Source organism: Suncus etruscus, chromosome 17, assembly GCF_024139225.1.
Source record: "Suncus etruscus isolate mSunEtr1 chromosome 17, mSunEtr1.pri.cur, whole genome shotgun sequence".
Lineage (NCBI taxonomy): Eukaryota > Metazoa > Chordata > Mammalia > Eulipotyphla > Soricidae > Suncus > Suncus etruscus.
The window spans coordinates 66,226,283-66,298,371 of NC_064864.1; positions in this window are offsets into that span (position 1 = coordinate 66,226,283).

A 72,089-nucleotide genomic window follows, 5' to 3' on the forward strand; every position below is an offset into this window, starting at 1 on the left:
GGCAACACAATGTATTTCCTCTTTATCCTGTTGGGAACTCGGGTGAGGATTGCTTGGTGGTGAGCAAACAAGTAGCCAGAACAAATAAGCATGGAACAAAAGGAGATTTGTGGAACAAAACTGGCTCTAGAATGTACTATTTCTCTGGGCCCCATGGACTCTCGTTTTGAACCCTGATCTTGAGAAGAAGAAACTAAAATCCAAACCCCTTATTCATTTGCATAACTGGTAATGGGGCCAGATTCTCAACCCATATCAACAGGACCTATATCATGCACAAGATGGCATCTCCCAGGACGCTGCCTCTCAGCTCCTCTCCCTAATCAGATTCCCAAGATACTGAGGCCTGCTCTGGAGCTCAGTCTGGGCCTTTGTCACACTGGGCCCAGGAATTCCTGGGGCTCTGCAGCAGTGCTCCCAGGCAATCTCCAAATACCCCAGAATTGACATGAATAATTAAGATGGAGAGCCTTACCCCAGAGATGCCTCTGATTTAGTAATGCGCACATACTGCCTCTGGATTTAGATGTTGAGTATAATGAGAGACATGAGAGATGTTTGAGAAATGAGAGACATTTGAGAAGGAGATTCTGCTCTTTCTTATTCTCATGAAATCAGTCTCAAATAAACTGAATTTTAAGAACTAAACCTAGTGGAATAATTGGGGAGGATAATTGCACTTTGAGTGGCAAATTAGCTAGTTTCCCTTAAGAATGAACTTAATTTTATTTATTTTATTTTATTTTTAAAATAAAGAAAGAAATTCTATTGATTTAGACAGATTCTTTTTTGTTCTGGTTTCTCTGGTTTAGCTACCACTTTTCTTTCCTAGAATAAAATAATGCAGGGAAAAGCGAGTTAGGAAAGGCCTCATTCATCAGGCTGGTTAGCTTACTAAGTATTGAAAAATGAATTACAATGGCCATGCAAAGTGGCCATTTTTTGCATTTAAAAAATGTTGAACTTCATTAGCACTAGGACAAAAGAATCTTAGGTTTTGGGCTTTAAAAATCTGAAAAAAAAAAAAAAAACGGGGCTGGAGAGATAGCATGGAGGTAAGGCAGTTGCCTTTCATGCAAAAGGTCATCGGTTTAAATCCGGTTGTTCCATATGGTCCCCCCGTGCCTGCCAGGAGCAATTTCTGAGCATGGAGCCAGGAGAGAAAAAAAATCTGAAAAAATAAAACCCTGCTGACTAAAGCAACCACTATCTCAGGGTCTGTCCAAGAGCTACCTGTCTAATAAGATTTTATTGGAACATGTCCTAGCCCATTTCTCCATGTATGGTCTGCAGAGACTTCCTGGTGAGAAGGGTATCACTGAGCAGTATGGTTGTGGCAATACCTGGATCATAATGTCTCAAAGACTTTCTATCTAGACTTGATCAGAGGACTACAGAAGGAGAACAGACTTTTCCTTGATATGTCTTAACACAATGTTCCCAATGGCTTGGAAGCCAAAAGACACAGGACTCAAGAATCTACGAGGAGGGAGTCACTTAAAGACTCTGGTCTTAGGTTCAGTGTAGAATCTGCACTATGGCTTGCTTTAGAATAAGCTAAAGGATCAGGGTTTGCCTGGCTATGGGCTAGAGCAGGAGTTGGCTGGTCCAAGCTGCAGTTTAAACAAAAGGACAAGAAATAAGCAAGTTAAAGGGAGAAGTGAATGGTGGGTGTGGGGGTGAGATATTTAGGAGAAGCTCAATAGAGCCCAAAAGCAATGGGAGAACTTCAGCCAGGGTTGGGTCCTGAGCCCAGAGACTGCCAATGGAAGTCCTGACCAAGCTCTCTCTGCCAGCTCCTGGACCTTCCTTCCTTACAGGGCCCTCCCCATGTTGTCAAAGATACCCAGTCTGAATCCCTAGGAAGGTTGAAATTGTTTTTGTATATTGTTCATTGTTCTTAGTATTGGCAGCCAGGTAAAGAGCAATGATTTTTAGCAATCCTCCTTTCCTTCCTGTTTAAAAACAAAGCTGGAACATTGTATGTGTAAAACTCAACTGCGAATAACATTGTAAATCACAGTGCTCTAATAAAAAAATTTAATAAAAAGCAAAGCAAAACAAAAGCTTCCATCTTTATGTGCCTGTTTTCTAGAAAGCTCATTTCATAGAACCCCTCGTGCCCTGATAATTCCAGTTAAGCAGATTATTATAAATGAACCCATGGTTCTTCTCTCTGGCCAATGGTATCAGAGATATACTGGCTGGTGCAGATCTATTTTAGAGCTCTGGAAAATTTTTTACAGACAGAGAGATTTTTATACAGACTTAATGGATTCATTTTAAGACCTTTCTGCTTTTTGCTCTTGCTTTTGCTTTTTATAGCAGAGTAGAGAAAAATGAATAAAAGCTGAAATGTAAGAATACTCAAACTTTTGTCATTTGGAATCCAGGTGGGATGAGCCACTTGGAGATGGATGGTTTTAGAGAGTTTGGGGGCTTCTTCTGGAGTAGGTGAGTGAAAAAAGCCCCATATTATGTTACTCTTCTGTGTCAGATTGATAGAACCAGGGTATTTCACAGCAGGAAAAACATCAGAAGTTCTGGGCGAGTTTCTTTTCTTTTTTCTTTTTTTTTTAATTTTAGTTTCATTTTTTTAAATGAGCAATAAATAGTATATAATCACTCTGGCTATTAATATCATCTATTGAATTTTTCTTACTATTGAGAGAACCAAAGCCTAGGAAACTTGCTCAAAGATAGAAGGAGTTAGTGGCCGAGGATAATAAATTTGAATCTAGTTCAATGCCCTGGCCCTCTCCTATCCTGCCAGAGCATTGAGAACATTTTATATTAGGGCAGACTTCTTTGCCTTTTCTCCAGTCTTTCTGTTGTGTTCTGTCAGAGATTTTATCCATCTTCATAAGTAAAACACATCTTTATATTTATTCTGAGAACAATAAAATGCATATAACTTTTGGAGGGAGATTGAGGTTTGTATTGTTGAGTATCGTTGAATAATCATAATTGTGCAAAACTGTCTGGCTTATAGCAGAAATGATAGTGACAGAAGAAGAAGCACCGACACAATTAATATTTACTTATGAATAAGTGCCACAGTGACCTGGCTGCTCATGAAACTCTTTGCTTCTTAACCTTTATAAGTGCACTGACCAGGATTAATGCAGCTCTGGAAGAGCTCAGAAACTCTCCTTTCTAACCGTTTTCTGGAAAATAGTATAAAAGCAAGGAAATGGATGGCAGACACCATTTTTGCCAAAAGCACTCAGAAGATCTTTAAGCAATTGTTCCAGTGTGAGCAATCTGCACAGAATTCTAAATATTTACAAGGCCAACATTTGATAATTTGTTATGAAAATAGAGAAAACACTATAGTTCCCATGTAAGTTTTGGAAAAATAGTTTTCTTTTGATTATTTTTTGTTTTGTTTTTGGTGAAGCAAGATAGTTGTTCTTGAAACTTATTTAGAAAGATGTGAGGGGAAAGGGAGAAGTGTATGGATTCATGAGAGAATGCAAGCTTCTCCAGAAAAGAACTAGGCAAGCAAAGAAATGTAGAGACAAGCAAGCAATTGTATGTACAATGGAGAACATGGATCTGTGAAGAGCAAGTATAACTTGCTTTATGGAGATGAATATGTTTGTGAAAGACTTTCTTTAAATAACTTATGGTATATCATCTTGAGGCCGATGCAATCTACTGGTAATTTGTGGGATACTATCTGAGGCAGAAGCAAACATCATTGACATCTTGGAAGAGAGGACATACTTGTCTTAGTGCCTGGAGACCAGTGGAGTATCTTATTCAGTCTCACAGACCTATCAGAGATCAGCACTCTAGCTAGTTAGTGAAAGTATTTATTGAGTTCCTTTTATGAAAAAGGTTTGGCTCTGTGCTTTGGACCTAGGGATGAATGAGATATAACTGGACATTCAGGCTTTCAAGTTCTCAGTGTCCAGCGTAATTTTCTGTACCCAATCCATCCTAGTCAAAATCAATAAAGGAGGCTGGTTTTTTCCCCGTTGGCTGAAACTTCATTGACAGCCTATAGTTTAGAAGAATGAGATGGAGTTTCCATGACTTTTCTTATTAGGTGCATGATTGAGTGCTTGGGTTTTGCTTTTCCACTCAGTAATTCTAGGAAGAAGGCACTATGAGTTATAGCCCTATTTTGGAGATCATGACCAATGATGGTTCTGGAACTGAACCAAAGTCACAGCTCTAGGAACTTAGTGAACTGAGCTGATCTTACATTGAATTCCATTGTTATTAGCCTCAGTCTACACTACCTACTAGTCTACCCATTGTATTTACTCTTGTGGTTACTTTTGTGGACATCTGTTCAGGCAATTGTAATCCTGCTGAGCTCTCTTCTCTCTTTTGTGTTGTGACTGGATGATCAGTTGCCAAGAAGGGCAGGGAATAAAGAGGAATAGCTAAGCAGGAATTAGATCCCCTCTTAGGGTTCCTAGATGCAATTTTAATTCAGCTCAATTCCATCTGGGCACATTCAACTCAACTCAGAGACAATAGCAGGTTCAGGTTAAGTTCAGTTTAAGGGTTCAGTCCTATAAGGCTGTTTTGAAATAATTTCATTTTGTAAACGAACTATTAAAATTAATAGGGAGAGCACAGCAATAGTACAGTGGGTGGGGTGTTTCTTTTGAAAATGGCCAACATGGGTTCCATCCCCAGCAGCACATATGGTCCACCAAACCTGTCAGGTGTGATGTCTGAGCACAAAAATCAATGGGGGTATCTTTGGTTATTCATGGCTTCTTCTCCAGTTTCTGAAAAATGTTTTAGAGTTATAAAGGTAAGATGGATGTCTTTTTCTGCCCATCACAAGTCCAGGTTAGCACTTACACTTCTAAATAACTGACTACAAATCAGATACTCATGGCTCCTCCTTGGGTTTGGGAATTTGCTAGAACATATCACCAGTATTCGAAGAAGCTGTTTACTTACCAGGTTACTGATTTCTACAAAAGGAATTGAACTATATGAATCAAGATTCAGATAAAGAGACACACAGGGTGAGGTCACAAACAACATTCTAATTACTTAATCTGGAATATCTCCAAACCCCCAACCTTCGAGTTTTATGGAGACTTTATTAATAGGCATGATTGAGTTCATCACTGTTCATGGGTGATGATTCAACTTTCAGCCCCTCCCTTCATCCCCAAAACTGGGGGATAAAGTGTTCTGGGAACTGAATGTTCCTATTTCCTATTTCAGTTTTCCTTTCTGGCACCTACTCCTCATTCTTTGGTGCTTTCCAAAAACTCACTTTCATTAACCTATGCCCAGTTATTGAATAAAAGGGCTCTTGTGACTCAGAAGACATTGCTCTTATCATTCTGACCTCCATGAAATTTCAAGGCTACTGGGAACTCAGTGAGAACTCAGCAGCTATAGATGAACCAGAACACAGCAGAAACAGAGGTGCCTTCATTTCTTTGCATTTTCTAGCTTCTAAAGACTCTTTGCTTAAGTTTGGATTCTGTATGGAAAGTAGAATAGTGCAGTTTCTAAGATATCCATGTCCTAATCCCTGGAATCTGACTACATATATTCTATAACAGAGAGAGGTAAGGGTATAGATGAATTAAAAGAGATGTTCTTGATTTTATACATGACCAGCATAACCACAGGTGTCCTAAGAGTAGAAGAGGAAGGTACCAGATCAGAGTGAGAGAAGAGGGTCCAACTTAGTGTTGTTCTTTGAAGATGGAGAACATAGATTAAGAGGGGTTTGAGTAGCTAGAAAGAGGCAAGGAAAGACTTTTTCCTAAAGCCTCCGGAAGGAAGGTACAATCTCTGTATTTCCCCCAAACAAGAGCAGGCTGCCCCAAGATATGCTTATATTGCATACTTCCTATTTTGAATTAAGATGAAGTTGATAAATGATTGAATCCTGCATCCTCCTTTCCTCCTAAAAGAAATATTGTTTTCTTTGGTACTTTTCTTCTTTGTTTTCTCCCACAAGGCAAGAAATAATTACAAGCACAAAAGGCCCTACTGGAGCTGGAGAGTCACCTCCCCTCCACCCTCCCACCCCCACCAACGTTAGAGACAGGAACTGTGTCAACAGCTTTGCTTAGCTTATTAGGTTAGTTGTCTGCACCAACTTTCAAAACTTCTTTGCTGTGTCTGTTCATCGAAGATATTTCTTTGTTTAAAGCTATTTAAACTGTATTTGGCACTCACTGCATTCCTTATCTTATGGAACATTGTGTGCATAAAACTAAACTTTTTTTTTTTTTGAAACTAAACTTCTTTTACTTGGTTCATGGTGGTACTTTATTATTGGACCAGGCAAAGGAATCAAAGGACATGGAGCAGGGGAGTCCCCCAATTTCTCCCTCAGACCCATGTGAATGCAGAGAGAACTGCTTTAAGACACTTCGTTGCAATCACAGTGGAAAAGTCAGTCTAGTAACTCTACACAATATCAAGTACATCTCTACTCACAGTATCAAACTTTTAAGTTCTCTTCTCCAAACACTCCTCTATTTTTTGCTCTATCATTTAATTTACTTAATTCTTCCTTTCCTGTTAACACACACGTTTACTTTTTTCCAAATTATGCAAATCTTCCAGTAGAATTGTTGGCACATAAAGGGGTATCTAATAGAGTAGCAACAGTAGCTGTGTTTTTTTTTATTATTGTCATGCCAAAGAGATTTCTTACTTCTATTGAACCTAGAACAATGTTTCCTTAAGAAACATTTGTGAAATTGAATTGAAAGTATGTTGACACAAGCACAAAAATTCCCCTGTACTTCCTGGCATGTTTTAATTAAGGAAAACTTTAAAACACTAATTAAAATAGATTAACTCCCTGGCATTTTAGTTATAATTATAAAATAACACCAGAATGTAGGGTTTTCATACATCAGATTATTTCTTGTTTGTTTGCTTGTTTGTCTTTGGGCCTCCCCTGTGATTCTGGACCTGCCAGATCAACTCTAGAAACAATAGATCTGTACAGTAAAGAGGCAGGATATAAAATTAATATGCAAAAACACAAAATGTCCTTATCACTTAGAATTGCAGAGAACAGTTCTTATAGCTCAGCTTTCAGGAACTAGCCAAGGGCTTGTTAACAAGGAGGGCATTAAAAAAAATCTCTGTCACAAATTTTTTCTCAATCTTAAGAAGACCAAGGTGTGTGATAAAAATGTGCTCTGGATCCCACATCCCACAAGAAAATCTCTAAAGTCAATGGGAAGTCTATACTTCCTTCATAAGCTTAAAACCTATATAATACTATCTCTTAACCTGCTTTTCCCCAAATGTAAGGTAGTCTCCTGCATCACTTTGTTCCTTTAATTACTTTTTTAATTCTTTTTTCTTTATATATATGTGAGTATATATATTTTTATTTTTTGTCTTGTTTCTGTTTTCTTCTCTTCCCACCCCCAAATGCACCAGCAATATAATGTAGCACCATTTCTTTCTGCAAAGGCATACTTAAAAAAGAGGAAATTTTATGTATAAAAATAAGCTCTTATCTACTAGGGATAAGAACTCATACTTTTTTTTTTTACAATACAGGGGCACCTCCCACCTTGAGCATATGTCACGTGGACCCAACTTAGACTATAGGTGATTAGATAGCGACCATCCAAACTTGAACCCTGGATCCCAGACAAAAAATGACACAGTTCTCTACAACAGCTCCAGGAACCAACCCCCCTCTGGGACATCCTTAATACTGCTCTGGCACCAACATGTGCCAGTTTTGATATTATATCCTGACAATGAAGAAATGGCAACAACTTGATCTAAGTGCAGGTTGTCTTACCTCACTATCTAACGATAAGACAAAATCAGAAGACTTGTCATCCTTTTATCTGTGCAAAAGCCAAGATCACTATCTACAGATGACTGACTGAAAACCATGACTGGGCAGAATGTATCCTGGGACCAATAAAAAAGCCCTAGTCTGGAGTTCAGCCTATGATCTGTACAGCAACCAAGATCTCTAATTCAGAGGTCTGACTGAGACAACTGCAACTGAACGAGTCTCTGGAAACATAACAAAAGACTCTATGCTAGGCTTCGTCCTAGGATCAGTGCAATGAGCAAGATCACCAGCTACAGAAGACTGATTAAAATGACAGTGAAGGAACAGAACTTCTAGAACCATAAAGAAAGCTTTCTTCATAAGCTCCATTCTTTGACCTGTGCAGATACCAAGATCTCTAGATCTTGATAAAATCAGAGGTCTTTTATCACCCATGACAGAGCAGATGTCTTCCATACACCACAAAAGGACCTAGGGTAGAGTAAAAGAACATGCAAGGAGTCTGTACTTATTCCCATTACAGTATACTTCAAGAGCGGAGAAACCCTGTATCTCTTAGGCCAAGGGAATTCCCTCTCTAATTTCCTCAATATTTACTGCCTTTGCAGAAAAAAAGAAGCAGCAAAAATAATTTTATTTATTATTTATTTATATACTTTTTTGACTTTTGGTTTGTTATTGTTGTTGTTTTCTTTTTTTGCACTCTGTTTTGTTTTTATTTCGGGACTGTGGTTATTATGTGGTGCTTGTCTTTATTGTAGTGCTCATTGGATTTTTTGTTTGATTTTTCTTTTTGTATTGTTGTGGTATTTCTCTTCCATTTTCTTTTTCTTTCCTCAAACTGATGTTGAGAGCCTCTTAAAGACTCTGTCCATTTTTGACTTGTTTTATTTTTACCCCATTTTATTGCTTTTCTTTTCTTCAAACAGAACCACATAACTTGAACCATTTTGCTCTGCCTCTCAAATTGAGGGGGAAATAATGGAGGGTACCAAGACCAAACAGTTGTATGATCACTAAGTAGTAATAAAAATTATTGGACTTAAACACCAATCCAAAACCAAATCCCAATCTATGGCAAAAGATACCCAATCTACAACAAGCTAGACACAGAGGGGACCACTTACACTAGCAGCCCGGGGGTAAGGGAGGGGAATATGGGATGCAAGCTGGGAACGAGGGTGGAGGGAGGACAACTTTGGTGATGGGAATCCCCTGATTCAATGTTAATATGTACCTAAAATATTACTGTGAAAGATATGTAATCCACTTTGGTCAAAATAAAAATTATTATAATAAAAATATGTATGTATATACATATACATATATATTATAATGTTGAACTGCCTCTACTTTATGGAACTAAATATTGTAATGTATTCCAGAAATAAAATCCATATTTATATTTTCTTTACTATGAATGAAAGATATTCATTAGATTTCTTATTTTTTTGACTTTCTAAAATGTCACAGTATCATTTAGATATATTTTTATTTATTCATTTATTTAATTTTATTTTATTGAAACCATTGTGATCCACAAAGTCCCTAATAGTTGAATTTCAGATATACAGTGAATCAGGGCCATTCCCACCACCAGCGTTTACCTCCCTCCACCAATAATCCCAGAGTGCATCTTACACCACCAGCCTTTGTCCCTTGGCCTGCCAGTATAATAGGTCCATTTAAGTTTAGATTGTTAAAGTTAGATAATTGTTAGATAAAGTTAGTTAATTGTTAGATTGTTAAAGGTATCTTGATTTTATTGTTATTGACTTTGGCTTGGATACTTAGTACTGTCCTTTTTTTCTCTACCAATGCACCTGAGACCACTTGTCCCCTGGCCTCCATTCTTTCTTTTTTTTTCTTTTTTCTTAATTTTATAAAAAAAAGGCAGAAATATGAGGTGAAACAAAGTAATTTGTGTCCTCAGGTTCTAAGAAAAAGTCACTATTTAAAAGGTAAAAAATAATTAAAAAGAAGAAAAAAACAACTAAAAATGATGGTGGTGGGGGCAGATTTTGCATAGGCACTGCAAAATTTGGGGAAATAGAAAGGAAAAATCTTTGACCTAAAAATCGGGAGAACATACCCATGAAGCTTCGTGCCATAAGATCAATTACAGGCTCTGGGCATGCTACATTGTTTAACCCCAAAGTCTTTCTTCATGGTCCCAGTAAAAGTTGTCCCCAATCATGGTTGTCACAGTCAGGTTTCTGTAATTAGAGATATTAGTTTTTGCACAGATCCTATATTGAAGTCAGGGTATCCTGGAGTGTCTTTTGGTTTCATCTCACCATTAGGTGGAGGAGATACAGGGAAACCTACCCTGAAAACAAGTTGTTGCTGTTTCCAAGTTGTCAGGGTGCCATATGAACCCTCTCTGGAGCAAGTCTGTGCCAGGGCAGTTTTAGGACTTTTCCCATTAAAGTTCAATTCCTGGTGCTGGTGCAGAAAAACCATGCTGGTTCCAAAGATGGAATACAAGGTTCAGGGATGAATGGTCAAAGTCCAGTCGACTGAAGACAGGGCATCCTTTTGAGAATATCTGGTATTGACACAATTAGTTTGGCAAAATGTATTTTCTGTCCTCTTGTCAAGCCTAGAGGAGAGATGTCAGAGCACACTTTACTGCAATGACTATTTTATAACCTGGTTGTCTACCTGTGTCTGGACTCTTAAACGAGTCATCAAATACTTCAAAGGCTGATGGAGGCATTGAAAACCAAGTTGATTTGGTTTGCAGGATGTCTCTGAAAACCAAATTCAACCAGGAGATTGAAATTTGAAACACAGAGATGTGGGGACTTTACATACCTCTCAGACAGACTACTGAACACACAAGATTCTGAATATCCAAGGCTGCTTTTCTGGAGTGTTAGAGACCTGGATTATTAATATTGATTCTCACAGGGAGATGGTTTGAAAGTTCAGGCAGGGCAGCTGGCACTGTCTCAAAAAACATTTTGTGCTGGGTGACTTTTGGTCTGCTTCTCAGGAAAGAGATGGGCTGCCTGTGGAATGCCAGTTTAGGCTCATGCTTTATGGAGGTTCAAATATCATCAAGGAAGAGACACAGTTATGTGGAGAAGGGAAACCAAGTAATCTGGTTCATTGAAATGGCTCTTTACATCTTACAGCTGAAGAGATGGTCTGTCAGAAAATGGAAATGGCTAGGGGTAGGGAATAGTAAGATATAAAAAGGGGAACAGCCCTGTGTTTTTCTCTTTGACCCTCATTAGTGCTGGGGAGGATGGAAGGAAAGTGGAAGTTCTCTTCCACACAGTCTGAGAATAAAGAAAGGCCAAAGGGACCAAGAGGCCTTTGGAGTGCCAGCAATGGATTCCAGATCTTCAGAAACAGATACGGAGAATAGTGCTGGGCTTTGGAAAGCAAAACCAGTGAGATAGCAGCATTAGGCCCAGATATAGAACACAGGGATATAAAATTCCCTTCTTAGAGCTATTCAATGAATCAGTATCACATCATAAGCATCTGGAGTTTTGTATGCAAATCACATTACTCAAGGAACCACATGATCAGGAACCAAACCCATTTTGTAGCAGTGATACTATCCAGGATTTCAAAACTCTATAAGAAGAATTAAAATTCAAGAATTCTTGGTGTGAGATTATAAACCAACAATCATACTCTAGAAAGTTGGGGCGCTTTAGTGTAGAGGGGGAAAGGCCTGGGTTCTATTTCTAAGAAGTTGGCTTAAGAACTTGACTTTTCTGGGTCCAGGCCTGTTCCAGTTACAAATCATCTATTTGTGGTATGAAAAGGCCCAGCCAGACTCTCACTCAGAATGATGAGTGGATTCAGAATTTGAAAGTTGTACTTCAGGCAGACATGCATGAGGGTTTCATAAATAAAAAGCAAGTAAACTATAAAATATATTAGTCAAAATGATCGAGTGTGTGGATTACAGAAAGAGATGACAGTGACTAGGGAACACATTTTATATTTTCTAATGTTATTGATGAAGTTGGTATTCATTACCACCACACCAATTCGCAGGGGATTGGGAAGGATGCCATATGCTTTGCTGCGAAAGCAGAAGCATAACTCATTACTGTTAAAATAAAATCATTAGGATGACAGATCACCAGCAGAAGGCACACAGTCACTGAACTGCAGAAAAACAAACAGTTTAAGAGCAAGCTTCCATTGGTAGGAACGCCTGAATGATTCCCTTATCCCAAAACCTATCACCAGTCACTGGATAAAGGGAAAAAAGAAGGGAAAGTTAATGGTTAACCTCCTGTCTTAAACTGATCTGCTACTTAGTATCTCTTGGCTGGGTAACTTTTTCCTTCTCTCAATTTGATCAGTCCACAAATTCCTCCTACTTTGCTTTGAGGGCTTTCTCCTGTTCTGTGGCTATAGAGGGGCAGGATTTCATGTGAAAAAATGATGTAGACATATTTTATTTCTTCAAGAACCCAGGGGAAAAGAATACAGTATGTTTATTACTTTCTTCAGTAAGAGATTAAAACAAATTCATGACTGAACAGGTTTTGAAAAATTTATTTCGGGATGTTTTGGGAGTGGGAGGAGTCAGGATGGAACAGAATGTAGAGTCAAAGAAGGAAGAACTTTGGCTTGTGATGAATTGGGACTTACAAAAAAATGGGTGACAGGTTACAGGGACAGTAATGATTTAGAACAGTCAAAAGGAAGTTCTCTACATATACTAGCCCTATCTAGTATATAGTATATACATATACTATCCCAGATTGCTGGGATTGTGGTGGCACTTTAGAATATTCTACTTTAGAATGTTCCAGTAGTATTTACATACTAAGGGAGAGAGTATAGATTCAAAGTTGCTTTACCAAGCATGCTAAATGTCAGTGAATGGTTGGGAGAATGAAAGGCAGTCTTGACCAACTCAAGTAGGAGAGGAAATTGGGGCATCTACTTGGAGAGCATTTTCTCAGCCTTTAGAAAACTAGAGCATGCACCAGAGCTAGGTCCCAGTGATTCCATTTCAATGGAAATTCCTTACAGTACAGAGATGTGCACAAGCATTCTTATCATGGCTTTGCTATAATGACAAAGAACTAAACAGTCTGCAGACAAGAGGAAGTAACCACTGTGGTAAATAAAAGAAAACACCCAGGGTTATGTGCATTATTAAAGCATGTCTTTACTGTTTGTTTTGCATGCAGTTGACCTCAGTTTTTATCTCTGGCACTGAATATAATCCCCTGAGCAATGCCAATAGTCACTTCTGAGCACAGAATCAAAAGTAGCCCCTAGGACTGTTGGATGCAGCTCAACTGCACTGAATGAAGATTACTCAGCACTCACAAATAACCACCCATCTACTGATCAAGCCAACAGAAAGCCCAACAGATTAAAACAACAATAACAAAGTAATGTTTAAATAGTCGCTTCACCTGATGTGAAGTATGAAGTCCTTCACTTTACCTCTTCACCAGAAACACAAAAATACAGACTGGCCCATCTGAAGGATTGGGCAGGGAGATTTGTCATGAAGCTTCCCTTATTTTCCACTCCATATTCCCATGACATGAAGCTGCATGCAGTCTGCAACACGGACTTCTTACCCATTCTCCCTCCAGGTTCCTAAACTCTTCAGCTGCATTGACAATGCAGAAACTTCTAGATTTGCCACACTCAAACTTCCAGTTGGCCCACTTCCCTGGAAAGATAGACAGTCTCCTCAAAGAGACAACTGAAGCCCCTTTCTCCTGCCTGACAGAAATGAGTTACAGAGAGCACTCAAGGGATAGTTTAAAAAAAAGAAAAAAAGCCTTAATGTTTCAAGAAGCAATAGTTCTTTTTAATTTATTTATTTAATTTTTTTTATTTTGGGGCCATGCCTGGTAACCTTCAGGGGTTACTCCTGGCTATGTGCTCAGAAATTGCTCCTGGCTTGGGGGACAATATGGGATGCCGAGGGATCAAACAGTGGTTTGTCCTGGGTCAGCTGCATGCAAGGTAAATGCCCAACTGCTTGCACCACTGCTCTGACCCCAAGAAGCAATAGTTCTGGGCAACATTTCCAATGATTAGAGAAAAAACAGTCAGGGTTTCTAGGAGAGGAGATTAAGGGGGAATGCCTGATAGAATTTAGGGGTGAACAGATATTCTGTCTTTTGTTCTGAGTGATGATTTCTCCGGGGTGCACAATTGTTAAACATCACTGGATACAATATTTAGGAGTCATGTATTTTATTGTATATAAATCACAACTTCATGTGGGGGATTGCTGTTATTCCCATTAAGTAATACTTGGATATTATTTAGGTGATTAAATGATAATTCAGAAGGTTTTTTTTTTTTTAGCTAATGTAGAGATTGAACTCCAGAGAGCCAGATTGGGGTGGGGGTCAAGGAAGCTGCATTTTAAACAATGAATTCCAGAAAGTTCTTTCTCCACTCTATGGGAAACAGCATCTTAAGTTCAAAGTTACCATTAGGGCAACCAGGACATGATTCTTGCTATTTATGTGCCATGTGTAATTTTAGGTGGGCTGGCTTCATGTCCCTACTACATCCCTGACCCTGTCCCAGAATCCTCCAGAAACTCTTTTAGGCATAATTTACAGATATACAACTCCTGGCCACCTCCACACCAAGCCAGACACAGACATAGCCTTCACCAAATTAGAGGGGCTGAGCCATTGACTGGAACAATGATGCTGACTTGCTTTCCAGTCCCAGTTCTTAGGTATGAAGTTGACCTCCAAAATTGCCCTAAAACACAAGCTTCACAACTATTCCTTCATCCTTAGTATGGACATTTCATTTGGTGAAGTCACTATTTGGGTGAGAGACAGCTTCCTTCTAGAAGAATACAACAAAATCGCAAAGAGCAGGAGGAGGCTAAGATCTCATATGCTAAAAGAGATTCAAGGCACAGAAAAGAAAAGCAGAAAGAAGGGGTTGGCTCCCCAGGGCCCAGAGCCAGTGACAAGGACAGTCACTGGAAAGAAAATAGGGTTAAGCTCTCATCAAACCTCCTCATTGAGGATTCAGACTTGTCTTGAAGAGAAAAGTTAAAATTCAGACTGAAAGACTTGGGACATTGGTGATGGGAATGTTGCACTGGTGATGGGTGGTGTTCTTTACATGACTGAAACCCAAACACAATCATGTATGTAATCAAGGTGTTTAAATAAAATTAAAAAAAAAAAGATCCTCAGAAGTACAAGTATGCCCAGGAAGTGTAGTTTGACCACTATGATACTGATTTACCTTTGACCCTTAAATTAGACATAAGGAACATAAAAGACAATAATGTTTGTACATTATGAATATCAAGACCAACAGGAGGCAAATTAAAGATGATATGAAGGAAAAAAATTCAGACTGAAAGTATTGTACCCCAGAAGCCTCGGGTCTCTCTTAGTTTTATATTGATGCATAACCTATTGTCCCCAAAAGTATGGGCTCAAGAATTTCCCTAAGATATTACTTTATAGTTTCTCAGGGTCAGGAATTACTGAATTACTGGGTGGCTTAGCAGGATGATTCTGGTTCAGGCTCTTTAAGGGACCAGGTGCTGGACACAAGGAGAGGCTCCATTGAGTTTCCAGAGGCTTCTGTGAGATCTTAGCATCCCCCCCCTTTTTTTTATAAATACCCCGCTGGGCTTTGGTGCTCACAGTCTGGCAGTTGGCTACCCCAGAGTATGGGATCTGGTGGACCAGAACCAGGAAGAGTCATCGTGTGTTGGGTTACCTATTCTCTTTCTCCAAAGGTGACATATCTCACCCTCACTCCCAGCCTGGATATATTAGGTGAAATTGGGGGTGTCAATAACAGTGATGGTGAGTTTGGTTAACAATCAGACTCCACCCCCCACAGAGAGAGGAAGAGAAGAGGAAGGCATCCATGATAGCAGCAAACACCTGAATAAATGAACTCTGATGTTGACTCAATTTTGTGAAACAAGAAAACTACCTTTTACAGATGCTCTGGGTTAGACTTTCTGTCCCCACAGCTAAAACTGCATGCACCCACTGTGCACTGGATCCCATACTGCTTATTGATCCCATGTAAAGGTCAGGTGAAGGTCAATGAGACAAGTGCCTTTGCATAGGAGACCAATGGTCTAGCCCAGGGGAACAGATCCAGTTAGTCTAAAACTAATGATGCCAGTTCCATTCCTCTTATCAACTGATAGGCTGAGGTCAGAGGTCCTCAGGCATAGAGGTGGTTGAGCATCTCTTGTGGAAGTGCTGTGGTTTATTCCAGTATTAGACCTGAGTGACAGCTGGGGAGAGAGATAGGAAGGAGGGCAGGGAGCTAAGGGGGTTGGCAGGCACTCAATCAGGGATGTCATGGTCAGTGGGTAAAAATTGAAGCTTCTTCCAAATCCCTCTATCTGGGGGGAGGGGTTCCTTTTTGTCTATTTTAAAAGCAATGCATGTTGATTATAACCAATATAGACTAGCAAAAAACTTGGGTCAGAGAGATGGTATAGTGGATAGGGCTTTCCTTGCATGCAACCAATGTGGGTTCAATTTCCAGCATCCCATATGGTCTCCTAAGTCTTGCCTAGACGTTAGTCCTAAATGTAGAACCAGAAGTTAGATCTGAGCACTGCCAATTGTTAACCCACACATGCAAAACTATGGATAAATAAATCATGCCTTTCATTGAAGATAACTAAACTTAGATCTTGGTATTATTCTTTTACCTGTGAAAATAAAACACTTTTCTACTTAGCCTTTTCATATAAATATATATCCCCAACATACTTTTGCATCCAGCTGTAGATTTCTACCACATCCTGCTAAAAGATGTAAAGTATTCCCTGTGTCCACAGATCAAAAAGAGGCATCTAATAGAATATTTTTCCTGCTATAAATAATGGTTCCATGAATAGACTTTGGCATATAGCTTTGACATTTGACTGCTGAATTTCAGGGGACAAATTTCTATAAACAAGATTGGCCAGTCACAAGACAAGAACTGGGGTCAGACTTTGTGTTGTGGCCAAGCCTTTCCAATGTTTTCTGTGAAATGCCCTCACATCTCAGTAAAAAAAAGAAACACATTCTAAAATTTAAATCCAAAGTGGTCACTCAGGAAGAAGGTTAAAATAAGCCTTTGGGTTCGGGGTACAGTTTACACACCATTCACAAATCACCCCAGGCTAGTTCTACTGTTGGAAGTGGCTTCTGTTCTTGCACTCATTAGGTGCTGCTCTGCTTAGCTTCCCAGATGAGACAAGAGCAGACAAGAGCATTCAGAGAGTCCTATATAAATGACAGAGGATCCCAGAAAGGAAACAAAGACAATTCTTGGATCCAAAGGGCAGTCCCCACATTGCCAAGTGGGGAATATAAAGTATAAAGGGTCTTTCTGCTGATGGTGGAAGTAATTTAGCACTTGGATGATGATGGGGTATAGTGACAGACTTATTTGTGATGAGTTATAAAAAGCATCTCTTCCTTATGATGCAATGATGCAAAACAACATTACTGCAATAACAAAGAAAAATGTTAAATCTATCCCCTTTCCCATCCCTCAGTCAAGTGTGGCATCTACCAGGAAATCAGGCAGTGTTTGTTATTCAGTAGTTTTTCTGCAGCTCTTGGCATAACTCAGGAATATGTGGGGAGGCGTACCCCAATATTAAGATTGGTATAGAAATAGAGGAGCTCCTGGAGGATTTTCACTACAGAATATTGAATTCATTCATACAGTAACCAGCATGACGCTCAGAGAGAGGAACCACAGGTATCTGGATTAGGAGGTTTTGGGATTTGGTTCCTGGGAAAGAAAAGGTCAGTAGAGGTGAGATTGAACTGGAGGTTAGTGGAGAGAGAGATGACCGTTGGAAAGAGGGAAACTGAAGAGCCAGGCAGTACCTCACTAATTGTGAAGAATGAGGGGTGTTGGGTGATACAGGAAGGACTAGTGTGTGTGTTTTGTATGCTGTGGGTGCTGGGTATGTGGGTGTGTCCACCCTCTCATGTTTGCTATTTTGCTTTAACCAACAGATTTGCTGACATTTAGTAAGAGAAGGTTTGTTGGTGGTTTACTCCGCTGCATTTTAGTTCCTATTTTCTAGAGGATTCCATCTATATCTAATTAGAAGTAGGTCATGCAGAGAATGTAGGCAAATAATAAGTAAATTTATCCTTAAGCTAAGCTGGTCCTTTCCACTGAAACATGACCTAAAGGGAGGGGAACAGCCATTTGGATGAAAACTGTGTGTGTGTGTGTGTGTGTGTGTGTGTGTGTGTGTGTGTGTGTGTGTGTGTGAGAAAATTCCCAAACTCAGAAAAGCTGAGGTTCAATTCTTCTTTAAGGAATTTATAATTTAAAATGGGACCAGAGCTATGTTACAGCAGAGAGGGTACTTACCTTGCATGAGGCCAATCTGAGGCTAATGTGGTCTCGATCTCTAAGGTCTCACAAGCACCATCAGGAGTCATTCTTGAGTACAGAGCTAGGAGTAAGCCCAGAGCTCTTCTGGGTGTGGCTAGAAGAACAAACAAGCAATTTTAAAACAAATCAGCCAAGCAGCTTCTTCCTCTGTTTCCCCTCCACCACCACCCCCACTTGGCCCCCCTTTAGGACGACTGAATAGCCAATTTTACTCACGTGGACATTTCTGTAAAATACACCAGGGAAAAGGACTGGAAACCCGCATCTAGTTTTAGATGTGGCCTATATTCAATAAAACCTCGGAATCGGTGTTCTGGAAACTCTGATTTCCTTTGATTAGATTCTCGTGCGTCACTTCTCTCATTTCCTTCTGTGCTTTTCATCTTCATCTTCTTATATTTATTCTCTTCTCATTTCCTGGGGACAGGAAGCCAGGCCCCAGCTTGAAGCCGAAGCCTGGAGAAGCTGCCGGAGATCTTCACCCTGTATTTTCTTTCCAAAAAACGTGTTTGCATCCTCCTTAATACTGCCCTGAATTTTGTTTTCAAAACTGCACAAGGTCAATTGGATTATCCTGATGATTGTGCCAAAGATGATACTCTCTCCTCTCTCTCTCTCTCAGTCTCTCTCATCCTTCCCCTATCTCTAAAAATACCTTTCTTTTTCCCACAAGAATAAGGGTGCCCAGTTTTAAGAACTCCAAATGAGGTCATTCCCAGCCACTCAACCTTCTCCCAGCTTCTCGAAAACTAGCTCCTATTTCTGCTGACCTCTTAGGGCTTAGGCAAACTTGTTGCCTTCTCTAAAATCCGTCATTTATCATGCCCTTAATTACTATGAGGTCCTCTGTCCACATACTCAAGAGGAGAGTTCTAGAAAAGGTAGACAGGCAGCCAGAAGGTCTCTATATTGACCTGTTGCTAGTTTCAAATAAGACAGTTGTGTAGGGTTGTGAGGTTCTTGTGAGTGCAGACAGCCATTGAAGTTACATGAAAAGATGTTAATGCAAAACATTTTCTTAAAAAAAAAAACTTGGAAATTACACTTTAAATTTCATAAACATCGAACAAATGGGACAAATGAAAAAAGAATAAGTGAAGCAGTTTGTCCTGGTGAGGATGGTGGCACTGTATTCAAAGAGGCCTTGAGAGTTATTCTGGTTGATATCCACCATCAAATACTTTAATTCCTTAAAATCAGACAAGTAACACATACACCAGAAAAACTTTCTGAAGGTGACTGAAGGTTGTTACAAAGGTGATCATTTAGGTATTTTTTCAGAACAGGTTAAAATAAGGAAATGAAAGTAATGACTCTTTCCTTGCCAAACAAAGAAGTATTATTTCAAGTTCACTCTTCAAAGGTGACACATGCAACTATTTTATGTTCTTCAAGGAGAATTGCTGATAAATCTGGATCTGCGTTATATCTTGAACTAGTCAAGTTTTTATCCAGATGAAAATGACCAAACTAAATACCAATTCAAAGGAAGAAGACTTATTTTGGAAATGATTGGAAAGAGAGTTTGTTTCAGAGACCATGCCACTGTGTTGAGTATTGACCAGATCTGGGGTATCATTTATCACCTGACAGGAGGTAGAGGGCAATTTAGTCATTGAAAATGAAAGATGGAAGAGACCAGGAGTGGGGGCAAGATATTTCCTGGATTTATGAGCCTGCAGAAGCCAGCGTGATAATCAAGCATTTCCTATCACAGGCATTTACCAATTTATGCCTAATGTTGCAATGAATCTCCTGAAACACTAAGTCGGGGCAAATGTTATTATTAAAGATAATTAAATAACCCTGAATTATGACTAGTCCAGGGTATTATCTGATAGAATGATCATTAGAAAGTCTCTAGAAAACAAGTAAATGAAGATTGGTTAGGGAAAGGAAAGCCATTTTTTTTTCTTACTTTAAAATCCAGTCTTCTTCTAATTCCAGAAATAATGGTATCTTGTTGAGCTTTAAAACTCAGTTGCTCTTCTTGGCTGTTTGGGAAACACATTGCCCAAGCCAGAGACTAAAGAGTATCAAATGTCCCATTGCACTAAAGTCACAACTTAAATATGAGTCACATGGTTTTCTTTCTTTCATCTCGGGATGGCAAAAACATTGATGACTGAAAAATAGAGAACTGTTCATTTTTCAGACTCTAAATAATAACTACTTAATTATTTGAAATAAAAACACAAGTTAACTATCATTATTGTAATAAAAAAGGAGGGAGAGATATAATGAACCCAAAAGCATGATCCAAAGAAAAGGCAATTTAAATGTTTACTTAAAATACAGCCAGTTTGGGAAAGTAATGAGCAGGAAATGAATTTTGGGCAAACACATCTGAATGTGATATTGTCTCAGATTATGTGTGTGTATATATGTGTACACACTTAAAAATCACCAGTATATTGGGAAAAAAAAGAAATGGAGGGAATAGTTTATCAATTTATTTTTATGGCCTATATAGATTTCTAAATAATTCACTTGGCTATTTCGGAGTGAGGGCAAAGTTTGGAACAATTTCTGGATTTTGTTACGCCTGTGATATGTCAACTGGGCTTGGATATTATATTATCTAATCCTATACTAGTTCATGTGTTGTCATGAAGGGTTGTGTGATAGTTACCATCTCCAAAGTTGACTTTAGCAAAAGAAACAATCAGGAACAATATAGGTGGACTTTATCCAATCATATGAAGGCCTTACACTCCCAAGTGGCGTTTCCCAAAGTAAAATTTATACCTCAAAGCTTCAGCATTGTGAGGTATAAAAAAAAATCAATTCCAGGTTGTAGAAACAGCTTCGAGAGTCAAGCGTGGAGAGTATAACTGCTGGTTATGGGGGAGCAAGATGGTAGAGTTTGTTGGATAATGGTGGAGCAATCCTGCTCTTTGGTAGTAGAATCCAATAATATTGGAATGATTTTACAATATGTGTAGATAAATAAATAACGAGGAATGGAAGGAAAGAACAAAGGAAGGATGAGAGGGAGGAGTGAAGGAAGGAAGAGAGAGAAGGATGGAAAGAACAAAGGAAGGATGAGAGGGAGGAATGAAGGAAGGAAGAGAGAGAAGGATGGAAAGAACAAAGGAAGGATGAGAGGGAGGAGTGAAGAAAGGAAGAGAGAGAAAGATGGAAAGAAGAAAGGAAGGAAGGAAGAAGGAAGGAAGGAAGGGAGGGAGGAAGGAAGGGAGGAAGGAAGGAAGGAAAAAGAAGGAAAAAAGAAAGAAAATAGAGCTCAAGGGATAGTACAGTTGGTAGGGCATTTGTTTTGCACAAACCAACCCAGGTTTGATCCCAGCATCCCACATAGTCCCCTGAACCTGCACTCAGCTGTGTTCAGGGATTACTCCTGGCCTTCGTGTTCAGGGATCACTCCTCGTGGTGCTCAGGAGACCATGTGGGGTACTGGGGATCGAAACTAGGTCAGATACATGCAAGGCAAATGCCCTCCCCAGTGTACTACTGCTCTGTCCCCTTTAATTGAATTATGTTAAATTAACATAAACCAAACACTCAGATAGAACAGGGATAGTGGAGAAGAATTTTTATGAATGGGAGGAAGAAACGGAGATGACATACAGAAATTATACATGGTCTTTTCTTTTTCTTCAGAAATCTAAACTTCAGATTCCAGTTTACTTTCTGACATAAAATGACAGAGCAGACATTTGTTTCTTGATGTGCTTTAGGCAGTTATTAGATACTTTTTGAACATGATAGCTAAGAGAGTTATGGTGTGGTCAACTTTCTTTCAAGTGAAGCTATGGAAATATAGACTTCTGCTAGGGGGACTGAATTCTTTGGAACAAGGTGTTAAATAAAAATGCTCTCTTCTCATAGACTTTCTGACACCAAATGAGTGGGTTTCCCACCACAAGCAACTCTCAATTCTCTCACAGGGGAGGAGGGGACAACTGGTGTCGTGTCATTTATTATGCACTGGTGCATAATAACCCCTAGGCTGTGTTTCATAGATGGTGCTTTACTTCAGATGGGATCTGGTACCATCTGGTACCATCTGGTACCTGGTTTACCCTGACAGCTCACAGACCCAGGGAAGAACTTTATTCTCTCTTTTCAGGGCATGGTATAGAGGAAGACATCAAGAATGAGATATTGTAGATAAAAGTAGAATGAGTTGTTATTAAAGTGATAGTGATAGTACACACCTGAATGTGGATATGGGCATGTTCAAGGGAGTCTTGCACTGAGTATTGGGGTTCAGGATTTTTCAGGATTGAGATAACTAAGGGGAGGAATAAGTATAAGGGGTTGAGCCAGGGGAGCAGGATTGGGTGGGAATAAAGTTCCACAAGCATGTAAGGCCCACATGCTTACATCATATGTATCACACTTGTGTGTAATTATGCAGTAAGGGGTTATGTGTGTTAATATGTATTTCCGGTTTCACAAGAGAAAAATGAAAAAGTCTCAGACCACTGAGCATGTTCCAGTAACTGGCTGGAGCAGGTTCTCTCAAATTGAGAAAATTGTTGATCACTACACTGGCTGGAAAATAGGAGTTTCAATGTTTTTGTTTTACCTTAGACATAAGAGATAGTCTTTTTTTTGTCTTTTAATTTCTTCTTAAAAATGGGGCTGGAGCAGTAGCACAGTGATAGGTGTTTGCCTTGAATGCAGCTGACCCAGAATGGATCTTGGTTCGATCCTGGGCATTCCATATGGTCCCCCAAACTAGGAGCGATTTCTGAGTGTATAGCCAGGAACAACCCCTGAGCGTTACCGGGTATGGCCCAAAAACCAAAAACCAAAAAAAAAAAAAAAATTATATTAAATGCCCTTTCCCCATGGAGCAGGAAATTTTTCATTTTTATTTTTTAATTATAGTTTGGATAAAATGACTACACTAGTGTTCAAGTAAACAGTCACTGCCCCCCTGCCCCCATTAACATGCCCATGACTATCCCTTACTATCTCTCACCTTTAGTCTGGTCTTGATTCCTCTCTGTGTTTCTCATAGTACCTTTCTACACAGCCTCTAGTATAATAGGATCCTCTGTGGGTAATTTGAGTGGAAATATATTTACAGGAAGCAACACAGGAGGCTGGAAACCTATGGTGGTTAAAGACTGGGAGCAATGAGGCTGTGAATGTGGACAACCAGAACAGTGCTCACCCACAGTTCCAGCCTGGGCAGAGACCTCTCATGACCATTGGTCTTATTACCTTGAGTTGCAGCCACCACCACTAATACAATAGAATTTGCATTGCCCACTTCTATGCTCTTTCTCTCTTCTCTCTCTCTCCCTCCCTCCTTCCCTCCCTCTCTCTCTTTCCCTCTCTCCTTCTCTCCCTCCCCTCTCTCCTTCTCTCTCTCCCTCCCTCCCCTTGAGGCCAAGGCCAGGCTGGGATGTCTGGGGCACTGAGCTTCATTTCATATCAGCTTCTTTGGGCCAGTTAAAGCAAAGGGGAGGGAGGAGGCTTTGGGGCTTGAATCTAACCAGCCTCAAAGAAGACTAGGCGAAGCTTCAGCAAAGAAGAGTTCTTAAGACCCTCCCAGCAGGGCTGACTGTGGCATTACCCTTCATGGCTGCATTCCTTGTACCCATTCTACAGATAAGGTGATGCCAGAGCTGGCCAGTACTTTAATGGCCAAAGCTGTGACCATGATACTGAAAGATGAAAACATCAGATTCTAGAAAGATTATGATGGGGGGTTGTCTCAACTATGGCAACAAAGATTAAAAAAATATTGGATTTAAAAAAAGAATAAAAGTGGATTCACAACCTAGATGTCCAACAACAGATGACTGGATCATGAGGATGTGGTATATGTATACAATGGAATACTACATAGCTGTAAAGAATGACATAATCATTCAATTTGATGCAATATGAATAGAACTGGAAGATATTATGTTAAATAAATTAAGCCACAAAAAGGATAAATACAGAATGATATCACTTATATGTGGTATTTAGAATAACTGCATGAAAAAATGCAGTGGTTTAAATGGGAGCTGTCTTGAATACCCTGGGCTCCGGAGTATATAGAAGCGAAGAAAAGAAACTGAGTGGAGGAGGAGGAGAAAATAAATATGAAAGGATGGGGTACAGAGGCCAAAGGGGTTTCAGGTACATTGGTGGTTTAAAAGGAACAGAACTAAATATCCAATTCAAATTCAACAACAATGGATTCAAGACACCCAAACTCTAGCAATCTAAACTGTAAATGTACCTGTTACACTGGTAGGCTGGCGGGCAAAGGGTGATGGTTGGAATACACTCTGAGAACATGGTGGAGGGAGGACAATATTGGTGGTGGGATTAACCCTGATTCATTGTATGTCTAAAACCCAGCAATGAAGGGTCACATAAAACCATGTAAAACAAGGGTTTAAATAAAATAAATAAGATAAAAAGTGGATTCATATAGAATTCAGCTCTGGACCACTCCAAAACCTGGCTCAGCAATGCCTTCACTTTAGTTTTATGCTTTTAGGAAGATTCTGTACTACCAGGCTGAAATGCCCCTGGTTTCAGAGATGGTCCTGAAGCAATTTTCTGTTTCTCAAACAGTAACAGATCATCTCCCAAGCCTCTCCAATGAAAAAGATAAATCTTTTCGGTGACCACAATTTTCCCCTAGATCTTTTAGAAACCTCTTCGTGTTAGCTGGGGCTGTGCTTATATATTTATATATATATATGTATGTATATATAATATGTTATATATTATATATATTGCAAATTAGGTTTCTTTTCCATTACTGAATCACAGCTCTTGTGTTTCTTAAAGGATGAGCTTGCCACTCACTGTGGTCAGATGAAGTGATCAGAAATTGTAAGTCATACACACCACATATACTCTGGAAAGATCTGAACATCACAAAGAACACTCCACCCAAGGCCTACAGCTGCCTCTGCCCAGATTTTTCCTACTGTGTTTTTGCTGCACTCGGCTGACTCTGATACCAAGTTATTCTCCCGGGCCAAGTTCAACACACCAGACAGAAACAGTGCTGCTTTAATTGATTCCCCAGACAGCAATAAATTATGTTCATTTTAAACAAAAATTCTGCCTTGGTCTCCCCTGTGACTAGGTTTCCTCCTGCCTCAGGGTTGCCTCTGGAATAAAGCAAGATGCAGCTTGATCAGGTCCATGCAGGGGAATGAGGATCCAGACTATAGAACACCAGCCTGGTTCTCTCCAGTGACCTTTACCCAGAAATCAGACATATGGACCTTGCAGTAGGCCTTGTAGTCCCTGGGTAAGGACATTGCAACAGCACCCAGAGAGAAACAGGCAGTGCTGAGGGCTGACACACAGTTGTTAGGAATTAGGAGGTGAGCAGAAGTAGCAGGAGTTGAGGAAGAGACACACTGCCAGTCGATGGGCAGAAGTGGCAGGAGGGGCCAGGAGGGCTGGTTGTAGGCTGCTGAGGTGACTGTGTTCAAACAGAGCCAAGTTCAGAAACACCAAGATGTTCCATATGAAGTGGATCTAAGAACAATGGAGACTCAAACTTGGCACCTCAGATCCATGGCTCCTCTTTTTGTTCTTTCCTCTCAAGGCAGCAGGGCAGAAGGTTGAAAACTCCCAACTTCTATTCCTGAATTGGTTTTTCTGCTGACCAACCAACCCCCTCTAGATACTATCAGGAGCCCACCCAGAGGTGTTTCATTATATCAAAAGACATTCCCAGTACTTTGGAAGTAATAAGGGTTTTAGGAAGCCAGGCAAGAAGGTAGGTAGGATAAAGATTAATCTGTATTTTTCTATTATCTCACCATTAGGATTACTTGTGATTGTTAAAAGCCAGCTTTTTTCTCAATTAATTCTAAAGTGCAGTTAATACAGTTTACATGGCGGGTCATGACAATGGGCTTTGGTATGGATTTCAAAGAGCCATTCTATATTGGTATCTGTTCTCTTTTTTGTTTGCATTTTTGGTTGTTTGTTTATTTGTGGGCCACACCTGGTGGTGCTCAGGGCTTATTTCTGGCTCTGTGTTTAAGTACTATCCTGACAAGGTCAGGGTGCAAAAAGGGATGTCTGGGATTGATTTTCCATAAATCACATGCAAAGCAAGTGCCCTACCTGTTGTAATATCTCTCCAGCTCTTAGACCTGTCCTTTTATTTATTTATTTATTTATTTTCGATAAGTCTTGTGAAGGACGCAGTTCCCCAATGCCCTAAACTTTCTATTGAAATATTAATATCACCTGGCTGGTCAGAACCACCCACACCTGGGCGGGGCCTGCAGTTTGGAATAAAGAATATACGGTGTTGCCTGAGGGGAAGGGAAGGCAGGAAAGGAGCAAGGAAGCATGGAGGGCAGATGAAAGGAAGACAGAGGCAGAGAGCCAGAGAAGGAGCAGAGAAGTGGCTGCTTGGAAAAGGGTAAGCATAGAAGCCATGTAAGGAAATGTACATGGCGGTAAGAGCCATGAAATAAAGCTGGCTGACTCCTGAAACTTTAACTGACTGCTTGTGAATTTCTACGCCATTATCCTATACCTTCATACTCGTTGGCTGAAGGGGTAAAGGCGCCTTGCTGAGAAAGGCCTCACCCCAACACTAGGACTTAAGACTTTATATTTTATAATTAAAACATGATGTTTTTTATCTGCCTCAGGTGTGGATACAGATCATGCTGTAAAACAAAATAAGTTACCCATGTGCATATTCAGCTCATGGAATTGGTCTAATGCTCTATCAACAATCATGTCTATTAACAATGCACAACTTGAAATAAATAATCTAGCTCATGACTACATTATATTTTATAATGAAAAAAGAGAAGCATCTTAATTGTCTCTGAGAAATTTCTAGGAAAGAAGGTAAAATAAGTTCTAGCTGTACTGAGAGAGCTTTAGTTTCACAAACTTTTTGAAATGCACATATATATGTATATAAAAATGTATATAAAATGGCAGGGCCAGACTTCCAGCTGAATCAGAATTACAGTGTACACACCAGCTCCAATGAATCTGATGTTCTGAATTTATGGCTGTTTTGATTCTGAAACTCAGAATCATTTCCATTCACGAGTAATAAAGCTCTTGTGGTCTTACCATCCAGTGAATCTCTCTTAGGCTGGGCAGCAATGTACTCTTTTAGGCATTTCCCTGGCATATTAACAGATAATGATTATCTTTCAACTTTTATTCCCCTTGGAATCCAATTTTATGGAACCAGAGTTTGTGTAATTCTCCACAGGGCAGCCTCCTGTTCTCTCTCTCTGGAGATGGGTGTGGACAAAAAACAGTGAGTGAGAAATTCATTGTTTGCTTCTCCCCTCCCCGGGATGGCTTTGCAGTGTGAGAGTTTTGCAAGAAACTAAGCATCTTCCCAAAGAGGAGCAACATACTCAATGATTTCTCAGTCTTGTGAATATAGGGGGTCTTTTTGGGAGAAAAGTCCAGACCTCCTTGCAGCTGCCTCATCCAAACCTCCTCAACACCTAACCACCCCTATCCTTCAGCATATAGTCCTTCCCTCTTGATTTGCTAGGAAGCTTCATTGATTTTGAGATAACATGCATGATTTATGCATGTACCCACTAGGTATGAATGCTTTGTGAGGCTCTGCAGAAAGAGGATGAAATTCAGATACTTTCAGAGGGATGAGGGGCTCAGTTGCAGTTCCTTGCAAGAAGGTCTATACTGCAGTTAACATGAGTCCTTGAATGGTATTTCTGCTCCCTCCAAGAGCCATATTTGCACTATGTTATGTTATATTAAGTCTTTAATAGGATGCTATCCTTAAAATAAAACCATGAATATAGATTGATTTAAAAAATGCTCTATTGCTAAGAACTTCTGACCAATACCTCAGTCTTTGACATGTTCTAATATCTGTGCCCACAGAGCGTCTTGCTTCAGTATTGGTGGTGCTGACTGATGAGAGTGGTGGTCATTAAAAACTGGGGAGGCTTTGGCAAGTTCTATAGGGGGTACTCTCAAGAGAGCTTGGGGATCCAGGGGTCACTGTAAACCCCACTTGATCTAGTAAGTTGGGTGCTTCAATGTTTGGGGCCAGAAATGCAGTTCTACTTGGGTCATAGAGCTGGAGGCCATTGGCAACTAGAGCTGTCCTAGGCATGGGATTCTATGCTACTGGAAATTAAATTTGGGCTCCAAGCCATGCAAATGCAAGACATGCCTTTGCTAATGTCAAGGCCTTTATTTCCACAGAGCTATCAGCACAGCCTATGGAAGGCAGTTTCTTAAAATGAAAACAAAATTGGTGGGAAATGTGTACTGGTAAAGGGGTGGGTGTGGAAACACTGTATAACTGAAACACAATCATGAACAACTTTGTAATTATGTATTTCATGGTGATTCAATTGAAAAAAATTCTAATGAGGCTGAAACATCAAATTTGCCACTTTGATTTTTTTTTTATTTCTTTGTTTCTTTTTTATTTTGGGGCCACACCTGGCTCTGTGCTCAGAAATCACTTCTGACAGGCTTGGGGGACCATACGGGATGCTGGGGATCAAACTCAGGTTGGCCATGTGCAAGGCAAACACCCTACCTGCTGTGCTATGCTCTTGCCCCTATTTTTGTTTCTAATTTTTCAAGAAAAATTTCTCTGGAGCATGGGCTTTCTCTGATGGCATTTTAGCACCCTATCTGCAGTATGGTAATAAATTATATAACAGTTCTATTATATAATTATATATTCAGAATTCTAGTCAGTTTTCTACAATCTCACCGCTATTTTCTCTCCTAAGTTTCTGTCACCTAAACCTTTGGTTGTCCTCTCAACAGTGTTCACAGCATCTTCATCAGGAGCAGATTCCAGCTCATGTACACACTTAGCAAGTCGTTAAAAATCACTCTTCATCCACTGTAGTGTGATCAGAAAATTTAGTGGTTCGACCACTCGAGGTTACACTTCTCCATTTCCTTCTCTTCCTATTTCTATTGGCTCTGTAGTTATGAAAGCATCAGAACTTTTCAAAAGCATTGAGCTCATATTCCATAGTGGCAGGCCCATATCATCAATTGTCACAGACGTTTTGAACCTCTCAAAGTCATTCCTGAGGGTTAGGGCTAATTTTTTCTGAATTTCATTCTAATTACATTTTTTCCTTTCCTTTTTTTTTTTTCTTTTTCCTTTTGGTTTTTGGGCCACACCCGGTGATGCTCAGAGGTTACTCCTGGTTATATGCTCAGAAATCACTCCTGGCTTGGGGGATAGATCGAATAGAGGTCCTGGGAAGGCAAACACCATACCACTTGTGCCACTGATCTGGCCCCTACATTCTTTCTTAATGGCATCTGAAATGATAATCCTTTCATGAAGATTTTTCAACTGATTTTCACCAGATCCATCAGAGGAATTACTGATTTTCACCAGATCCATCAGAGGAACTACTGATTTTCACCAGATCCATCATAGGAATTGTTAAATACCAACTTTCCCTGAATCAATACTTGGTGGGTATGAGTCTAATGACATGCATTTCTTTAATAACCTAGACTTACAAAATCAAAAATGTCTCTTTTGGGGACTGTAAAATGGAAGTTGGGTAGGTGGGCATGAAAGCAACATTAATCTCCTTGTACATCCCCATCAGAACTCTTGGATGACCAGATGCATTGGCAATACTAAAGAATCCTCTTTTGAAAGGAATCTTTTTCCCCCCCTCTGAGCAGTATTAACTGCTCTTGTCAGCAGGAGGGCTCAAAATATTCAGTAAACCATGTTTCAAAAAGGCAGGCTGTCACCAGGCTGTATTGTTTCATTTGGAGAGCACAGATAGAATAAATTCAGCATCATTCTTAAGGGTCGTAGAGTCTGGGGAATGGTAAATGAACATCACCTTCAATTTAAAGCCACCAGCTAAATTAGCTCTAACAAGAGGCAGCATTTTTTTCCTGAGAGGCTTGGAACTCAGACACTGACTTCTGTCAGGGATCCTCAAACTTTTTAAACGGGCCAAACTATAGTTTAAAAAAAAACTGAACAATTCCTATGCACACTACACATATCTTGTTTTAGAATAAAAAATAAAATGGGAACAAATACAACATTTAAATAAAGAACAAGTAAAGTTAAACCAACAAATTTACCAATATTTCAGTGAGAACTAAGGGCTTGCTTTTGATTGGTCTTAGTTTGAGGACCCCTGCTCAAGACTGAGGGGAAGAGTCGAGAGAGAGAAAGAAGAAGGACAGTCAGAGAGTGTACCACATACGCACTGTAGGCCGAGGGTGAATTGGCAGCTAAGCAGGACAAGCAGTGGTGGCACAAACACCTGGCAGGCCAGATCCTCAGTGGGCCAAATGTGTCCTGTGGGTGTAGTTTAAGGACCCCTGATCTATGAGAATCCTTAATGACCTCTTTTCCAAGTTAGAGAGGGTTTCACCACTATTGAAAAATGGTTTTTTAGTGACACTACCTTCAATGTGGGTCTTAGCTGGATTTTGAGGAATGTATTGCAGCTTCTCTGTCATCAATTGCTGCCTCCTCTTGCAGGGTTAAGCCATGGAGGCAACTCCTTTCCTTTAACCTCATAAATCAGCCTCTGCTGCTTCCAGAATTTCTCTTACCTTCCTCACCTCTTCCAGTCTTCAGAGGACTGCGGAGTTGGGGTATTGGTGTGCATTAGAAAGTGTTGTGACTGGTTTGCCATATTCTTCAACTACTGGCTATTCTCTCTCCCAGACCACCTGAATATTTCCTTACAAGGTCCAGTCTTCCCACTTTTTTAGCATCTGTATTCACTGAAGCAGCACTTTTATATTTTAGTCCAGAATTTTTCTTTTGAATTCATCACATGGCTAGCAGATACAAGAGACTTTGTGTGTAAGGCTTCTCCATGCTGTCCCCATAGAATTTAATTATTTCTAGCTTTTGATTCAAAGGGAACACTCAAACACCTAGAATTTTTTGTTAAGGCTATTCATTGACCCCACTTTAATATTGTTATGTTGTGGGGAATTGTAAGGCTGGGGAAAAAGGAGAGAGAGATGGGAGAACAGCCTACTGGTGGACACTCAGCACAGACACAGTTATCAAGTAAGTTTGCTGTCTTAGATGGGTGTGGTTCACAGCACCCTAAAGAAGGCAAAAGCAATAGACCAGAAAAAAAAATCACTGTAACCTGATCGATCTTATAATGAGTATGTGCTTGCCTTTCTTGTGGTTAATCTGGTTGATCCCTGGCACCACGAATATACCCAGCACCTTCTGGAGTGATCCCTGAGCACAGTCAGGAGTTAGCAAATATTGAGTACTACTGGGTGTGAACCCCAAACAAAACAAATGGCTGATCACAGATCTTCATTACATAACAATACTAATACATTGTTAGTCATGTTTAAAGAGTCATCTAAATGGAACTCAGAGACACACAGCCATGTTCATGATTGGAAAATGGTGCTAATAGACTTGAATCCTTGCAGGAAATTCACAGAATTTTTATTTGTAAGATATTCACCCTCTGTATAAATAAAGCAAAGCACAACAAAATAAAGTATGACTGTCAATATAGAGAGGACCCAAAATAAAAGTAATTTTCTGCCTTAAGGCACATTCAACAGTGGCAAGGGGAAAAACCCCACAATGCTCAATGGAGACACAAACCCTATTGGAGGAGTGAATCATGTTCAGAAGAGGAAGAGCATACTCCAACACAGTGTTATTGCAGCAAATTGCTTCAGAAAGGGAGTGGAGTGAGTCATCCCGAAGTCAAAGGAGATCACAGAGTGGAGAGAGCAGGACAGAAGACAAACGTGGACATAAGAGATGTCATCCAGGATTTTGGGTGCAAGTTGTAGCTCATAGATAGAATGCCAGTGGAGATAAATAGACTTAGAAAAAGTAAGTAGTTGGAATTGAGACTGTTAAAGGAGACACTTTGTAGACACCAAATTCCAGGGCCAGCTGGACTCAGGTCTTCACTGCCATTATCACTGGCAGTGAGCATGTGACCTCCAAAACTCCAGGGCCAACAACTGGGACAAGGAAAGAAATTCCCCAATCTAATTGAATCTCACTCTGCTTAACCCTCACTTTTTCCATAGCCCAAGTGAATGATCTGAAAACCCCTTGAGCATCAAGGGCTTGGTGAGTACTTCTTAGGGGGAGGGGAGATGGAGGAGGATGAACAGAGGCCAGAAGAGCAGCTCATAGTTGTCACTATCTGACACACATGAGAGACATATGTGGACACAGGGCATGTGGCCTTTCCTTTTCATAAATAATGGTGGCAAGCTCCAGTTGTTGAGTACTGGTGGGAGTTTTTCTGGGACATAGGAGCTTGCTATTTGTGGTAAAGTTGCTTGGTTTATTTGGTCTATTTCCTCTCTCTGAGAGTAAGAGCTGCAGTGACATGCAAATATGAAAAATCCATGAATCATGTAAATGGCATGTTTCCCCAGAAAGTAACAAGCCCACAGTAAAATGCATAGAAAGTTAAAGACACTCTGTCATTTGAACAACAATGGTGTTATGGATTGATTCAAGTGACTTGTTAACTGTGATGTTGTTTGAGTTACAGGTAAACAGCAGGTGCTCACCTTTGCCATTAATGAGCACTTTTATGCATTACAACATGCTAATGTAGTTAAGAATATGATTATAAACAGCAGGGTTTAAGGGAAATATTATAGACTTAAAAGAGATGTATTAACTAGAAATAAAAATGATAATTCAACAAATAAGGGTTTATGTATAAGTTCACAGCTAGTCTTATGCTCAATGAAAGGATGAATGCTTTTCTTTCAAGATCAGGAACAATGTAAAGATATTTTCATTTGCTACCTTTGCCCAAAGTTGTCCTAAGAAAAATTAGGCAAAGAAAAATTAATGAATGAAAGCTATATTGGAAAGGAGGAAGTAAAATTATCTTTGCCGACAACATAAGTTTTTATAAATATGTTTTAAAAGATCAATTGTATTTTATAAACTATCAATGAACAATCTGGGAAGAAACTTAAGGAAACAATTTTAAGGAGCTGGAGTGATATAGCACAGAGGGTAGAGCATTTGCCTTGCTCAGCCCCCCTGAGCCTGTCAGGAATAATTTCTGAGAATAGAGCCAGGAGTAATCCTTGAATGCCACCAGGTGTGGCCCAAATAAATAAATATCATATTTTATGGCATATAAAACAACTGGGCATATAAGATGATCCCCTACTTTTCCTGTTAAAATATAGGGTTTGGGCTATATTCACCATATAAGACTACCTCTCTTTTTATTTATTTTTTATTAATAATTTTTATTTTGACCAAAGTGGATTGCAAGTCTTTCACAGTAGTATTTTAGGTACATAGTGACATTGAATCAGGGACATTCTCACCACCAATATTGTCCTCCCTCCAGCCCTGTTCCCAGCTTACATCCCATATTGCCCCTCTTTTGCCCCCTGAGCTGCTAGTATAAGTGGTCCCTTCTGTGTCTAGCTTGTTGTAGATTGGGTATCAATTCTGTTGTAGTTGGATTTGGTGTTTAAGTCTGATCATTTTTTTATTTCTACTCAATGTTCATATGACTGCTTGGTTTTGGTGCCCTCCATTATTTCCCTCTCAATTTGTGAGGCAGAACAGGATGGTTCAGGTTATGTGGTTCTGTTTGAAGGTAAGAGAAAAAAAAAAAGAAAAAGTAAAAAGGGGGGTGCAAAAATTCAAACAAGCAAAAAATGGGAGGAGTCCTTCTAGAGACTATAAAATCAGTTTAAGAAAAGAAAGTGGAAAAGGAAGAAAAACATAAAAATAATACAAAAAATCAAACCCTAAAAGACCCAAAAACAAAAACAAAACCAAAAAAAAAAAAAAACAAAACCGACCTTTCTTTTAACACACACCAAATGGAAATTAAAAAACGTAAGAGAAAAAGAGTAGAACCCTCAAAGTTTAACAGTATATGTTTAATAAAGCTAGACTTTGTGGTGCCAACAATCATTTTACATTTGTCATTTGTAGTGAGTGACTGTGATTCTTTTTGAATTGTGATCTACATTGAGAGCAGGGAGAGGGGGCTCCTCCAAGAGCAGCTGACTGGGGTACAGTGATTAATAGGACAGCTAGAGGAAGAGAGGGCGCCTTCTTTGTGTCCCATAAAAGCTGAAAAGAGGACTGATCAAAGGGGATGCATACCCAGAGGCTAAATGAGATGTGGCACTTGGTAACTCAGCTCCTCTGTGTGCCTTGAAAGATTAATCAGGACAAGCAGAGGACTGAGTGATGATGCCTGGTACCTGGATGGGATGCGGTGGTAAAAGGGGGACGGATCACTCTTTCCTAAAGTTGGAGTAAGTTTCAGCATGCTGTATACCAGCCTATAAGTGACTCCGACTTTTTTTTTTTTTTTTTTTTTTTTTTGGTTTTTGGGTCACACCTGGCAGCGCTCAGGGGTTACTCCTGGCTCTATGCTCAGAAATTACTCCTGGCAGGCTCAGGGGACCATATGGGATGCTGGCATTTGAACCACCAATCTTCTGCATGAAAGGCAAACGACTTACCTCCATGCTATCTCTCCGGCCCCGACTCCCTACTTTTAACAAGTTTTTCAAAAAACTTTTTTAAAAAGTCGTCTTATATGTCAGAAAATATGGTATATAAGAAAACAATTTTATTTATAGCTGTGTCAACAAGAACTATATGTTTATAAATGATCCTTTTATTCTTTATTGTTTAATTTAGGCACCATGATTTACTATACTGTAGAGTTAATAGCGTTTCTGACATACAATGTTCCAACACTAACCCTAGAACAAGAATATCAGAGTCCCTCTACCAATATCTCAAGGTCTCCTCCTCCTCCCCATCTACTCTTCTTACAAACTCAATTTTATGGGCTACTTTCACTGGCCATTTTTTACTCCCTTACTATACTTCTTTATAGAACACATTTGGGGGGGCAACATTGTTTTATCCCTCTTTCTATCACTAATTGCTCTGTATTTTACCTCGTAATTCCTGTAATTCCATCCACATGGTGTATTACATGGTTTTGTCTTATACATATTCTATTGTGTGTGATAGTTTCTTTTTTTTCTGGCCACACCTGGCTGTGCACAGGGATAATTCTTGGCTCTGCACTCAGGAATCATTCCTGGTGATTTTGGGGGACCATATTGGAAGCTGGGGATTGAACCCAGGTCAGGTGCATGCAAGGCAAATGCCCTACATGCTGCACTATTGCTCTGGCCCCAGTTTCTCTATCCACTCCTCTGTTCTTGGGTACTTGTACTGTTTCCAGATCTTGGATTCTGAGAATAGGCACTGCAATGAACATAGGAGTGCAAATATCTTTTTAAAATAACATATTTTGACTTTTTGGAAAGATGCCAGGAAATGGAAATAGTGGGTCAACTGAAATGTCAATTCTTAATTTTTTTGAACAGAAATTTAAATTTTTCTGTAAAATTCAGATGGAGCTCTCCAAGGGACCTTTTTACACTCTTTAAGAAGATCTCATGTATTTTAATTAAAAAATTATAAGATTAGTTTTAAGATTGAGTTCTTATATATATGTCACAATGCAAAATAGTATGGTATTGGTATAAAGACATATACATACACACATAGACTAATACAGTAGAACGAAGAACCAGAATAAACACTCATAGATGGCCAAATGAATTTGGACAAGACTCTCCAAACACCCAGTGATTTTGAGAAAACTGTCCATCAGTGAATAAATGGATAAATATGACATGAATATATATGATGCAATATTATTCAGTGATGGATATCTGGACAAATATTACCATATGGATAAACCTTGAGAACAATATGTTGAAGGAAATAACTCGGGCATAAAAAGATAAATACTGAATGATTCCACTAACATGACATGACTGCAGTAGTCAAAAATCACCAGACCAAAAATAATATGGTAGTTAGTTACTAGGTTGGGGATGCACTGGTAGTGAGCAGTAGTTGCACTTTAACAGGGCTTCACGTCTGTCACTTCTGGTGAGGCTTGATCATGGTTTCAATTTTTGAATGCTATGTGTTACCTTTAACAAGCTTCTGCACCTCAAAGGAAATAGTGCCCAGGATACAAGAGCCACCCACTGAGTGGGAGAAACTATTCACTCAATACCCATCAGATAAGGGGCTAATCTCCAAAATATACAAGGCACGGACAGAACTTTACAAGAAAAAAACATCTAATCCCATCAAAAAATGGGGAGAAAAAATGAACAGACACTTTGACAAAGAAGAAATACAAATGGCCAAAAGACACATGAAAAAATGCTCCACATCACTAATCATCAGGGAGATGCAAATCAAAACAACGATGAGATACCACCTCACACCACAGAGAATGGCACACATCACAAAGAATGAGAATAAACAGTGTTGGCGGGGATGTGGAGAGAAAGGAACTCTTATCCACTGCTGGTGGGAATGCCGTCTAGTTCAACCTTTATGGAAAGCGATATGGAGATTCCTCCAAAAACTGGAAATCGAGCTCCCATACAATCCAGCTATACCACTCCTAGGAATATACCCTAGGAACACAAAAATACAATACAAAAACCCCTTCCTTACACCTATATTTATTGCAGCACTATTTACCATAGCAAGACTCTGGAAACAACCAAGATGCCCTTCAACAGATGAATGGCTAAAGAAACTGTGGTACATATACACAATGGAATATTATGCAGCTATCAGGAGAGATGAAGTAATGAAATTTTCCTATACATGGATGTACACGGAATCTATTATGCTGAGTGAAATAAGTCAGAGAGAGAGAGAGAGAAAGACGCAGAATGGTCTCACTCATCTATGGATTTTAAGAAAAATGAAAGACATTCTTGCAATAATAATTTTCAGACACAAAAGAGAAAAGAGCTGGAAGTTACAGCTCACCTCAGGAAGCTCACCACAAAGAGTGATGAGTTTAGTTAGAGAAATAACTACATTTTGAACTGTCCTAATAATGAGAATGTATGAGGGAAATGGAGAGCCTGTTTAGAGTACAGGCGGGGGTCAGGTGGGGAGGAGGGAGACTTGGGACATTGGTGATGGGAATGTTGCACTGGTGATGGGTGGTGTTCTTTACATGACTGAAAATCAAACACAATCATGTATGTAATCAAGGTGTTTAAATAAAAAAATAACAATGAAAACCGAACACAAAATTAGTGCATTAATATATTCTTCATAATATGGGAAGGTCTGAAGTTTCACAAAATGGCTTTGTCTCTTATATACTTCCTCTGTTACTTAACATCAGTTTGGTTCTGATCTACTGGCTGTTAACTTAGCTGCTGGCCTTTCTGAGCTTCCATGATTTTCTTAACTCCCAATTCTAGGCACATAAAATATGAAAGGATTTGATTGGGTTTTCTTGGACCACATGACTTTCTTTACGACCGATCACTGTGCATCAGGAGGTAGACCCGGACTATCCCTTTAGCTTAGGCGTAGGTTGGCTTGATTATCCACAAGATTCTCAGAACTTTGGCTCAGGAGAGAAAAGTTATTTTCCCAAAGGAGTATTGAGTAGACAATCCTATAATGCAATGGATGTCTGAGTTCTGTCTTTCAACATAAAAGGCACTGCTACTGATGCAAGACTGAAGCCCTTTGCTAAGTGTAGGGAAAGGTGTTCTGTATTCACTACCCACTGAACCCGTACCACATGGACCACCACCCTCCTTTTGAAAAGAATTTCAGCCTCAACCAGGCCCTCCCATTTCGCAGCCCATCTACCTCACAGAAGCATAGGGTTCTTGTACTGAATCAGAAATTAGGGCTGACTGAGGCCGGCATTATCCAGATGGTTCATATTACTTTCAACTGCAATCCCGTTAACTTCATGTCCCTTTAGACTAGAGTCTGGCTTCTACCTGCTTAATTTCCATTTGAGAGATTTATGTGTGGAGGTTGATCACATTCTCTCCATGTGGGCAATCAGCGGTGTTTGCAAATTAAGACTGATTACCTGGGCAACTACCTACGCAAATGGCTTAAAATTGGTTAGTTTGTAGTTGGCATCAACATGTTTGATGGATGTCACTAGATGCAAATCTGGAAGAACTATCAATTGTTTTCAGGAGGAGGCTGCTCCTAGCAGTTCTGCATGATAAATCACCAACTGACCAGTTTCTTCAGTTGTGTGCCCCACTGCCACGTACTCCAATCCAAGCAATCCAAGGCATTTCCTGAAATGCACCTTCCTGAGATTCACCCAAATAATTTGACTCAGACTTTCTGGGAATAGGACCCAGAAATATGTGTTGATTAGAAATTTTAGGTTTCTGCTGTGAGGTTTCCCCAAGAAGCTTTGTGGGTCTGTGGCAATCTTGGTAAAGAACACTTTGGCCACTGAAAAGTCCACTGAAAAGTCGAATATGATGAGGAGGTCCAAAAGGTATTGAAGGGTTTATTAAATGTATGTTCATGGTATTCACCTCCAAAGATCCCCCTTTCAATGAGTTTGAGCAGAAACCACGACAGTTGGACTTTGGGGCATGCATGAGGTTTTGGGGAGTGAAGTTTCTGAGGAGGAAACAGAGCAGCTTACAGAATAAATATTTCTCCATTTAGGGATATAGAGAGGAGAAAAAAAACTTTTCTTTTTATCCTCCCAGATTCTCTAGATCTTGAAAATTAACAGTACTTTAATGTTAAATTAAAGTAAGATAAATGGATTAAAGACTGAAGACAAGACTAAAACCAGAGTTAGTAACACTTGCAGTGGTTTATGAAAAATAACTCAGGCGGTTACTACTTGGGATTGTAATAGTGTCTTGGAAAAGAACAGTGTACCTGTATTGTTGTGCAAAGGAAAAAGAAGTTTTTATTTTTCTTTTGTTCAAGAGTGACCAAAAGAAGTGAAGAGCTACTTCATAATGTTGAGTTGATTTCTCTCGGTACCATCTCTGGGCTGAAAAGAGATGAGCTTTTCTTTGAAGCTGCTTTTAGGCAAATAAGGGGAGAGCTTGTTGGCATTTTCTGTTTCTCAGTTGTTTTCAGCTAACAACAAAACAAAACAAAACAACTCTTTTAAAAATCCAAAGAAGATTAGTTGAAAGTGGGACTAATACTGGTCCTCTTCTGGCCAGGACTTACTGTCATTCAGTCTCATCTTTGGGTTTCTCTCTCGAACGTATTGTGAACTAGAGACATCCTAGGGTCTCTTCTAAAGATGAGTATCTGTCCCCCATGATTTTCTTCCTAGGAGAGCAGCTCAGACAAGATTTCTGAAGCAGACAATATTAAATAGCATTTCAAAGCCCATATGCTACATGGACTTTGGACCTGGGAGAGCTCTTAGCAAATTAGCTTCTGGCTAGTGCTGCTGTAACTTTTGAGTTTGCTCTGTTCATTGCAAACATTGCTAATCATCTCTGCACTCTTCTTCATCAGGCCTGCAGGCAGCCTCACACTGCTTCTTAACACAATACCTAGTGAGAAGTTGAGCTTTGACTGATTTAGATTGAAGCTTATTTTTACCCAAGATCTAACCAGAGCTCAGCATTTCCTAATAGGAACAAGATAGCTCAAAGTGAGGTGAAGTGCTCAAGGTACAGAGCTAGGTCGGGGCGGGGGGCATTAACAGTACTTTAGTTGCAAGCCCAGATCCTTTCTTTCTTTAATAAATGATCAGCTTATAATAATCGTTTTTGGAATTTCTGCAATCAGAGCATGCAATTTAATAGCTTGTATGTAAATGATACGGAGTTAACTCTTTTCACATGCCTGAAAATTTCCTAAATGTTCTAGAAATTGTAAAGAATAGAGTATATAGATGTTGTTAGGTCTAAATTCTGACAGCCCATGACATTTTAGAATAATAGCAGACAGATTTTACATTATCTATACATTTATTTCAAAATGAATGAAAGGACAAGATAGTTTCATTTGTCTATAATACTTGGGTACCTCGCATTTTCAAAGGGCAGAGGACCTGCCATTTTGTAGAACCTTATCTCCTGTTTTTTGAGGTGAAAATAACCCCTAATGAGTTCCCTTGCTATTATTCCCATTAGATCTAAAGTTCTCACAAGAGAGCTACATTTCTTATCATATATTACAACACAGTCATGACCAAAACATAATCATTGCACCCAATTTTTTCCCAGTAAAACCAGCACATTTTTTTAAAAGCTTCACATAATAATGGGCCACAATTTTGAGAAAAAGATTTATAATAATAAATAAATGCAGTGTTCATGCAGTGTGGCTTAACTATTAACCAAAAGGATGTAGAGTTGTGGTGAACCGATCAAGTTCACCATGTTTAAAAGTCCTTGTGGAGATTCAGTGTTCCTAAAGCAGCCGACTTAGTTTCTTGGCCATTAATGCTGTTGCTTTGTCTGCTCTTGACCATTCTAGATATCAGGAGGAAGAGCTGAGACTATAGTCAGCAGAGGCTGTTTCCATTAGAGAAGGCTGGAAGTTGAGGTGCAGAATCTAGCCACATATCTAACATTGGCTCTTCCAGCACTGCTCTTTGATCTCATTGAACCCTTTCCTTGACTCTTTTTCTCTTTGTATTGTGGTTAATTCTCTGCCAAGCCCTCTAGCTGTGTGAATTTACAACTTAATGATGTAGTAAAGAACCTGGAATTATTTTGCCTTAAAAAGGTGGATAAAGTAGGCGACATGATTTGTGTGTGTATACCCATAAGTAACCCATCTGCTTTCTCATCATTGTTTTTAGATTTTTAGTCTTTGGGAAAAATGCTTGGATTGGTTTTAACTTTGGGGCCAATTAAATCTCTAAACTGCATTATTTTTTTTTTTACTTTCTGGTTGAAAGTCATAAGTAGAGAAAACCAAAAAGAGAGTGAAAATGTTCTAGAAAATAAACTGAAAGTAGATATGCTACAAAATCTGTAGGGAATATAAAAATACAGTTTCCTAAGGCAAGTTCTGAAAAAGAGAAAAATAGAAAAAATTACTTCAATTAGAGAAAAGAATTTTCCTTTGAAGAAAGTATATTTTATGATATTGTTTTTATTTACTTTTAGTTTTCCAGTAAAATGATAGATACATACATACTAAGGGAAATATGGGAAAAACTGTAAAACAGTCAAATCTTTACAGATTTTATATTCACATATAGCAGAGATATTTTAATAAATATCAGTGAATTCTTTATTTGGGCCTGGCTAGATGAAAAGAATATAGAATTAAGACCAGGAACGATGGTTTCTTGAGCTCGTTTATATCACATTCCAATCACTGTAAAGAGACCCCAGAAAGGTTCTATATTGTACATGTTAACTTAGGATTTTTGAGTTGCTTTCGCTTTATCAAAGATCCAAGGCTACGACCAAATTGCTGTTGTCAGAGCTTTGGGCCTTTCCTTGGTTTTAAGTGATGCAGTGCAGATGTTATTTGTCACTGTCATTTTCCATGTTGCCAATGAGGAACAGTGTTCCCAAGAAGTTGACTTGCACAGAACAACTAGAGGTGGTCAGGCTGGACATTGAGTTCAGGTTCTCACTGTGTTGCTTGTTAGTGCTGGGCATTGAGTGTTAGTGTTGGGCTTAGAGCTGGACTGGGCACTGGGATCAAAGGCTATTGTAATGTCCATGGCTAGAAGGAATATAGAAAACAGGAGTTCAGAGTGTACCAAACTAGATAAACTGTGGGACTGGACATTATCAGGCTGTGCCCAAGGGAAACTAACAAAGGAACCATCTAGGGGAGATTGATGGTCATGTAATGATGACTGTGATGGTGGGTTAGTTCATGACTCTGGGGCTCTTCAATATTTTCAAGAATAAAGTAATTGGAAAAGAAGATGCCCATATTCAGAATTAGAAATAGAAAAGTTTAGTGAAAGATAGAAAAAAAAGAAATCTCTCTATCCATGGAGGAAGTTTGTATAGAACTAAATATAAATAAGTTTGTGGGTTTTTTTTTTTTACTAGGAAAGTTGGGTCATTGTGTTTCTTAGTAACCTAGATATTTGAGGATTTACATTTGTTTTCTAGAAATGTCTGGTTCATGGAGGGACTTGTGTACTGTTCAGGTTTGATTAATGTGTTTATTTTGTATTTCCACTTAGATTAGGGGGATATCTATTTAGTTAATATCTTTTAGATTATTGATATGACCATCTGCTTAGGGATTACACAATATCTCTTAGTCTTCTGTGAGCTCAAGGCCTGGGGGAAGAATTGACTGTCTAAGTTTTTCTGTCTCAGAGAGGAGCCTGGATTTCACAGGAATGTCTAAAATGCAGAATATGACAGCATCCTTTCATGCAATGAGCCTCTCTAGCAGCTTGCAAAAGGGAAACTCAGGCTTCTTCTTTGAGACAAAGAAGAGTTGGAAGAAATAAAAGGGATTGAAGTAGCTAGGCTATGCATATCTGAATTCTGTATGGTTCAATGAGCAGCCTGATGCCTTTTGAACACTTTCACTCACCCTGTTTTTATTCTGTCACAGCTTCAAGCTGCACAAGAGAACTGGAATTCTGCAGAACTGAAATTATCATTGCAAGTCTAATTCTTCTAGCAGCTAAGCTATAGGATTAGTTTTTCCCCGATCAACGCTGACCACAGGCAACACTTGTCTCTGCAAAATTCCCATTCAGTTTGTGCGTATTTACCTTGACATAGAAAAGGAAAATCAATTCAAGAAGAATATTGGGTTATTCAAAGCTGTCTTTTTCAGGAATGTGTCCATTTGGATAGTATATATATACTGATTGCCTTGTGACAGGCCCACACAAATGTTATAAATGATATTTAAAATGGTCATGGAATCACCATCTCAATTGGGGGAGGGTCTGTTCAACATTCCCTGAGAAGCAGGCGATAACATTTGATAGATGCATGTGTGCAATTTTTCTGGACTCTGCCAGAATGATGAATGGGGTTGTCTTGTTTTGAATTGGTAAAGAGGGAGAAGGCAAGTGCAATTATAGGTGAGTTTGGACTTCATTACCTTGGTCGGTCACTTTGAGAGCAGCTGGGAAATGCAGTACTATTCTCTGGATATAAAGGCTGTGGAGGGGCCCAGAGCAAGAAAGGCCTGGTTGGGGCCTGAGCCACATGCACACATAATGCTTGGAGGGAGAGATGCCACCTTCTAATTGAACAAGTACTGCAACATCAGCCTATGGCATATTGGGAGCTTCAACAACTAATTTTCTAGTCACAAAATGTCTAGGTTTCTGCTCTTAAAAATGCACATTCTATAGATAGTCTGTATTCCAAGGTGAGCATCTTCTGGAAGCAACTTTTCCTCCTGATCATCTCAGAGAAAACCACAAGGAAAAAGTTGGGTCTTCTTGGTGTCTGGGATGTGGCTCCATTGAAAGGCACAATCCTAGCATGTGGAAATCTCCAGAACCAGAAACCCTATTATCAACACTACCAATGGAACCCTGGGCCTCCTCCCCAGAGCTGGCACAATTGAATCTAGCACCTACCCCAAAATTATTGTGGCCAAAAGAAAGCGTTGAGTCTTTTGGCTTTTGCTTTTGCTGCTCATACTACCACTCATTTATTTTCTTTTTAATTAATTTTTTCCATTTATTTAAACAATGTGGTTACAAAGTTACTCATAATTTAGTTTCAGTCTTACACTTGTACCATAACCTTTTATCCATGGACAACATCACTCATTTATTGATCTACAAGGAGCAGTTCAAATTACCTATTTTGAGTTTGGCATTCCACTTAATACATTTATTTATTATAAGTAAAAATATCTGAAACCCTCAGTGGATGTCAATACCACTTGTCCTCTGCCCACTGCTCTCCAATAAAGCTTCTTCCAGAGACCAAAATCACCATGTTTCTGCATTAGTGGTTTCTTGCTTGTGCTCATGGAGAAACTTTTGGCATGAGGCAAGTTCATTTAGGGCCAGCTGATTCTTGCTGTGTGTGCCTTGCCTAGGTTGGGGAAAAGGGATAAAGATAGGGAAGGTGGAGAATATCTTTCTACTCTGGAAACTGAATAGTGAGCAGGATCAGAATTTCCATCTCTGACTAAGAACTGAAAGCAACAGAATCTCCATCTGGAATTGGTGGTATCCAACTCCCTTAGCTGTGTCTTATAAATGGACACCATGGTGGTACCTCTGTGGTCTTTGTCTTAGAGAGAAGCAAAGGATATACTTTATATAGACACATGCTGTGACATTGTAAACTCCTAGGGAATCTCAGTTACTTTCCTCTTCTGTTAGGTCACACCCTGCCTTTATGCAAAACAAAGGCATTCCCACCCAATTTTCTCTTTCTTCTCACCAAGCCTTTTGATTTGTAAAAAGTCCATCTGAATAGGTAATTTGTCTTTCACTAGACCTTCCCCCTTCTAGTTGAATTTAAACTGGTAGAATAAAGAGGTTTGGGTTTGGCTTGGTGTGTGAAAAGAGACCACGAAGCAAGAAGCCAACCTGACTCCATGATTCTCTCTTCACTGGCTTGGTTTATTAATTCTTCACAAATACCCTGCTTCAGACCTGTTCACCTGAGGTTGAAATATGGTGCATTGGATGATTTAACACTCATCTGGGGTGTTCAGGCTCAGGAGGAGAGGGACTTACTGTCTTCATTCCCATCATTCCTGCAGGAAATTCTTTACAAGAGTGTGTGGTTAGGAGGAATCCCCAAGCCCTGCTGGCCAGGGCTCCATTCAGACTATGTAAGGCCAGGCCAGTCCTTCTAGCTGGAAGGAGAATGAGGAAAGGAGCTGTGGGAAGGACAAAGAAGAGACATGAACAACTCACAAGGAAAAGTCATGGTGACAGCCTTGATCTTTCTCCCCATGAAGATCGATATGCGGGAGTCTCTCCTTGTTTCTGGTGGGCCTGAAGGTGCTATGGGCCAAAGGGTGGTTTTTGGGAAGAGACTCTAGATGCAAGTTAAGGGAGGAGAAGAGCAAGGGGAAAAACCCACTTCGCCAGTCCTTCAACAACCACATCCCTCATACCTATCCCTACAGTCTAAAAAATTATGGGGTACTCGCGACCTTCTAACTCAAAGCTCTTGGAAAAATTTCCCCTCTGGTCAACATTCCCATGAATCCATAAATGGAGCCTAGTTCAACTATGTAGAATCAGGCAAGTCATGATGAAACCAATGCCTTGCCTCTGTCACAATAAAATCCAGTTCTATCCCCCAGATGCTAATGAACCCACTGATTTGGAGCCAGGCATTCAAAGTGGCAGCTGGCACCCATGATATCCTATGCCTCTTGTTACCCCATGGACAGGAAGTCCCATCACCCAGAGCCCAGAGGCCCAGCTGCCCACAGTGGGGGCCAATGTCCCCAAGTATAATGATGCTGAAGCTTATTAACGGTTGGCACAGGCGAGGTCCCCTGGGACTTCTCAAGTCTATAATTGGCTTTTACTGTTGTGGGTTCTGTGCGTGTCAGAAATAATGAGGTGACATTTGGATCTGACATGGCATCATTAGAGGATTGGTAATGCGGATTATGAACATGCATTCATATAAGGGGGAATAATAAATCAAGTGGAAAAATTGCTCAAGAAGTAATGAGGGCCAAATATACACTCTTTAGATGTCTATTAACACCAGAAATTAAGGCTATCTGGACCTTTTCTCAGAGGTTCAAGGGCTCCAGGTGAAACAGCATTTTTCAGACCATCAGAAAACCCCCAATCAGAGCTTTTCTAAGACATCTGAAGATCATTTATGCTATTTACAGGGCTGGTAAAGACACAGACAAGTTCATAAGGGGTGGGTGGTAAGGCAGGCGGTAGCCCAGCTTTCAGAAATGGAATTATTATCCTGAGCACAATTTTATGGGCCTCCATATGACTCCGATGATATTATGGTTTTGGAAGAAATACTCAAGCAATTTATAACCATCATTAAATTGCTGTGATTGGAGAGTGAATAGCATTCCCTGCCCCAAGAAACCTGCCCTGTATCTATTATCTCTCAGGAACAAACCAATGCAAATGTTTGTATCTGGGTAGAGGAAGTATTCACTCATGCAACAGATATTATTTATGAGAGTTTGCACAGTTCTGCTCATTAGAAGATTTAAAACTCAGCTCTAGGCTTCCTGGTTGCAGATGACAAGGGAAGGAAAGACAAGAGCAAGTTTGAGGGTTGCTGAGATGTGCCAACTTTTTCTCACTCTACTAAGAGCAGAAATTTCACCCCAGATGGGGTTCATTCAAACTCTCACTCTTTTACACCTTGGCATAGCCAACCACTATCTTCAATACACAAAGCACATGCTTTTGGGGAGACCAAGGGGGTGCTTCCCTCTCTTCTGACCACCTCCCTTTCCCCATGTTTCTATCTTTGTCCACTTTGCCTACTTTTTCTGAAACACTGCCCTTCTTATAAATAGTTTTTTTTATTTTATTTTGAGGAATAATATACATGCTGAAATGTGCCAAAATCCTATGAACTCAGCTAAAGATTTCTCCTAAATAAATAAGCCCTCAGAAGGCCCTGCTGTCTCCAAGGTGATCAGACCTGACTCCTAGAAACCCAGGTGGACATGCCATTTTCTAGCATTTACAGGAAAGGCATCATGGCTTTTTTCATGCAGCCCTGAATTTGAATCTCAGTGTGAAGGCCCTGTTGGTGACTCTCACTGTGGGGGTTCATAACAGGCAGCATCACCTTTTATCCACTATGGTGGTAGAGGGAGTATGCTTCTTGTAATGTTCCAAAGTGGGGTTCTTTAGCTACCAGTCCAGAGACTAAAGCCAGGTGTAGATAAGTTAAAAAACACTGGTGTACTGTCTTGGTTCTCACTGCCCATCTGCCAGCATTCAAGACAGGTGCCTACCACAGATGTAAAAGGTTGAAGAACATTTTTCTCAGACCCACCTTTTCTTCAGTCTGTGTTGAGATTTCTATTGAGTATAACTCATGCATAATTGAAGACCCTTCACTTTAATCCAGATTTTACCTTTTGATGCTTGGCCATATACAGGTATATAAAAGTCACTGAAAGTTTATAAAAATTCAGGGATAGAGAGATAGTACAGTAGTTAAGTCACATGACTTGCACATGGTTGACCTGAGTCCTATCTTTAGAATCCCATATTGCCAACTAAGCCATGCGAGGAGTGATCCCTGGGTACAGAACCGAGACTAAGCTATGAAGACTACTGGCTATGGCCTAAATAACCCTCCAATTTTTTTAATTAAAATTTTGTTTATGACTGAAAACCAACTAGAATCATGGTTGTAATCATGGTGCTTAAATAAAAATTTTATATAAAAAATAAAATAAAATCTCAACTTTTAGTGCTCCCATATCAGACTTGGAAATCCCATCTTGGTTATGTAGGGAGTTCCTCTTCTCCCAGGGTTGACACCAAACCAGGAGTGATAAAGGATCATGGGAACATAAATATTTGTTCGATGTGCTCTGCATGGGGCCCAATGTTGAAGGGAGGCTGGGACCCTTCAGGCCTCAAACCCTGTTTTATGCAGTTCTCGCCTCCCTCTCCTCTGGCTCACTGGATTCCTACATTCCCCTTCTCATCTCAGAGAAATTTTTATCTTTAATAGGAAGAACCCTGCTGGTACCACCTACCTCTCAGAACTCCTCTGCCTCTGCCTCTTTTTCAAGCTCTACTCAGTTAAGGCAGGCTGAGGATTTGAGAACACCCAATTCCATAGCTTAGACTGATTATTTTCTGTCTCTGCCTGCTGATTTTCTGAAGCAATGGACTATAGCCCTAACTTGCTACCATGTGGAAAATTCCAGAAAAAAGTGAAACCATGTCAAAGAGCTACAGTCTAGACTTGGTTTCCATGTTGCAGGTTTCCAAGGACACATGGGACATGCAAGGTGACATCCGACATGGCCTATTCTCCATGGTCACAGGCCATCTGCACACTATTTTACTTTTATGGCATTCTGTGAGCTGTATATCCCCTCTCAGGAAAGGAAAAAGAGAAGAAAAAAGCATGAGAGATGGAGGGTGAAGAAAGAGAGGGTGAAGCTCTGGGGAAACCTAGACTCAGGGTGATACTTAGGGCCAAGACACAAAAGGGAAGGTTCCCACCCAGGACAGAGGCTCTATGGATAAACCAGGGACAGAAGGACTGAGGAAGAGGGCCATGTTCTCAAAGATTTGACCTGTGCAGCTGATGGGATGGGAGAACTGTACCTCCGTATTGATTTTCTACAGTTTGGGGAGCAAAGTTTCAGGAAACTGAATGATAAACAATAGAAATGAATGTTGCACTTGTGCTGTTGTGTACAAGTCTGATTTACAAACAGTCACCTAGCTGAATATTCACCAAAGGCTTTGGGGGAATTATTTTGCCCCTTCCAGCTTCCGGCAGTTGTGGGGAGTGACCAGTATTCCTCAGTGTTGCCTCTCAGTTCTGCTTCACAGTCTCATCAGCATCATCCTCCAGCCCTCCTCATCCAATGTGACCCCATCTCAGCAAGTTGCATAGCCAAGACCCTCCCACCAAGTTGGTTTTTATGTATTTATGTAGAAAGGGAGAGAGATTATTTTGGAAGTGTGGGCTCCTGTAATTATGAATGCTGAGGAACCCCATAAACTGCCATCTCTTAGCTGCAATTCAGGAGGAAGAGGTTGGTATCTTAGAAGGCCTTAATGCTGTGGAGCTGATGGTACAGGTTCTGACCCACACTGAAAGCTTGAGGACACCCAGGTATGGAGAAATCTATGCCTCAGCGGCAACCATGGGCAGTGGGTCAGCTAATGAGCCCAGTCTCCCTAGCCTTTGGCAGCTAACTAGACCCTCCACCACTTGAATGAGGCCACCCTCAATGGGGTGAGCAGTTGGGATGAGGCCACCTGCAGTGGAGGTAACACAGCCCAGAAGTTTAAGAGGTAATTTCTTGTGGTCATGCTGCCACAAATCATGGTTAATCTGCTACCTGAGCCTCCTTTCTCCTCATCATGTTGGCTCCAGGACACCGTGCAGGAGGCAGCTGAAAGTGGGGTCAGTGGTGTATCCAGATCCAGAGCTGAGGTTATGGTGTGAGCTGTTGTGAAGAGGATGGCTTCAAGAGCTGAGGGGAAAGTCAGAGAGCTGGGTGGAAATTCAGATCCACCCTTAACATCTTTGCAAACAAAGAACTACAAATGGCTCTAGGGCTTCTCCTAGTCTCAATCGGCAGCTTTAGGTGGAAGAAAAAGAAAATTGACCTTACTTTTTGGCTGCAGAGTTCAGAAGAAAATTCCAGATAAATCTTAGAGTTGCATTTGGTTGTGCCCAGGATTGGTGAGTGTGATAGGACCTAAAGGCAGCTGGTATACCTATGTCAATAGTTCAGATTTTCACCCTCAGACTGGCTCTGGTCATGTGAACATCTGAATGCAGCTAATTTAATTTATCTGGGTACATAATTTTTCTTCTCAAAAAATGTCCTCATTTATGGGAAATGGAATTAGGGCAACAGTGATATGCCACATCAATTTTTGTCTTTTCTCTTTTTGACCAATGAACTCCAAAGTGACATACATAGAAGTATATATATATATTGCTTCTAGGCATTAAAAATGCATATTTTCTTATGAAAGTCAAATGGAGCATTGCATATTAATTTGTACAATGAAATCTACTAAGGTTTTCGAATGTTAGGAATTTTCAGATATGTGCTTTAACACTTTTGGATCATTTGTGTGATTTATTAAGAGGTAATATAGAAATACATGCTTAGGTGATCTTAATGAATATATTTGAGACCCATAATCTGGAATTACTCGTTTCTTGATATTTCATAGTACATCATATTACCTGGCAGTTTAGAGCCATTATGACCCGAGCAGTAAAGGAAATAGACTCACAGGAAGGTTAAAAGAACAAAACTCTCTTCTAATGGTTCTTTGAGCTGCTGGATACAAGGTCATGATTTGCCAGAATGTTTTTTTAAACATTGAGTATTGAGATTTGATGGTTAAAATCTGGCTTTCAGAGTGCTGTTTGAAAATAGCATTTATTGTAAAATGTTTGAAAAATGTGAGCACTGGAAATGGTAAAGTGAGGCCATATTATTTCTCTCTTCTATCTTAAAGACTGGGATCTGCTGTGTAGATGGAAGAGAAATCACAGCAGTGCATGTTAGGACTCCTACCATCCTCCCCAACCCACCCTAAGACAGGGACGCCATAAAAAATCTTAGGACCTTGGTATATAACACAATATACAATAACACAACTTGGCCACAAGACAAGATAATCATGTATTTTGTTGATTCATAACCCTATTAGCAACAAAGAGTATTGTAAGTGCAAAAATGTATATATATTTAAAAACTGCCTCTTGTAGAAGATTGGTGGAGACCAATAGGGGTAAGGAGGGGGGTATTGGTGGAGAGAAGCAGACACTGGTATTGAAGCACTGTAGGCCTGAAATTCAATCTTGAGTACCTTTGTAATTTCACAGTGACTATATAAAAAATTAAAGAGAGGACATCTCAGAATCTGTGTGGGCACACAGATCTGCTTGGGTGCTTGCTTGAAGATGGATTGGGGAAGTCACTCCTCCAGTTATGTACCTTTTCATCTAGCAGGTTCCTTGGGAGAATTTGGCAGTGGTAACTATTGCATTTTTCTGAATTCTGGCAAGGGTTCTTGAGAAGAAAGGAACCAAAGGAGTCTGAGACAGCTTCCTGGGTTTGTATCCAGTGGGTCAAAAAAAGCAGGTGGCTTGGGACCTTCTTACTAGGGTTCCTAAAGTGGGAGTAATATGGAGGGGGGCATCACTGTGGCATCTTGCGACCACCCAAACCTGTCCGCAGGGACGGGGTCGCCAGTTATTCGTGGGTCACGAAGAGGACTTAACCTGTAAAAGAATTGGGGAGGGGAACAGACAGGACTCAAGACAAGATTCTGATCAAGAGCCGTTTATTGCAAAGTTCACAGAGCTTATATAGTACCAAGCCACAAAGAGGCAGGGGGGTGGGCCTGCGGAAAGAAATGTGTAACATGAAGGCATTTACGTTAAAACATTTACAATTACCCAATATTCTTACTAAACATAAAGTTAAACCTATATCTTAACTCATGCTTGAAAGGTCAACAGGAACAAGGCTGGCAACATAGTTTAGCAAACCTCCTCAGGCATCCTGTTAGGTAGCACAATTTGTGCTAACTTTGTCTTGATTTACTTATTTCCTAAGCCCCGGGGCGGGGGAGCCTCGAGAGCAGATATACCAGGAAGTTCTGCAAAGCAGCAGCAGAAGTAGACCAAGGGTGTGGGGCTGTCAGGTCCCTGACAGCATCTGTACTAACTTGGGGTGGTTGCAAAAGGACTGCATTGATGTAGGACAGGAGCAGTCATGCTCTAGCACATACAAACCTGAGGGACTGTGGTAATGGGTTGGGAAGGGTGGCACCAAGGCCTAAGGTTGGCTCCATCCTCCCATCTGAAATTGGATTGAGTCTGAATGTACCTATAACTTGTTCCTAGAGGGAGAATGTGGTCTGCCTCCAATCCTGCATCCCGAGTCTAATTTCAGGCACAATTTCTGATGTTTCTCTTTCTCAGGCAACTCTGCTTTCAGTTGCTATAAATCAGATGATTGAAAGAATCCTGCCCTCGGTCTTTTCCCTACTGGACATCTAGAGACTATATGGGGAGTTTTATTATCAAGAGCATTTGGGGCCAGAAAGATAGTACAGTGGGTAAGGCACTTGCCTTGAATATGGCTGACCTGGGTTTGAGCCCCAACACCCCCATATGGCCCTCCTCGAACACTACCAGAAATAATGTCTGAGGGAAGGCCAGGAGTAACCCCTGAAAAATTGCTGGATGTGGCCACCACCCCCCAACTGCCCCCATTTCTAGTTGTCTGACATGTTGGCCTATGAATTCAAATCTTTGGCATTTCAGTTTTCTGTAATGGTAGACTAGAAGTCTTATGTTTTCCCTTTTGGGGGGTAATTTCTAAATATTAAGGAATGAATTATAGGCTTCTAAAGGGAAGCCAATAATCTACATCTCTAATATAGGGTAACAGATGGTACGGTTAATATTTAATTAGAATGTTTTCTGGACTATTTTCTAAAACATTTAAACATAATTTTAGGCCTAGTGATACAGACCCCCCCCTCCTTTGGGACCTCCATTTATTTCTTGCTCTTTCCAGATGCTCATGTTGTTCCTGGGACATGATTAATAAGAATGTCAGTCGTGTTTTAGCTTTCTTTTTGGTGAATGTAGAAATCGTCAAGTGATTTTGAAAACCTGAGCTACACGTGAAAGAATATTTAGTTACATGAAAAATTTTGTTTGGTTATATATCAAACCTATAAAGTCTTGAAGGAAAGGGTCTTTTATAAATGGCTAGGGTATTTTTGTGAACAAAAACATTTTTCAAAGTTGGAGCGATGGTTCAATGGTCTATTTCTGCTAATGGCATATTTCTGTAGTCTTTCTGCTTAGTGTCAAACTTTTTCAAATGGACAAAAGGGACTGGGGTGCTTATCCGAAAAGAACAGAAATCATATAATACTAATATCTTCTCCAGATTTAAATTTGAGACAAGGGTGCTCTTGATAACTGGTTACATTTTTTAAAAAATAGTGACTTTCTCAGTGAGAATATTATTTAAGTATAAAAAATAAAAGTTTGCTATTCATTGCAAAGAGATTATTTGAAGTGAAATGTCAGAAGGAAAAAGTCAAGTCTCACCTGTGTATGTAAAACAAGGATGTAAAATGGGTGAACAGAACAAACAAGAATCTGAACTCATAGAGATTGATAAAAGAATTGAGATGAGTTGAAGAGGGTGAAAGTAGAAGAAAAGGTGGAGTTTTGTAATGAAGAAAAGAGAGAAAGAAAGAAGGAAGGAAGAGAAGGACAGAAGTAAAAGGAAAGGAAAGAAAAGAAAAAGAAAGGAGCAGGGACTGGGAATATCATACAATTGATTGACCACATGCCTTGCATGTGTGAGGCCCAGAGTTTGCTCATCACCTACCTTGCCCCTGTCATCACCTCCTCCCTAGCATATACACCAGCTGCCTGGGAATATTATCCTGGGTCCCCAAATACCACTGACTATGGCACCTATTAATTTTTCTGAAGTCAGAAAGTTTTCATTGAACATAGAAAGTTGTAAGGGGAGAGAAAAGAAAAAGTCTCTGTCTGAGTAAGCACAGGTTTCCTTAGAGGAGGAAACCAGCAAGCAAAGAAAGAAGCAAGATTTGTGTTCAAGGAAATACATGGCTGGAAGAGAAGCTTGCACACTTTAATGGTAAAGGAAGCCTGAGATGGAAGAAAAACTCAAAAGATCAAGTTGAAGAAGACAATACTTTTGTTCAACCCTGTGGCTCTCCTCTCGGCTAGACAAGCACACACACTCTTGAAAGAATTTGGTACATCTCAGCAGCTTTTGGCTCTCACTCGAGCTCAGAGCCCCAGAGCCAGGCCGCCTTCCATGGGATTTTTTAATTTTTCACATGGATACTTTGATTTCTGCAGTTTCATACAAATTGACTGTCTAGGGCTCAAGCTTATATTCTGTAAACTCTTTAATTCCCACTTGTATTCTGTGGCCAGCAGCCAAGTCTGGCTGCTACTTCAACCTGGACCCCAGGAGTTCTAGCAAGACACATGCCTGTGACGGGGAACCCAGAGTCCCCACCCCCCTTTGGAAATGTGTAAGCCTTTCAGCTGAGATCTCAATGTATGATAGTTGTGTTGTGGGAATCTTCTAATTCTTTTTTTACTTTGGGGAAGGGAAATAGTTTAGAAAAACATGGAGAGAGTTAATGAGCAAGAGACAGACAGAGAGGAAGAGAGATAGAAAGAGAGAGGAATATCCTTTGGTAAATGATGAAAATAGTGCCCATTGCAAAGAACCCAAACCCAGTGGAAGAGTCAAAAATCAATAGACCTTCCTCGAACCAACCATTCTTCTTAGCTAGCCATCTCCAAAGTCCTCTGCCCACAGCTTGGTGAATCTGCTTTCAGACTCAACGTTTGGCTCTTTCTGTTTTGACAAATAATAAACAAGGCAAATCCAAAAAGGAGCACACCAGGCTCTGCCTAGGCTGTCAGAAGGATTCTCAGGACACCTCATATGTAGGTCCCTGTCTCATAAGATGTTTTTCTCACCTGTGGGTCCCTGTCTCATAAAATGTTTTTCTCCCACCTTTGAGTATGAGGCTTCTTCCTAGCCACTGGATTATTGAAAAAGATGGCACATGTCTCTGATTCCATGAGCTTCTGCTCTAAACAGAGATGATTCCTGCCTTCTACAAGCTTCCTGATGGGCCCTTGGATGAGGTATCAGAAGGTTTGAGGATCTACTGTATTTTCTGGCATATAAGACAACTTTTGAAACAAAAAAAAAGTCAACCGAAAATCGGGGGTCGTCTTATACACCGAGTATATCCAGAAAAATGTTTCAATATGCCGCTAAACGAAAATTGTCTGAATATTGCCACAAAACGAATTTTCCAACTCGATCCTGCACCAATCAATGCAAGGCTGCTGGGACCGCCTCTCTAACTCAGCCAATCCAAGCAGGCTTTTTATGCATGCAAATTAGACAATGTTCTGGACCCGAATCTACACTGTCAAAAGCCTGCTCAGATTGGCCAGAGTCAGAGAGGAAGTCTATTCCAGTAGAACCTTTGAATCTTTGCTTGTTGTGATTGGCTCACTGTGGTACATACAGTTGCAGCACAGGAACGTTCTGTCTGATACCGCAAATATAGGCCTAAACCTATGTTTTAACTGCAAAATTAGGGGGTCGTCTTATATGCCCGGTCGTCTTATATGCCAGCAAATACAGTAACTGGATAACAAGAGTCCAGCCCAAACCCTACCTCACCAACTCTTGCCTGTGCCTGGTTCCTAAGCTTTTTCTTTTTATGCCTATTGAGTCATTTCCAAAATTCTGTCTCCTGTGGCCACAGGTAAAAGTGACTACATGTTAATCAGAAATGCTGGAAGAATAATTGAAGTCATAATGAAAGAGATCTTTTGTCAGGGAAACCCTGATGGAATTTCTCACTTGCATTCAGCTACTTTCCTTTCTTGGCAGAGGTAATTTAAACTGCTCCAAGAGCCCTCCTCAGGGGTTTCCCCAGGCTTTGAAGAGACCTCCAGAGAAACCTGGCATCTTTCTAGAACTCCCTTATTATGGAGGGGGTTTCAGAAATTTCTGGAAGCCAATTCCAGCCTTGCAGAAGTATGTCTGGCTTGAGGGACTTTTCTGGGATAAGCCTGTCCTATGAATGGGAAGGCAGATTTGTGGAAAGAACTTTTGAGATTTCTGATGTCCCTGGAGAAACTGAGTGGAGAATAGTCCTTTAAATTAGATCTGTAATTTTAATGTAGTGCTTTTATCCTGCTAAATGATCTCTGGCTTTAAAATAGTTTTTAGCATCTCTGGAAGTAGAGTGGAGTCATTATTGCTATCAGTGCAGACCATGAATGCAAAGGAAGTAGAATTAGTTTGAAAAAAACTAACAGTAAACACTAGGTTCTCCATCAACCATTTTCAATTCTCTAAGGCCTCTTTGATTTGGTGTTTCTGGGAATTTCTGTTGAGGAGAAGGGGGTTGCTGGCCATAGGCAAAAGAGGGGCCTGTTTGCTGAGAAAGGGGCCAGATAAGGTAGCCTGAAGCCTGATTACAAACCAGGATGGGCACTAAGGATTTGAGGCACTTTATTAAATCTCAGAAATCAGCTGCCTCATTTGCAAAACTGGGTGGTAACAGTCTAGATAACAGAGTCTAGATAGCAGAATGTAGGTAACAGAATGTAGGTAATAGAGTCTAGATAGCAGAATGTAGGTAACAGAACGTAGGTAATAGAGTCTAGATAGCAGAGTCTAAGTAACAGAGTCTAGATAGGTTTCCTGAAATAGGTGGCACTTTATTTTGGGAACTTGAAGAATGAATCCAAGTTTAGGAGGTAGGATAATTTGGACAAAGAAATAAACTTAAAGGCACAATCTATCTCAAGGAGGGCAGATAAGCAGGAATTGCTGAATTTTAGGATACCAAATAAAGTGGTCATGAAAATGAGGCCAACATCAATAGTAGTAAGAGAGGAGATCCATCCTCTTCTAAGTCTAGATTTTATTGTGCAGACAACAGAGGCTGTGATAGATTTCTGAGAAAGAGTGGTAGACAGTTCCTTAATTTGAAAAAAAAAAATAAGACTCAGGAGGCAAGATGAAGTCTAGAATGAAAAAATAAGATTTTAGGAACAAGTTTCCAGACATAAGCAGAAGCTTGTGTTGAATTGGGCTCTTCCAAAACACATGTTAAATGTCTATTCTCTGAATTTTCAAATGTGACTAAACTTAGAATTAGGGTCTTTCCAGATTGAGGTTAGAAATTTAGCTACCCTTGCAGTAGAACAAATCACTGTCCATAGGGACAGTCTTATAAAAGAAGATATTTGACACAGACGCTCAGGGAGAGAGCCATCCCTCTTTGGAGGTGAGTATTTTTTTAATAAAAAAGATTTAAATAAATTATTTAAATGAATCACCATAATATACACAGTTTAAAAGTAGTTCATTATTGAGTTTCATCACTCAATGTCCAACACCCTTGCCCCTGCTCTCTCCCTTGTCCTTTCCCTTGCCTGTTTCTGTGGCAAACTTTTTCTTCTCTCTCTCTCTCTCTCTCTCTCTCTCTCTCTCAGCCATCCTTTTTATTTTTTTATATTTTATTTAAACACCTTGATTACATACATGGTTGTGTTTGATTTTCAGTCATGTAAAGAACACCACCCATCACCAGTGCAATGTTCCCATCACCAATGTCCCAAATCTCCCTCCTCCCCACCCGACCCCTGCCTGTACTCTAGACAGGCTTTCCATTTCCCTCATACATTCGCATTATTAGGACAGTTCAAAATGTAGTTATTTCTCTAACTAAACTCATCACTCTTTGTGGTGAGCTTCCTGAGGTGAGCTGTAACTTCCAGCTCTTTTCTCTTTTGTGTCTGAAAATTATTATTGCAAGAATGTCTTTCATTTTTCTTAAAACCCATAGATAAGTGAGACCATTCTGTGTTTTCCTCTCTCTCTCTCTGACTTATTTCACTCAGCATAATAGATTCCGTGTACATCCATGTATAGGAAAATTTCATGACTTCATCTTTCCTGACAGCTGCATAATATTCCATTGTGTATATGTACCACAGTTTCTTTAGCCATTCGTCTGTTGAAGGGCATCTTGGTTGTTTCCAGAGTCTTGCTATGGTAAACAGTGCTGCAATGAATATAGGTGTAAGGAAGGGGTTTTTGTATTGTATTTTTGTGTCCCTAGGGTATATTCCTAGGAGTGGTATAGCTGGATTGTATGGGAGCTTGATTTCCAGTTTTTGGAGGAATTTCCATATCGCTTTCCATAAAGGTTGAACTAGACGGCATTCCCATCAGCAGTGGATAAGAGTTCCTTTCTCTCCACATCCTTTTTATTTAAAATTTCTGGCTTCCCGAATTATGTAAGAATGTGTTGCTGCTGTTTCAAGCCACTTGAGTTGTGATCATTTGTAGCAACTGCAGAAAATGAAATTGCCCATCTTCTTCAATATTTACTGGTAAAGAGCTAGTCTGGGGTGCACCCTCAGATTTAAATATGGGGGAAACTTAACACTGGGTGGGAGGAGGCTGTGAGGTCTTTCATGAGCACAGCCTGCTCTGGAATGCATGATATTTGGATCAGCAACCACGTGATGTGATATGATATTGGACCAGTATTCTTTTCTGTTCCCACACAGGAAACTACTCTCACAAGAGTCTTCAAGAAAATGGGAGCAGTCGAGCATGCGACAGCTCCATGCTCTTGTTCTCCCTTTAGATTGAAGCTGGCTGTCTCCTCCCGTCATTGGCTATGGTGATGGGTTAAAAAAATGAAAGTGAGACCCTCACATCATAATTAAAGAATGCAAATTGGAGCAGCCAAGAGGTCCCATTGCTCACATCAAGTTGAGGGAAAAGCAAATTAAGTGCTGAATACAAGGGAGGGAGGTGATGCATGGCAGTAGCTGTCAGAATTGTGGTCAGGAGTGGAGATGTTGGCAGCATCTGTGGAGGATAAGATGGTGACATCTGTCAAAATGTTTAATGCATGTTGCTCCATAGCACGGGCAGGTTAGGGTTCAAAATGGCTAAGGATATACTCAGAGGTTCTACTTGCAAAGTTGCTCATTCTTATGTGCTGGGATGCTGTTTATAATACTGCTTATAAAGGGAAAAATAATTGAAAACACTTTGTGATGGCTGATTTGATGGGCCAAGTTGACTATATCAAGGGGTGTTCGAATAACTGGTCAAACATTTCTAGCTCTGTTAGGGAGGCTGTCTGTGTAAGAGGTTACTGTTCAAATCTAAAGCTCTAAGTGTTTTTAACAGTGAACGTGGGTATGTTTCAGCCTGTTCTGAGCCTGAAGCAAACAAATGAGGGCAAGGAAGGCACCAGGCTTTCTGCATGAGCTGGTGAAATAATCTTCTGCTCTCACACTGCAATGTTACTGGTCCTGGGAGCTACTGCATAGTCAGAAACTTATACCTATTTTTCTCCTGGTTCTCAGGCCTTCATGTTCTGGTCTGCAAATGTCCAGCCATTTCCCTTGAGCCTCTACTTTGCAGATAGATTGTAGCATACATCAGTTAACAAAATAGTTGGAGCCAGTACACACAATAAATTCTTCCAATCTCTCTCTTTAGTCTATTAGTTCTGTTTTTTATTTCTTGTTTGTATTTTTTTATACCCCCCAGATGCATCTGCATTAGAGGTATCCCCAAGTATCTACCCTAAAAGCTCTATTTATAATAGCCCAAATAAGTTTAATTTAATTAAACAGTGAGGCAGTCATATCATGAGAATGTGCAGACAACAAAAAGGAATCAAATAGTTCCCCATGCTTCAAAGAGGTCAAGCACATAAACATAATATTGAGTAAAAGAAACCAGACAGAACAAAACACATGTAGTTATGGCTTGACTTCAGGTATCTGAAGTTCATCTCAACCAGCTTAATGTTAGAGGGAGAAGGTTGGTGTTGGAGTTTAGGGTGCACAATAACAGGAAAACACACTGGGGTCTTCTGGAGAACTGAGAAGTTTATTTCTTTGATGAGTATAGATTTTACTTGAATTGGTTCACTTTGAATATTTGAGTTTTGCATAGACAATTTTGGCCCTTCCACAGTGCATTTACTTAAAAATAGATGTCATACAACAACAAAAGTCTTAACAATCCAATTTTAAAAATGGGTCAAGAACATTTAATCAAAATAGTGATGAAAATCTAACATCCAAGAAAGGTGAACATTCATCATTAGGGAGGGATGACAGGGCAGGAGCCACAGGACTCACTGTGTCACACCCAGCAATATTCAGGGGTTACTCCTAGCTCTGTACTCAGTAATCACTTCTGGCAGGCTCAATCAAGGGATCAAAGGGATCAAACCTGGATCTGCCATGTGCAAGGCAAGCACCCTCCCTGCTGCACTATCATTCTGGTCCCAATTCTATTTTCTTTTCTCTAAAATGACACCAGCTTTTAACCCAAAACAAAGGTATTTCCCCATCTTCCTATTTCCCATAAATATCTCTTTTGATATGTAAAAGCCCACCTGAGTCACTCAACCTTCCACCTTCTGCTATTGGGAATTGGTTTTATAAAGAAAGAGCATTTCTGTTTTTTTGGCTTTGGCAGAGACCATGAGGGAGAAGCCACTGACTCCATTACTTTCTCGTGAGTGGTTTAGCTTATTATTTCTTCACCGCTATTCTGTTTCTTCAGACCCATCTGCATAGGATTTAGGAACAAGGTGTCTGGGATGATCTCACAACTCATTGATTTTATTTTACACTTTTTTCTTTTTACTTTGGTTTGGGGCCACATCTCATAATGCTCAGGGTTTATTTCTGGCTCTGTTATCCAGGGTCCTCCAAGTGATGTGCAGGGAAGTATATTTGGTGCTATGTTGACCACATATGAGGCAAAGCACCTTACCTGTTGTACTGTCTCTGCAGTCCCAGCTGGTTCTGTTTTAAACACTGAAATAAAGGTTGGTGAGGATGTGTGAAGAAATTGGGATCCCTGCATATTTCTGGTGGAAATGTAAAATTGTGCAGTCACTCCAGAAAACAATGTGGTGGTTCCTCAGAAAAATTGAACATAGAACTACTATCTCATCCAGCACTTGACTTTCTATCTCTATACCCCAAAGAAATAAAGATAGAGGGGCCGGAGAGATAGCATGAAGGAAAGGCATTTGCCTTGCATGCACAAGGATGGTCCCCTGAGACTGCCAGGTGCAATTTCTGAGCATAGAGCCAGGAGTAACCCCTGAGCACTGCTGGGTGTGACCCCCCCCCAAAAAAAAAAACTAACAAAAAAAAAGAAATAGAGACTCAATACTCATTCATATAACAATAGCCAGTGTCCATTAAGGAATAAATGGACAATAAAAGGTGGCATTGGTACAATGATGGATATTTAATTGAATTCATAAGATTCAATCATGAAAATGATTGAAATTTTGACAGATGCTCCAATCAGGATGAACTTTGAAACATTGTTGTAGGAAATCATCTCCCTAACAAAAACTCCAGTGTGGTGGAGTCCCCTGGGTAAAATAGCTTAGGTCTTGCAAAATATAACAGGTTGACAAAAATGCATCCAGGAAAAGATAGAATAATTGGGCAGAAAATATGTGCTAAGAAAGGATAGAATAAATAAGTTTAGGGTCTTTTTGGATGTAGAGGACAACAGAGACAAAAAACAGAATAGGAAGTTGTCATAACTTTATTACTTTGTGTCTGCTGATTAGCTATGCAAAATGTCCCAGACCCTTCTCATAATGTAACCATTGGATTTTCATTTGCTTATTAACTGTACTTAATGTCTGTCCATGAAACAGTAGCTCACTTGTTGGGAAGAGGTGGGGGTTGAAACTATGTTGTATTGAATAAATGACCATCCTGTGAGTTTACTATTGGCTCTGCAGGTGGTCTCAAAGTTTAGCTAGTCCTTGTGTGTATCTCCTGTGTGTTTGCTTGATTCATTATCTGTGAGATAGGCTCGAAGGTGTAAATCCAATTGACATCATTGTGGTAAATGGCTACATATTATGTTAAATGAAATAAACTGGACATCAAAAGGTAAAGAAATATTGCTTCAGTCCACTAGAGTGAGAGACCTAATATAGGTGCATTTCTTGACACCCTAGTAGTAAAGAGGATGCAGACATGAGCAGAGGAGAGAACCAACAGAGACAATTCAATGAGGATGAGCTTCAGCTTGGGTGGTAAAGTTTGGGAAGTAATAGATGAGGATCATATCATACAATTGCACAGTGTGGATGGACCTAATGGCCCCAAATAATATGCTTAAATTTGCAAAGGCTCAAGGATGCCAGGGCTTAGTGTTGCAAGGCTTGCAGGAGCCTGTGGGGCCCAGCTACTGGGTGGGGCCTCGTGCCCACCCTGGGATGCCAACATATACATAACTTCTGGGACTGAGGAAGAGAGAGAGAGAGAGAGAGAGAGAGATATAAAGAAACTGTGGTACATATACACAATGGAGTATTATGCAGCCATCAGGAGAGATGAAGTAATGAAATTTTCCTATACATGGATGAACATGGAATCTATTATGCTGAGTGAAATAAGTCAGAGAGAGAGAGAGAGAGAGAGAAGTAGAATGGTCTCACTCATCTATGGGTTTTAAGAAAAATAAAAGACATTCTTGCAATAATTTTCAGAGACAAAAGAGAGGAGGGCTGGACATTACAGCCCACTTCATGAACCTCACCACAAAGAGTGATGAGTTTAGTTAGAGAAATAACTAAGTGCTAACTATCCTAACAATGAAAATGTATGAGGGAAATAGAAAACCTGTCTAGAGTACAGGTGGGGGCAGGGTGGGGTGGAGGGAGATTTGGGACATTGGTGGTGGGAATGTTGAACTGGTGATGGGAGGTGTCCTCTTATATGACTGAAACCCAACCACAATCATGTTTGTAACCAAGGTGTTTAAATAAAATATTATTAAAAGAAAAAAAGAGAGAAGAGAGAAATTGAAACCAAGTATACTTTAATGGAAATTTACCTGCCAGAGGTGGCCAGGGGAGGCCCTGGTACAAAGAAGAAAGAAAAGGGAATGCTACAAAACGGGTAGCATTTCTCTGATGCTTTATCTCTGGCACTCTGTGGACCAGCAGGTACTGCTCTTGTCACAATGTCACTATTCTAGACCCCCCCCCCCAAGAGTCCAAATCTTTCTTTTTATATGTTTATTTTATATGTTTATGTTTCTTTTTATACCTGGCATGACAGGGGATGTGTCCAAAGGGCATGTCCAGAGCATGTCCAGGTTTAACAATTGTTACAGTGGGGGTATTCAAGGGGCATATCCAAGTCCAATTGCCATACGTCTTCACCTTTTATGTATTTTTATTAATAATTTTTATTTTGACTAAAGTGGATTACAAATCTTTCACAGTAGTATTTTAGGTATATAGTGACATTGAATCAAGGGCATTCCCACCACCAATGTTGTCGTCCCTACAACCCTGTTCCCAGCATGCATCCCATATGGCCCCTCCTTTGCCCCCCAGGCTGCTAGTATAAGTGATCCCTTCTATGTCTAGCTTGTTGTAGATTGGGTATTGATTCTGTTGTAGTTGGCTTTGGATTTGGTGTTTAAGTCTGATCTCTTTTTTTAATATGGAGAGTCATCCAGAGTGGCAGTGGGGTTCAGTCAGGTGATGGTCTGCAAAAGCCGGAGTGGTTGTCAGCTGCATTTCTCTTCTTGACAGTTCATTTAGAAGCTCCAAAGCCAAGAGACAGGTATAAGGAAGAAATAAACTAGTGTTTAAGGAACAAAGCATTAACTTTGTAGTTTATCAAAACTATGCCCAACCTAAGAAAGTGAAAAATTCAATTCTTTAGGGTAAAGAAGCAATGAATTCTTTCTTACCGCTTTCTGTTGATAGGGGACAGTTGTGGGGTTATGGGAGTTTTTCACTTTCTATTTCTGTTTATCTATCTAATATTCTCTATTTAAAATTGTTTTGTTTTTCTATGTCTAAATATTTTTTCTTTTTCTCAAAATTATTTCTCTTTTTAAATAATTTTTCTCATATTCATTTCTCTCTTATCAATTTTTCTTTTCAACATTTTACTTTTTACTTACTTTTTTTTTCTTTCTTCTGAAATCCTTGTAGAAACCAAGGTTTACTTGACCTGTTAGGGTGCCATTTGTAATGACTCAAGGCTTCCAGGGCTGCATGATGCAGAGAGTCAAGGCTGCCAGGACCTGATGCTGCAAGACTCCCAGGGGCCTGTGGGACCTGCCAGGTGGGGCCTCATGTCCATGCAGGGATGCCAACATGTAGTGATTGCCTTGCCTGGGAGAGAGAGAGAGAGAGAAAGAGAGACAGAATGAGAGAGAGAAGAGAGGAGAAAGAGAGAGAGAAAGAAAGAGAGAGAAAGAGAGAGAAGAGATTGAAACCAAGTGTACATTGATGAAAATTCACCAGCCAGAGGTGGCCTGGGGAGGCCCTAGTATAAAGAAGAAAGAGAAGGGCAGGCAGCATCTTTCCAATGCTTTCTCTCTGCCCCCACCACCCTGTGGAGCGGCAGGTGCTGCTTTTTATCACTATACTGCTCCTCCCACAACAGTCCAAGTTTTTACCTCTCATACCTGCATGGTGGGTCTGTGTCCAGGGTGCGTGTCCAGGTTCAACAGTCATTACTGTGAAGGTTTCTAGGGTGTGTTCAAGTCCAATTACCAAATGGGGTATTCAAGGGGCATATCTAAGTCTAACTGCCATACATCAAAGTGGCAACATTTTTATATCCTATATTATTAACACAATTCCAATAAAAAGATTGATTTATTATTGATACCATTGTGAATTACAAATTCTTCATAGTTGTATTTCAGGAATATAGTGAAAGTGAATTAGGGCCATTCCCATCACCAGTGTTGACCTCCTTCCACCAAAGATCCCAGCATGAATCCTATACCTCCGCCCTTAGTCCCCTAGCCTACCAGTGTAACAGGGTCATTTTAAGTTTAGATTGTTATAGCTTGGGTCTTTTAATTCTATTATTGTTAATTTGTCTTGGATATTTAGCTCTGACTGTTTTTATTTTTCCACCAAAGCACTTGAGACCACTTGTCCTCTGGGCCCCATCCACTTTTTATTTTCCTTTTCTCAATTTGTAGCAAAACACAGAAATACGAGGTAAAACAAAGCAATTCATATTCCAAGGGTCTATGAAAAAGGTGGGATCCCCAATCTAAAAGATATAATTTTCTTTTTTTAAAAAAAAAAGAGGTGTTTACCAACCTTTCTGGAGAGCGATATGGAGATTCCTCCAAAAACTGAAAATTGAGCTCCCATACGATCCAGCTATACCACTCCTAGGAATATACCCTAGGAACACAAAAATACAATACAAAAATCCCTTCCTTACACCTATATTTATTGCAGCACTATTTACCATAGCAAGACTCTGGAATCAAGACTCTGGAAACTGCCCTTCAACAGATGAATGGCTAAAGAAACTGTGGTACATATACACAATGGAATATTATGCAGCCATCAGGAGAGATGAACTCATGAAATTTTCCTATACATGGATGTACATGGAATCTATTATGCTGAGTGAAGTAAGTAAGAGAGAGAGAGAGAGAGAGAGAGAGAGAGAGAGAAAGATGCAGAATAGTCTCACTCATCCATGGGTTTTAAGAAAAATGAAAGACATTTCTCAACAATTTTCAGAGACAAAAGAGAGGAGGGCTGGATGTTACAGCCTACCTCATGAACCTCACCACAAAGAGTGATGAGTTTAGTTAGAGAAATAACTACATTGTGAACTATCCTAACAATGAGAATATATGAGGGAAATAGAAAACCTGTCTAGAGTACAGTTGGGGGCGGGGCAGGGAGGAGAAATATTTGGGACATTGGTGATGGGAATGTTGCACTGGTGATGGGGGGGGTGTCATCATATATGACTGAAACCCAACCACAATCATGTTTGTAACCAAGGTGTTTAAATAAAAAATATTTAAAAAAACCCAAAGAATCATTTCTGGAAAAAAAATAAAACAAGTTCAAGTTGAAAGAAAAGGGGGGGTTGTTGGCAGGGTTTTTTTTGTTTGTTTTTTTGCATAGGCTCAACAAACAGTGGGTAAATTACAAAGGAAATATCCTTGCCCTAAAAATACAGGGTGACCCTACCCATGAAGCATACTGTCATTAGACTGAATATAGATTCTGGGCATACTAATTGTCTAGCCCCCAAAGGGGTTCTTTCTTCATGTTCCCAGGAAAAGTTCTACTCAATTGTGGCTATCTCAGTCAGGCTTCTATAATTAGAGATCTTGGTTTTTGCATAGATACTATGTTGAGGCCAGGGTATCATGGAGCATCTTCTGATTTCATCTCACTGTTAGGTGGCAAGGCAGGGAATCTTGCCCTTCGAGCAAGTTGCTACTGTTTCCTGGTTGTCAGGGTAGCATATGAACCTACCCTGGAGCAAGTCAGTGCCAGGGTCGCATTAGGGTCTCCCCCCCAGGGGAGTTTGATTCCTAGTAAAGTGGCAAATTTTATGACATATTTGGCCATGATTCAATGCAACATACAACCTAGATGAAAGAGAAGTCATATGACATGATCTTCAACACACATTAAGGTTGAAATCAAGAACAACATATTCATGATACATATGCATCAATATGTCTAAATTTCAACCACCCTAACTGAATATGTGTAAATCATATGCAAATGTATGCAATGACATGCATTTGTACTTTACTGAAAGGATGGATATGAGCTGTTGAAAGTGGTTATATTTGTTGAGGACAGAAAGACATGTAGGGGGGGAGGTGATGGTTCTTATTAGTCCTAAACATTTTTCTACTTGTTTCCAATGCATTTGTCTCTTCCCTACCCATAAATGTTCTCCATTAAAACTCCATTAAAATTCATGGACATAGGGCATAGTATTTCATGGGCATAGGGCAACTTTCTCAGTCCTTTGCAGGGAATCTCAGTAGGGATCAGTCCTAGTCCAGGGCCAGGGTTCACTGCCTGGGGGAGTTTAATCACTCTTATTATGCCCCAGAATGAATAAAATCATGAACCCAGGTCTGTGGTTTATGAATACCCTAGTCCATTTAATTTTATAGACCCAATTATACAGTGATTCCATTCTTTTATGTAGTTGTTTCAACACTAGTTCAAAGAGCACCCACACATATTACAGAGGTGCCTTGCCTGAAAGAGATAGAACCACAGACCATGGTCAATCTCCAGTGATTGTGTATATTAAAGTTGCCAGCTCTGGTTTCTAGGAGCAAATCTTGTGCTCTTAGGATTTTATGTTTATTCTTTGAACAGACTATCTAGGGAACTTGGTACTAATATAACTGTATGGGGCAATCATAATTCCATCAAATTTGGGACAATTGTGACAGTGGTGCAGGCTCTTATGTACCCTATCTGCTTTCTTGGCAGAAAACAAATTCCTCAAGTCTGAGCTATTTGGTTCCAGGAGTTGTTTGCTAGAGTCTACAAAACTCACACAGGAAAGAAATCTCATCATTTTCTAGAAATGCCAGGAACATGGTTGTCACTTTGCAGAACTGCTGCTGAATGGTTGTTCCCAGGAGCTTTTTGAGCATTTCACACTGTCAAGTGCTCCCAAGAGGTACAAGACAGGTCATATTTTTCAACCAACAGCATGGGGATTCTATGGGCATACCTAATGGCTAAGATGGTTTTCACTGATTCAAAAATTGGACTTCTCTGGGAAGGAGCATTGCTCATTAAAAAAAAGATATTAAGTATTATTGGGTGAGAAAAAAATGCAAAGCTTCAAACAATGCATTTCCCAGCTAAGTTTGGTCAAGGAAAGAAAACCATTTTACTTCTTCCAGAGAACCCTGCATTGTACTCAATCAAGGGCTTTTCAAAGTATAATTTTGCCTGTGTTTTGTGATGCAGTAAATCTCAGAGACACAGGGCTGTAGCTTCTTTGAACAATCTCACTGTAAAATTGGTTCTAGTACAGTTACCTTTGTCTCCAGTCTCTGTTCTAAGAACTACTTTTCTTGGTATAGTTAATCACTGTGAATTCAAGTTACAACTAAACTGAGAGGAATGGAGGTGTTTTTTTTTTTTAGGTTTTCCTATTGGAATAGATGAACTTATTTGGTTTGCTAGGGGAGGTATAAATGCCACGTAATTACTACTTTTCTAATCCCACTCAACAAAAAGGGTGTCTAATCATTATTCACTCCTTTGGTGTGTGTGTGTGTGTGTGTGTGTGTGTGTGTGTGTGTGTGTGTGTGTGTGTGTGTGTGTGTGCCACTGGCCCAGAGAGGAGCAGGGTTGGAATTAATCTGAACCTACTGTGACATCCTTGTCACTTAGCAGTGGCTCATTTTCTCTTCCCAAACCATAGCACTGCACATTCCTTTGGTGCAAACACTGGCTTCAAGAAATAGACTCTCAACATAGGCATTGGGTGAGGCCCTGGGATGATGCAACCACATTGTCATTGCTGATTTTAGGGCCACACTCAGTTGTGCTTAGGGTTTACTCTTGTCTCTACTCTCAGGGGTCAGTTCTGGGGGTGCTCAAGATACCATATGCAGTGACAGGAATAAAATCTGGGTCAACCCCATGCAAGGCAAGTGTCTTAACCTCTGGACTCTCTGTGGTCTGCAAACACATTTTTATGATGTTCTGGACTTGAAAAAGGACCCAAGCACAGACTGATTGGGAGCCTTATGTTCTGAGTCAGGAGGGGAGGACAAGAAGCACTTGGTCAGAGGAGCAGGCTGACAGTACTTCTGCCATTTAGCTTCACCTGGCTTTCCTGCCCAGCTGTGATGCCATCATCATCACCCTTTCCCTCCCCCAGCCCTGCTGTGTCTGGGCACACACTTGTCTCCCAGACAGCCCTGGCCCTCTGCACACAATCTTGCTCTTTTTAGGTGCTGGAAGATCCTGACATGAGCTCTGGGTGCAGAGAGCTTGGCTGATCCAGTTCCTGGTATTATACATAAGAGGAGTGGACAGATACAGTGACTTACACAAGCAGGTTACATGCAGTTGGCCAGAAGCCCTGATGCATAGGACCAAAGCAGGTCCTTGTAGGTAAGGCAGGGAGTGTATCTATGACAAGGTGATCTGCACTGGAATAAGAAAAGAGGCCAACCATCCTTGGGAAGAGTGCTGCAGAAAGGAGACAGAGGATTGGATCCATCCTCAGCACCACATATGGTCCCTTGCATCCTACTGAGAATGATCCCTGAGCACAGAGTCCCAGAGATTCAGGGAAGCTCTGCTGATTGTGTGTTGTATTAAAACATATTAATTATAGAGTACTCGATGGAGGTGAATGATGGTGAGATGGATGGAGGGGCCTTTCTCCTTTGGCCTGGGCCATATGCTTGCATGCCCTTCCTTCCAGCTGGCAGGTCTTAGGGTGGTGACAAGGAAATGCTCCACAGGTTTCAAGAGACATGAAGCTTTATTCAGGGTCCTAGCCAACAGGTGTGGCTTCTATCATAACCTTTTACACTGGATCCATAATTAGCCCCACACTTAAACTTGTCTCATAACTCTCCATCCTGCCAGTACTCTTCCTGCTGCTTCTTCTTCCATCTCTCTTGATGAATCCATCAATCAATCCCCTTCCTGCTTCTGAGGAAATCCTTTTGTTACCTAACAAGAACCCCTCTCAGAAATGGGAAGGTCTTACCATCAGGTAAGGTTATGCAGAAGATGGGGGTGGAGTGACATCTCCCCCCCTTTGAATAAATAATGAGGAAGGGTAATAAGCTTTTGCTTTCCTGAATTCTGCCTCTGGCCAAAGGCGGGAACCTTAATATTCCCATAGCAACAAAGTTTAAAGTGTAAAATTAAAACATCAGCCTTTTCCATAAACATAACTTTTCTGCAAAATATACCTGTAACTTAAAATTTCTTAATGCTTATTTACCAAGCACTATCCTGGAACTTCCTTGTTCCTAGTCTTCCTTTTTTTTTTTTTTCTTTTTTTTTTTTTTGGTTTTTGGGCCACACCCGGTGATGCTCAGGGTTACTCCTAGCTATGCGCTCAGAAGTCGCTCCTGGCTTGGGGGACCATATGGGACGCCGAGGGATCGAACCACAGTCCATACTAGGCTAGTGCTGGCAAGGCAGACACCTTACCTCTAGCATCACCGCACCGGTCCCCCTATTCTTCTTAATGCTATTTAACCAAGCATTTTTTTCCTGGAACTTTCTTGTTCCTATTAACTTTTCCCTAAACAAAATTACAAAAACATTTATACAGAACATATATTTTGAAAACAGGCTACTACATTAATGCACACAATAAAACATTATCCAATTGGAAACATTAATTATGGAAAACTATAAGGCACATTTAAATCAGCAAGAAAATGACTTAGATCAAGGGATACACCTGAAACAAAGTTGCAAGTGGTTTTAAATCAAATTTTTCATATGAACAGTTAAGTTTAGGACATGTTGAACTTTCAATGGAATTCACCCATATTTACTATAAAAAAGAAATCCAGGAAATAGAGACTTTTGATGGACCTTAGAGCTGTGAATTTATCCAGATACCTATGGGCAAACTGCAGACAGGTTTACTATCTCCTGTAGTTATTCCAAGGAACTGGCCATTGATAAAAATCAATCTATAAAACTGCTCCTATCATATTCCTATTCACCCAGATGATAAAAAACGTTTTGCATTTTTAGTTCCTTCTCTCAATAATAGTCATCCCTGCATACATTTCCAATGGACTGTTCTTCCCCAGGGCATGCTGAATTCCCCAACAATGTGTCAGATTTTTGTAGATAAGATTTTGTGCCCTGCTCATGAAAAATTTCCTCAGGCCATCATCATTAATTATTCAGGGAGGGGGGGATATGTCATCCCACCCCCATCTTCTGCATAACCTTATCTGATGGTAAGACCTGCCCATTTCTGGGAGGGGTCCTTGGTAGGTAACAAAAGGATTGCCTCAGGGGCAGGAAGGGGATTCATTCAAGGATTCAGAGGAAGATGGAGGAAGAAGCAGCAGGGGAAGAGATGGCAGAAAGAGGTTGAGATGACAGGGCTGACTATGGAACCAGTGTAAAAGCTTTTAAAGCTTAGGAGCCACACGTGGTGGCTAGGGCCTGAATAAAGCTGATGTCTCCTAAAACCTGATTGCTGTGAGTATTTTCCACATGGCTATCCCAAACCCTCAGACCCACCAGCTGGAGAGAATTGGAGGAGAGTGGCCTGGGCAGCAGAGAAAAGCCTCTCCATCCATCTCACCATCATCCAGCCTCATCCTGGACTGTTTTTCTACAGTTGTATACCCAAACAAATAGAATGGGAAGACCAGAAGGATGGGAGCCAGCCTAGCTGAAGGAGATTAAGATCTCTATGGCTTTTGTGGAAACTCTTAATACTAGGCAGGGTGGAGTCCCATAAGCTGGGTATCTATCTGTGTGTCTATCTCCTGCCTGTGTATTCCGCTCATTTTTGTGTCTGTAGCACTTGGTGTGCTTAACACAGTAGTTATAGAGTACTTCCCAGGTATATACAAAAGGCATTCAACTGTACCAATGAGAGAGAGCACAGTAGGTGTTCAACTATTTCCATATATCCACAGTAGGCATTTAATTGTGCCCAGTGGCACAGAGTAGGTGCACATCTGAGTCTATAGGTACACAGCAGGTACACAACTGGGCCTATAAACTGGTCACCTCCTGGTAAGCATCTAACTGTCCTAGGGCACACAGTGGGCACTCATCTGTGTTTATTAACTAGAGGCATGGTCTTAGCTCTGCTGTGCCCCTGTCATGTGCCTCCTTAGACTGAAGCTGAAGCTGTGTTGTTTGCTTTTTTTTTTTGGTGAGGGGGGCACACCCAGTGACGCTCAGAAGTTACTCCTGGCTATGTGCTCAGAAATCACTCCTGGCTTGAGGAACCATATGGGACTCCAGGGGATAGAACTGTGGTCCGTCCTAGGTCAGCTTGTGCAAGGCAAACACCCTATCGCTTGTACCACCGCTCCAGCCCCTGAAGCTGTGTTTTCTAAGGGGGATGAGAAAGTTCCCCATCATAGTGCTCTGGGTCATGACATCAAGGATCTCAGGCATGGCTTTCAAATGTCTGGAACCTTCTCTGTTACCCTCACTAGATAGAAAAGTCCAGACTATCTCAGGGTTTTTTGTGACTTTGTAGTACCTTTGACTTTGACGTAAATGAACTTCCTGGACAGCAACTAGTGATACAGAGAGTATAGCTCTGAGATTGGAGCAGACACAAGAGATCGCTTGGTCCAGCCTTCTATTTTTGGAGGTCACAGGGTTAAGTGCTTTTTCCAAGGTCACCCAACCCAATAAGGTGATGGGAGGAGATGTGTGTGAGCCTAGACCCCACTAGGCCTTACTGTTTCCACTTCCCAATGGCCTTTGATAAAATCTTAGCTTTCTGGGGTCCCCCCACAGATGAAGGAGGAAGGGAGAGGGTTCGAGCATATCCTTTTTCTTTAATGTCTGACTGCGGCTCTGGGTTTCCTTGTCTTCTTGGCTCCCTCCACAAAATAGAATAACAGAAAAATGAAACTTTTAGGTAATGATAATTAAATAAAACATGTAAATAAAAGGACACTTAGTAAAGCCTTCATAAATGTCAGGAATTAATGCTCATTTCTCCAAACACCATTTGGAAAGAGCAGAGGCTTAGCACACAATTTTCAACCATCTTTCCCCTCTATTCCTGTATCTTTCTCCTCTATATCCTCCATCCCCCATTAGCTACTGAGCTGAATTTTCTTTATCCCACCTCTCCCTGGGCAAATATTTTTATTGTTGATTAAAATTTAAACCCCAAGCGATCGTCTCCTCATTACATGTCAAGACTGACAGCACAATGCTTACGAAGCAGTCTTCCCAAACTGACAGTGTTAGAAGAGGCTTACAGTAATTAGAGAAGTTAATTAGTCAAGCACAAGCAATGCAAATAACATGGAAGAAAAGGGCTTGGGGCAGGGAGCTGAAGAAATGCAATT